We start from the raw sequence: 72,089 nt of genomic DNA, 5'->3' as shown, positions 1-72,089 counted from the left end.
CCTCTCTCTCTGTTACTTGGCCGTGTAGATCAACGGAAGTTTCGCCGCACCACCCAGGTCAGCCGTGCCTCTTCCATGTCAGCCAACCACCGGCTTGTTCCCCTCTCGGCATCCTCTAGAATTTCGCGATCTGATTCGACTGAGAATAATCATGTAACCAGTTATTCCTCTGTAACTAGTTTCGCATAGCAAACCTCGTCTTCCCCACAATTTCGCGATCTGATTCGACTCAGAATAATCATGTTTCACTGTAATAGTTTTGAGTCGGTGCCGTCCGAAATTGGTCGGATTGGTTGGTTGTTGAAACCGATATGCAGTCAACCCGACGTTAGCGGGTTCGATCCAATCGGTTTGTGCGGGTAATGCGGCCCAGCGGATATTTTGCACAGGCCTACATATTACTACTCTTTTACTAATTTTTTTTATTTTTTATTTAATGGCTAAAAAAATGACTATTAATAACGTTGTATATTTTTTTAATTTTTTTGAAATTTTTTCTTAATGATTAAGAATATTCAAAAAAATATTCAAAAGAAAATAATAAAAAAAAAAAATTTTTTTACCCTTATTTAAAAAATATAGAAAATAAAAAAAAAAAATAATTTCACATATGCTATATTCTATAGAAGAATAATAAGAAAGTGGTAATTACCCTTATTTAAAACTGTCGTTTGTGAAGGAAAAAATAAATTGTCGTGTACTACCCCTCGACTTGAGGGTGGACCGTGGCACCGTATCCAGAAGTTAAAGTTCAGCGACTCATTCAGGATGGACCGTGGCGCCGTATCCAGAAGTTAAGTTCAGTGACTCATTCAGGAGCGCGTGGTAAGCTTCTTGTCTTTTACTGAAGTTGGAGTTGGTAGGCGGTGCACCCAAAACGCCTGCCTCCTCAATCATTCCAAAAGCAATATTCCAGTCCATAAAATCCCTCGTCTCCCGCGTGCAAACACATCATCTACCTTCTGCTTCTCCATCTAACAGAACAAGCATGGCTGTCTTCTTCTCCGCCCTCTCTAGAACTAAGTCCGCCCTGAGATCCCACTCCGTTTTCCTCCGTTGCATGAGCAATGTCCCCGAGAACACCGTCTATGGCGGTCCAAAGCCCCAGAATCCCAACCAAAGAGTCACTCTGACCCACTTAAAGCAAAAGTACCGCAAGGGCCAACCCATAACGGTCGTCACAGCCTACGATTACCCGTCCGCGGTGCACGTTGACACCGCCGGCATAGACATGTGTCTCGTCGGTGATTCCGCCGCCATGGTCGTCCACGGTCACGACACCACGCTCCCTATCTCGCTCGACGAGATGCTTGTCCATTGCCGCGCCGTGGCTCGTGGCGCTAAACGGCCCCTACTCGTCGGGGACTTGTCGTTTGGGACCTACGAGTCCAGCACCAGTCAGGTATTGGTGAATCGTGTGGGTCTATGGACATGTTTAGTTCTTTTCGTTTTCTGTAGAATGTTCTACCATAGTGATGGTGCCGTTGATGTTTTATTCATTACTTTCGAGACATAAATAGTTATCAAAAGTTAAAGCCGAAATGAAACGATGAGGGAAATCGCTTAACGATTTTGATTGGGGGTTTCCCTTTTAATTGTGCAATGATTGGTGATTGTTGTTGCAGTTTCAATTATGAACAGGCAGTTGATACGGCCGTGAGGGTTTTAAAGGAAGGAGGAATGGATGCGATAAAATTGGAAGGAGGATCACTCTCGAGAATCACCGCGGCAAGAGGTATTGTTGAAGCTGGAATTGCAGTGATGGGGCATGTGGGACTCACCCCTCAGGCCATTAGCGTTCTTGGGGGATTCAGGCCTCAGGGAAAGAGTGTTGCCACTGCTGTCAAGGTCTCTCTCTTGTGGACGCTTGAGTGCGCTCTTTTGTGCATTTTGTTGCCATGTTGAGAGATTGTTCTGTACAGGTTGTGGAGACTGCTCTGTTATTGCAGGAAGCAGGGTGTTTTTCTGTTGTTTTGGAATGCGTGCCTCCCCCAGTGGCTGCTGCGGCTACATCAGCTCTTCGGATTCCTACAATTGGTATTGGCGCTGGACCTTTTTGCAGCGGACAGGTTAGACCATCTACGGAGTTCTATGACTGATTAACTCTTTGCTGGTATATATATGCTGGATATGTCTCTGTATGGGATTCCTTTTGTTGTTGGATGGATAATAGGCTAATTAAGCTTGTTTTGCAAGATGTAGTCTAAACATAGTCTTTCAGTATAGATATTGATATGTGTGTGTGTGTGTGTTTCTAGCTGGAATTTTCTGATTGTTGCCGTTTAGAGTACAAAGCACTTGTGAGAAAGATATCAAATATGGTCTGGCTTGGCTCGAATAATGAAGAATAGAGAAGACTTTTGTCCATCAACGTTTGTTGTCGGAGTTCTTGAGATAGCTCTAATTATCTCTTACCTTTTTTTATCTTTTATATTTGCAACCATAGCTCATCAACTCAATATGTATTCCACCAATTCACCCAAGCACCATCCTATACACATTCCTTGACCCAGGCTCGTACCACACAACTTCTCAATGTTCTTTCTATAGCTTTCATGGCATGAGCATGTAAATTGCATAGCATAATTAAAGCATTTGCGGACTTTACTAGTGGATTACATGAAAGGCCGGTAACATAGTATGACGACAATTTCTCACATACCCTTAAACCTCTTCCTCCATCTTTGGCCAGTAGTCACCTCATGTTATAAGGGCCAGTGTCCTCCATGGGTGACCAGCCGCACGGCACTCCCTTAAGATCTCTTTCCTTAAGTCTCCACCCTTGGCACGTAGAGCTTCATATATGGGCAATGGCATTTTGACTGTAATCAGAGGCTAAGAGAATGTGTAATTGCTGTTGGAAAACGGGAAGTCAGAAGAGGTATCAAATGTTGATTTAATTTTTGAACCAGAAAAGAACCTACTCTCGATGAGAAGAGCCTTTACTTGATATTATATTAGTAAAGCGCTAGCGCGCTACTTCTAGCAGCTTGCTTCAAACCTACTAATAGGGCTTTTTTTATAGATTAAGAGGTGAGTAAGGGGCTTCTTTTTAGTGCTCCAGGAAATGAGATTCTGACCTTTCAATCTCGCTACTTTATTAGCTAGGGCCGTTCGCACGCTTTAAGGGCTGTTGAAGGTATTGCACTAAGAAAGACTCCTGCCGTTGCTAAAGGTAAGATTTTAAAGCTGATCAAACAATTTCTTTAAAAGGAAGAGCAAGCAAGATAAGGATTTTCAGCCATATTGTGCAGGAGTGCTCAAGTGCCCTATCTTACTAATAATAAGAAAGGGGCTCGAAAGCTTCGAAGAAAGTCGAGCTACTCTAACCGAGCTGTGAATTTGAAGATCATTTTGAGAAAAGCATAACATCTTAAGTTAAACATCAAGGGTATCGTCATCTAACCTTGTTTCCCTAACCTCAATACTGAACACTTCTTAGTAACCTAAAACAAACATCAGTCATTGCTCTGTTCTTGGGCATTTTTCTAATGTTTGGGTCCTATACATGCGTCTAAAGGTCAAGTCTGATTTCCTATGTTAGACTTGTTTCTTTATTTTTTTTAATAAAAAAATTATTCTCTCACAATCACATTATAAATAACATGTCGACAACCTTCTTACTTTTCTCAAAAAAAAAAAAAAAAAATGTCGACAATGCTACTCATACACTATGTGCTGTAATTCCAGCCTTGTGTTGACGGAGTTTATTTTGTTGCAAGTCCTAAGAGTGTATAAAACTTGAATAATTTGAGTCATTGGAAGGATGATTCTGTGTTTGGAACTATGGTCTTAAAGTCCTAAACAAGGGTTCCTTGAGAAGGTCCAAACAGCAGCATCTTTGGATGGCTGCTGTGCTGCAAACTTTTCTGCAGTGGCCAAAACTTGGCCATTCGATTGTTACATGCTCCAATTGGTTCCCTCTCATCTTAATTCAGACTCTGATGATTTGCCTAGGTTGGTTTCTTTTGATTTTATGGTCTCTAGCTCACTGTATTGTGAAATTCCCAAGCTTGGGGTAGAAGCAACGTAGCCTCCTGTTTTGATAGTGCACATCATGTTGGGCATTGCATAGTTTCTCAAATCTAAGCTATTTTTGTCCAATAATAATGTTGTAACTCTTCTACTTTGTTTTCACTAAAATGAAACTTCATTGTGGATGCAGGTTCTTGTTTACCATGATTTGCTTGGAATGCTTCAGCACCCCCATCATGCCAAGGTTGGCTATAGAACTGCAACTTTAACTAAATTCTTCCTCCAGTCTATTTGATTCTCACGTTCGTCATGAGTGACTTCTCCTTTTGCAGGTTACTCCAAAGTTCTGTAAGCAGTATGCAGGTGTCGGAGATGTCATCAACAAAGCATTATTGGAGTACAAGAAAGAAGTGACCAATTGTTCTTTTCCTGGTCCTGCCCACAGCCCCTACAAAATAAGTCCAAGTGATGTTAATGGTTTTTTGAATGAGTTGCAGAAGTTAGGTTTGGACAATGCAGCATCTGCAGCAGCTGAAGCGGCTGAGAAGATTGGTAGGGCTGAGTCCTCTGGTGATGGAAGCACAGCAAGCGATTGATTTATTATACTATTCAGTCAATCACCTATGGTGGAAACTGGAGGGTTTTTTTTTGTTCAATTATCTTAAAAGGAGAGGAGTTTTTTTAATAAGAGGAGATTAAAAGATCACGAGACAGTAATCAATCACTTCAGTTGCTACAGATGCTGCATTGTCCATCTCGTTTCGTCGCTGTTGATGGTGGCTTTTGGGTAGGGAGGGGAGGGGAGAGTGTCGACTTGGGTAGGTACAAAGGGAAAATGGGTCTACTTATAATTTTGAATCTCAACTGATATTGAAATGCAAGAAGTCAGAAGAAAGAAACAAATAAAATAGAGTCACGTGGGCTAAGTAGTAAAGAAATAAAATGTAAAGAAATAATATTTGCTGTCGTGAAATATGCAAGCGTCGTGCAATCTATTTGAAAAAAATGGATAAATATGAGAACCACTGAGAAAAAAAATTTATGGTATCTGTTGAGGACGTGTTTCATACTGCCAACCACACGAATGATTCTGCCCTAAGAACACTTTAATACCAAAGTCAGAATAATATGAGAGTATGAGTATATATAAAAAATGTAGTCAATGCAGTTACCTTTTAATTACCTAATGTGGGCTATTTATAGAGGTATAGAGAATAACAAGTAACCATTCTTTAGAGATATGCCTCCATGGTTTTATTCGTTAATTGGAGTGATCCATTTCTATTATGCTAGCGTTGCTATCTGCAAACTATTTGGTCGTTATCTATAAGACAGCCTGCGTATAGTCCATCTTGGGTTGCTGGGCTCATTGGCTTAACAGTCGCATAAATGAATTGGGCCCATAAGCAATAAAAGGTTCCCTCCAATTATCCTGCTAATTTTCTTCGTGGTAACATGTAGGAAATTAATCCATAACTGACCCTACCCCGCTAGTCCCAGATAGGTAATGATTGGAACCTATCCTGCTAGCCTTGGCAAACTCTCTATTGGATGTATTTATCATCTTATAAATGATTGGAAAACTGCCTTCTTGTGTTCATCGGGTTTCAACACGTGGTCACAATTGTTCATTTCTTCGCTTTTTGGGTTCCAAGGATGCTAAGGCAAACCCCACCCACCCCCATTTTCAAAATCTAATTATTACTTTCCTTGTTCGGATCTTTTTCCCTATTTTCTAGCTTGCTATCATTGAAACATCTCTACTTCGCTCTTCTTTGGGTTCTTGCTCTTTCTTCTTTCCTTGTTTTTCTTTCTTGCCACTGCCTGCATCTCCTTATCAAATGGCTCACTGTGGTACTTCATCCAATCGTTCGGCAATAGAAACCCCTCCTAGGGTTTATACTCCTTCGAAAATCAAGGTTCCCGGGAGATAGGCTGCCCCTTCCTTCAAAGGTTTCTCTTGGCGCTTGACCATTTATAAAAAGGAGTTAACTAAGCTGCAGGCGAGTTGCTGAGTTCCCAGGTCGGTGGAACTGGTGATTCCTTCTCTCAATGAAGATGCAGTGAATGAGGAAGGCTTTTTTGGGCGTGTGACCCTTATGGCCAGCGCCTTGTCCAGTAGGCTACGACTTCCATTCTGCCATCCCATGCGTGATGTTCTTGATTTCCTTCAGATTTCACCGCCCAACTATCCCCACACGGTTGGTGTGCATTGCTGTGCTCTTACATGGTGTTTCGCGTGGCGTTGGAGCCTTTAGGGGAAAGGTATCCTGATCTGACAGCTTGTGAGTTCTTTTCTTTCTATGGCGTAACCCGCTTGCCAGGTAATATTTGTAGCTTTCAGGTGCGAACAAATGGCCAGCAATTGGCCGCTTTCGAGTCTCGTTGCTCTAATGCTAAATCTTGGAATAAGAGATTTTTCTTTCTGGTTGGGAATTTCCTACTTTTGAGGACCACATTAGGGATTTTCCTGTTCGAGCCATTTGGGGGAAAATCCTTGATGATAAAGATATATCAATTTCCCTTTCTAGCCATGAGTTAGAACACTTTGATGCAGTTTTGTCTTGGGCAGCAGAGCATGATAGCAAGACCAAGGACAGTGCCTTGTGAAATGATAAATTACTATCAGAAGCCCATATCAATAGATTCCTTGTCATGCCCAACCGCTCTCATGTAAAAGGGTGCCAACTAAAACCTATTCAGAGAGCTTCTAAGAAGAGGCATGTTGCCCTGCCTTCCTCGGAAACCCTTGCCAAACATCCTCATCGAGAGGATGTTGATACACCTACCACCCACCCTGTTGAAACTGCAAAAGGAGCGGTTATTGATAAAAACTTGGTTGAGATCGTTGGGTCTGGCACCACGCCAACCCTTATAGAAGAAGTGCCTCAGGCCGCTGCACTTGGCCTTGTAAAGGAAGTGTCTCAGGCTTTCTCATCACCAACCCTTGCGAGGGAAGTGCCTCAGGCTACCATGCCAGGCCTTGTAAGAGAAGTGCCTCAAGCATCCTCCATCACCGTCTGACTCCCCCCTTCTCTAGGACCTAGACGGGCTTATGGTCCAAGCCTTTATGGACTTGGCTGCCACTCTAGACTATGAATCCCCTGTAGGTAGGTTGGGAGCTGTTAACGCCTTTGAATTCCCCTCCCTCCTTGACTCCATGCCTTGTGATGTTGAGGCCCACTCTGACATTTTTAGTGCATTTTCTATGGGCGTGGCTGGGACCCCATTCCTTGAAGAAGTAGCCCCTGCTAACCTTGTGGTTAGTATTGATTTACCACCGCCTACCATTTCTGAGGGCATGAACCCCCCTCCCTGGGAGTTGAACCCCATTTCTTCAAGTGGGAGACTTCCTTCCGAGCGTAAAAGCAAAACTTGTGCCGCCCATCTTGAGAAACCGGTGGCTAAGAAGGCTAAATTGGATTGCTACCTTGGTCAGGCTGATGGGTACATCCAATCTTTAGAAGGCGAGATTGACCTCCTCCATGAGAAGGCATCCATGCTTCAGGGGGACTTACTTTGCATTGGGTCCCAAACTGTCAAACAAAGCTTTGCCTTGCAGTTGGCAGAGTCTGAGCGTGACTTGGCCTATGCGTAGCTGAGCGACGAAAAAAAAGAGTTGGAGGTGGCTGGGCAGCGTTGCTTGGAACGTGCTAAAGTGTTGTGCATTGCTTAAGAGGGTCCCACACAACTCTCCCTAGAGCTTGCTGAAGCCAAAACATCACACGAAGCCGCCCAAAGGGAGCTCAAGTTCCAGCTATCGGATAGTAAGGCATCCTACGATAAGCTTCAAAAGAGGTACAATACTTATTAGAAAAACTGTGAGATGCTCAATGCCTAGCAAGACAAACAAGCTCAAGCCTTTATCCATTTGAACAAGAAGGTTAAGAAGCAACGGATGTGGTTGGAGGGGTTGGAGGCTAAGTTAGTCACCTCAAGAGGTGAGGTTGTTCAGTTACAACCCCGATTGGCTTCTGCGATTAGCGTTAGAGGTCGTGCCTTTGGATATGGGTACGGAGTTGGGTTAGCTCACCCGAAGGCTTATCTGTTGGCCACCCACACACAAACCTGAGTCGCCTGAAGGTGGACAGCCTTAAACCCACTGTTGCGACCATTCAATTTTCCAACTCCTTGGGTCGTGAGAGCATGCCTAATGCTTTCAAGATCCAACCAGCTCCCCAGCCTTCTGGTCCACCTCCAGCTCCGCCTTTGTGAAGCCCTCGACATTTACATGTATGTTTTTTGTTGTAAAATACTTATCTAGTTTTTCTTATTCTTGAGACTTCGGACAAGACATCCTATTTATATTGGGAATGGCTGTGTATATTTTACCCTTTTTGTTGCTTGCTTGAAATTTTTACTCTTTTGACTGCCAGGTCTTAATGCTAGCTTGCCAGGTAAGTAGGTTGTGGGGCCTTCGGGCCTCTACGCCCAAATTTGTTTGCAGTTCGTGATATGACTAAGTATGTGGTGGGTCGTGGGGCCTTTTGGCCTCCAAGCCCAATTTGTTTGCACCATAGGTGGCTAAGTATATGGAGGGTCGTGGGGCCCTCTGGCTTCCACGCCCAGTTCGCTTGCACCTCGAGCCTTTTGGCTCGTCATTGATGATTAAGTATGTGGTGGGTCATGGGGTCTTCTAGCCTCCATGCCCAATGCGTTTGCACCGCGAGCCTTTTGGCTTGTCACTTATGACTAAGTATGTGGTGGGTTGTGGGGCCCTAGGCTGGAGAGGTACCGCCATCACTTCATTGCTGTAAGGAAGGTCCGTCTGGTTTAACAATTGCTCCACAGAGAAGGACCCTCCTATCTTCTTCATCATTTCTTCATATTTATCAACGAGGCTTTTAAGCTCATCATGTAACTTTTTCTTTTCCAGTTCATCGCGCTGACATTACTATCTGTAGACTATTTGGTTGTTATTCATAAGACAGCCTACATACAGTCCGTCTTGGGCTGCCGGGCTCATGGGCTTAACGACCGCGTAAATGAATTGAGCCCATAAGCAATAAAAGGTTCCCTCCAATATCATTACCATGCCTTTATTGTGTCATTCTCACTGAGTGCTACTCACTGCTTCACTGAGGATTCTCTCTACTCCCATCATTACTACACAACTAGATAGTTTTTGCCAGGTTAATTGTAAAATCAATACTTTGATTTCAAATTTTTATAAATTAAAGTTTAAGTTTCAACTTTTATAAAATTATTACTTGGCAATTAGACATTTTTTGTTAGTTTTTCCTTAGAAAACTATAAGGAAGTTTGACTTATAAAATGTGAAAGTCTCAATATTAATTTTATAATTAATTAACCCTTATACTAATTACTGATTATCATTAGTTTTCACTAACAGATCTCCACTATTGTGCTGCCTGTGTGGGTTGGTGGATCTATATGTGCCCTACAACCCCTCTTTCTCTCTTCTCTTCCATTTGATCAACAACTAAAAGGGGATCCTCGTTTAGTTCTCACCGCCTACCCTACCAGTGGTGGAGCCAACTTGAGGCCATCCAAGCCCCTACAAATAACTTCTTTCGTTTTAACAAAAACATAATGTCTACTTCCTAATAAAAATTACAAAAGATTTCCTTTTCACTAAGAATTAGAAAAACCTTCTTTCTATTTGACGTCTCTCCCCCATAAAGTTCTCTCAAAACTCAAAATTTATCTCTTAATTTCAAAGATCCTTCCACAACTGTTCAAAGGGGTTGGAGCTTTTGCTCCTCCTTCCTCCTATTCTCCGACCACCCAAGACCATCACTCGCTGCGCCACAAGACTCCCCAACTGCCGATTCTTTGGCTACTGGAAGATTTCATCCATTTTAGTAGTGTATGAGATCTAGGCACTACCGCACCATGGTGCGCGTTCTGTCACCACGCGTAATAGAAATGGGATAAGTTGCCTTAGATCTTGCAGATTTGATCATCATTCGCTCACCAGCAGCGGCACGTGATCTCCACACACCTCCATAAGCATTGACGGTTGTTCGCCAACATATTGGACCATTCTATAGATACTATTTTCCTATATTTCCAATTCCCCTAACAAAAGATCAAGTGAAAGAGGAAGTAGGAGTTTCTTCTAACCAAACCGAATCAACAAAGTGCAGCACAAAACAACCTACTTCGACTTTTTGTTGTAGTATCATAGTATGATTTTCGAACTACAACAAAATTGCTTCAAGCAGCTTTCCCTTGTGGGAAATAGGTGGGAGCCAAATTATTGGGTCCAAATTCTGTATTTTTCTTTTTTTCTTTTTTTCGTTATGTTGCATTAGCTGGTTATGGATGATTGTTGAGGCTCCCATCTTTTTAAATCTTGTATCTTATCACTGTTTGACATATATAAGATGCTTACTTAGAAAAATAAATTAGAAAAACCTCAAGACCTTCCTCAAAACTAGGAAAAACATCTTCAAACTCTAATCATTCATTGGGTTTCCTAAATAAATAACTTAAAAAACAATTTCTTTTATAAAATCTTAAAATCTGGCCTTAAACTTCTTAAAAAGAATATTTAGATAAAAGAAGTTATAAAATGTGGTTTCCAAAACGTTTTAAGATTTGCAGATGTAACTTTTTTAAAACTCCAAAATCAGCATTTATGTGTGTAGACGGTTTAAAAAAACAAATATTCCATGAAATTTTTTCAAAGCTAAAAAATGGTAGTGTTTTGTATACCCTTAATGTCATTTATTATTCTCATATCCCCTGTTTTAAGTCCACTCAATTAGTTTCTTCTCCTATAATATATATATATATATATATATATTTATATATATAAGTATTATATGCAAAAAAAAAAAAAAAAAAAAAACTCATAAACTAACTGAAATGTAGCACTAAATTTCGAAAAAGAACTCACAAATTGAAATTCCTTTATGGTCTTGGGTGTTACGGTCTTGTGGGTAGTGGGTATGAAATTGAATTGTGGGTGTGTGATATTATATTTATACATACATACATACATATATATATATAGCACACATATTACTGTTGTATTAATTTAATTCTCTCAAAATTAAAACTCCTAATTTATGACAAGGTTGTCTACTAGCCAACCTTACGATGGATGAGGGCGGCTAGTAGACAAGAAATCCTCTCTTGTCAACAAATGGCCATTATCTTTTAACGTGTTGGAGTGAGAATCTTTTTAATGAGGGCGGCTCAATGGCAACGCCACTTAAGCCAATGGCTCCATCCTACGTACCTAAGGTTCCCAAAAAACAAAAGTTAAATATTTTTTATTTTAGATTTTTAAGAAATAGATTTTTAAGAAAAACATATAATAAAAACCATTTTATTAAATAAAAACTTAAATAATTTTTATAGTGTTCACCTTGTGCAAAGTCTCGTAATACTAAGTTTAATATTTAATATGATAAACTATTTATATTTTTAAATAGATTTTCTAAGATCTTGCTAAACTAAGGCATAAAATTAATGATGAGACCTCATTTTAAATTGTATTAAATATAAATTCAAATATTCTTATTTAAATATTTTAAATAAAAACACATTTTATTGAAATTTTTGAAAAATATTAAATATAATAATTTGTTTTATTGTGTTAGAATTAAAAATGAGTTATTTGAATTTTGCCTTAAAATCTGATCAATATACGTTAACTTTCCTAATGGGGAGTCTAGTGGGTCTAACGAAAAGATTAAATTGTGATTGGAAAATCAAATGTCTCAAATTATATGAATTGATATGTGAATGGTAATATTTTGTGCATCATATTGAAATATATTTAAATGTAAATAGTTTGAGATATACGTTTCAATATATGAAATATGTTGAGATTGATTTAACTTTTTGTGAGAATTTGAAAAGGTAGAGGGCTCTATCAATAATTGATTTGAAATGAGTTAAATTTATTTCAACAATCAAAACGGTCAAAGTTGAGAGTATAATGATGAAAAAAAATCAATTTTAAAAGTTGAGTAATATGTCTCATTTCGCACCAAAGTTTAAAAGCTTGAATAATGTTGCTCGATTAGATCTTGTTTGGGAGCATAAGTATTTTAAAATATTCTTAGATATTTCATTTGTAAATATTAATCAAACACAATATACTTTTTAATTTCAAATTTTTAATTTTTTCTTTTAATCATTATCTTATTTTTACAACTCTTTTGAACTCTCAAACAAAACATAAAAACAATACAACTTTTTCAAATTTTTAAACAAAAATAATATTCAAATAATTTTTTAATATTTTTATTCAATTTTTTCTCTCTTATTTTTTAAAATCTAATTAAACATCTTAATTCAAATTATTTTACTATTATTTGTTAATTATTTTATTATTATTCATATATGTTTTAAACTATTTTAAGTGTGCGAAAGATACCTAAGAAGTGCCTTTTGAATCCTCTACTTCTCCCCCTTTAGCTTATACGAAGATTGCATATATATGGTTCAAGAAACACCCGTTGAGGTCTCGTTTGTTTACTTAAATCTAAATTATTTCATTTCATTTTATCTTATTTTATCATTATAGTTTTTTTAAATTTTCATATAAAATATAATAAATAATTTAATTTTTTTAAATTTTAAAATAAAATTAATATTAAAAAATTATATTATAATAATATTTTATTTAATTTTTAATAAAATATGTTATCTCAACATATATATATATATATATATATATATATATATATATAGACTGTATAACCAAATAAAATCTTAATGCAAATCACATCGTCGGTTGCATTGAATCGTGGGCTGCACAGTCAATCATTCGCTATTGGGTGATAGTGGTTCAGGTCGGTCACGCAGTAACTGATCGTGCCACATTATGTGCACACTACCTCCTTCTTTACTTTCAATATTATTCCTCTAAAATATATTTTCAGATTTAAGACATTTTCCTTCATTTATTTCGACTTTGCCCTCAAGATAATTATCCCTGAATCTCATCTTCTCTGTTGGTTGCCATTTGCTTAGCCGCCTTGCTTGTTGCTCGCCGGCTAAACCAAGCCCGTAGTCTCCTTGCCTTTTACTTGCTAGGCGGTCCTTGCAATTGTTCATCTTGCCTAGGGGTGCAAGGAGTTCGGTCTGGGTCCAGACTGGTTGATCTTGATCTCATAAATTGTAGATTGAAAAAATTCAATCCAGTCTTAGGATGTATAAATTTTAGACCGGATCAGACCGAACGAACTCCTATATATATATATACATATATATATTTTAAAAATATTTTTAATAATTTAATATATTATTTTTATATAGTAAGTGCATAAGTTAGTGATGTAATTTTCATCTAATTTATTATCATTAATCATATAAAATATAAAATAATATATGTTATCAATTAATAATAAATAATAAATCATGTAGTAATTTATATCATTATACGTAAATAGTTAAGACATCATGCATTCATACATAGTCTATTATTTACACTTAATTAAAATAATTATGTATTTTTTTTAAATATCTAAGGTACAAGCAAGTATAAATAATTTATGTACAATGAAATTATTTTATATTCATTAACCATATATAAAATGTTTGACGTTATTAATAATTATATATACTAAAGAGTAAAGTTTAAGTTAATAAATAGTAACTATCAACATCATAAATATAATTATAATAAAATATTTTTTAATGAGCTAATTACATAATTTACTTTAATAATTCACTTAATTTTAATTTAATAATTTAAATAATTTTTTTATTAATTTATTTGAAAAAAAAATTAAAAAAAAAATAATTAAATCAAACTGACTGGACCTGACTGGATCAGACCGATAACTATAAGATCAATCCAATTCTTATGAATGTTCAATCCAATCCGATCCGATCCAATGAAAAAAATGAAAGATCAATTTTAACCCATCACTCCCTAATCAATACAGACCGATTTTCATCCCTAATTTCTTGCTCGTCCTTTCGGCTCACATTTCAAGTGAACTTGGCCCATTTCCCAACAAGAATTTTTATTTCTTTTATCTTATTGACAAATGTAAAGGACACATTTGATCATTCAATTCAAATGTGATGTGTGGTAATAGTTTCTTCCACGAGTAAAAGAATTTTTACCCATTTCCAATAATGGATGACATTTGTAATCATTAACAAATGGTGTTGACAGTTCACTGAAAAAATGAGAAGGAGATTTTATTTTGTTTTCTGGATCCAAGTGATAAAGGTTGGAGTTAAGTCAACTCATGGATCCCAGCGTAGATTTTCAGAAACGGTGTGTCATTTCATCGATCAAAATGATTGATTCCATGTCCAACACATGATGACAGAGTGGTTGCGGAACCAACCATTCTATGATCATTCTTATTCCTTTTGTATAGCAAAGGGGGGAAACAAAAGCACCATAAAGTAAATATGACAACAAGAAGAAGGATTCAAAGAATGTCTTAGAAAGAGATAAATCTGTTGTGAAGAAAGGTTGGCGATAGCTATCCAAAATCATGGCGATTGGGGATAATTTTCTTCTTATGGGCATAATTTATGAAGTAGTTAAATGTTCATTCGCATGAAAAATATATCAGCAGAATTCTGGATCACAAATAGTTATTATATAGTTTTATAGTACAAACACGTAATATTTTCATCTTAATATTTTGTTTATGAAAAATTATAGTTATAGTCCTGAGTGCGTAAATATCATACAATCACTTTAATAAAAGTGAATAAATATGAGATTCAGATTAAAATTAATTAATTTTTTAATAATAGAGTTCACTTTTTTCAAAACGACTGCACGACACTTGCGCAGTACTCCACGATTATATATAATATTACTCTTTATCTATACTCTCAAACTGTCTAATAATATTTCTTGATCACTTATACATGTGTAAAAAAGGACGTTAGAAATGAAGATGCATTAATAAAATGAGAATTCCACCCACAACCTAATGATATACCTCACAAAATAGTAATAGTTTGGGGTCATGTAAAGTATAATTTGAGTGTTTTGGTGGTGATGTTACAAGATAGTGATGTTTTGGAGGAATAAAATGTAATTTTTTTAAGGCAGGTGAAAAGAGGATAAAGGAACGTACCCTCATCCAAAACAAAAGAGAATGCTTATTTTGCCTAAGGCAATTAAGAGTGGCAGATTTGGAAAGTTCCATGCGCTTGACAATGTTGCTAATTAGGCTAATGTTATCATAGGCAATACTTGTAATTAGATAGTTACAAGTCTGAGTATAAAAAAGGATAGGGTTCCAAGGAGATCTTTCAGTCTAATAGGATACGTACCTTGGATTAAATCTCTAATGATCCTAATTCTTGCTCTCCAAAGATTAAAGAAAACAAACAAACAAACAAAAAATAGATGGTGCATGCAAACTAGGCTCTTGAGGTACGTCTTCTATGGCATTAATAATATTTTTTTGATACGAACATTCCTTTCAAAGAAGAAAGGAAAAACCATAACACTTGGTTAATCCAACGAAACCATGGTCAAACACTCATTTGATTTATGGGTTTTACATTTTTATGGTCAAAATTGAAAATCCGCGACACACCAATAGTAATAGAATTGCAAAATGAGTAATTCAAGATGAGAACTGTTATATACACAAAAATATTATATAAAGTAAATTCACAAACTGATGTGGTTTCATGGAGTCCATTAGATCTATTTTATAATAAAAGTAACTTTATAATCTAACGTATCATATCAAACTACATCATTTTATAAGTTTACTTTTGCATAATCTTTTTGTAGATAAAGTATTTTTCATACAAGATATAATTATAGGACGTGTCAGTCTCTTGTACTTCCTTTAAAAAAGTGGAACCTACTATTAAAAAATGAGATTTTTCATTTAGATCACAAATTTATCCACTGTTTTCAGATAAAGTGCATGAGACTTGCATAAGAATGGAAGCCTGTTTCTCAATCCACCCTGCCCATATTATAACCCTATATCCCTACATGTAAACATATTTTCTAAAACCTAAATCCTAATCCGATGCCCCTCTTTTCCTATTTCTCTTATTTCAAACAACGCGAGCAACTTCTTCTTCTTCTTCTTCTTTTCTCCTATTTTATTTTTCTTCCTTTTTTCTTCTTTTAGTCATTCCACTCGTGGCGATGCTTGCCGCTTCCACCATTGCTCTTCGCTCTTCAGGTGCAATGATGTTTTATGGAATGGTTATTCGGGTTTTAGAGTTCATTGCAAGTCACAATCTTTCTTTGTTCCCTTGAAACTTCTTTCTTTTCTTTCTTCTCTCTCTTTTTTTTTTTTATCCTTTTATTACAAAATCCAAATATCCTTGTTCTATCTTCTTCTCTTTTATAGAAAGATATTTGTTTCAAGCAAACAAAGATCCTTAGTTTCTTGGTGTTGATTTCTTTTTAAATTAAGAGATTTTTCTTTTGTTGGGTTTTGATTTTGATTTTGGATGAATATGCATAACGCTAGTCCAACATGAGAGTCGATTCGAGGCAACCTTGCATTGGGATGGGCCATCGCCTTCACCTTATTGAGGGTGCCACAAGTTCTCAACTTAGTAGTGTGAATCTAGGCCACACCCACATTGGGTAAATCCTCTTAAAAAAAGAAAAATGATATTTGCAATCTTAGGGTAAGCAAGTCTTGCACACTCCATTTGAAAAAAAAGGGTAAATATATGACCTACATGAAAAAATCATTTTTTTAAATGATAGACCCCAGTTTTCCAAATGAAATGTGTGAGATGTGTATCTACCATTACTCTTAAAAATAATATCGATTTTATATAATTACCCTTAATGAAAAAACCCGAATAAAAGTTGGTTGCTTATATGGAATTTCGAAATATACACATTTGTATATATATGGAAATTTAAAAAAGTGACATCTTTCAAAAATTTAAATGAATTTCTTTAGTAATCGGAAATTACAAGTGCAAAGGCCGTTAACACATATGGTGGATTAGACTTAATTCTTTTGTTTAGTTTTTTTTAAAATAAGATATATATGAAACCACTTCATGAAAGGCCAAAGAACGTTCCTCCATGCATCTAATGGTGAGGCTGAAATAACACGCCCCGCGGGGGGGGGGGGGGGGGGGGGGGGTGGGGTACGCTCCCGTTACAAACATAACCAGTAGATGCATGCATGCTTGATGCTAGTGTGCTAAGGATTTAGTGCATGGAAACCTTAAAGTACAACATCATGTTCACAATTTGTTTACAACAATGGTTGAGGCACTTTAAACAAAACGAATTATTCCTTCTCTCTTTCATTCCCACTTTGATGTAACATTAGAATCCATCGTTCTCAATATTCCCTAAATTTCACCTTTTTTTTTCTGGCAATTATGCTGAAAATGACCCCAAAAAAGAAAGACTCAAATAAGAATGAAGTACACCTTTCTTTTGGGCTAAATACTTGAATAAATAGCATAATTGGCACTCTCTTAAATACCATTTTCTTTTTTAAATGTCCAAGCAGATCTACAAGAACAAACTCATTATTATATATAGAAGATGCAATGTAGAAAATCTTCGAATGCGGTTTTGAGATTAGAGGTTTGGATAGGGAGTTAAGATGTAATGAGATGATAATTGAATAAAATATTATTAGAATATAGATTTTTAATATTATTCTTATTTTGAAATTTGAAAAAATTGAATTATTTATTATATTATTGCATGTTAGGATTGCGGTGAGAAATATAACTTATAACTTTATGGCTTATAACTTATAACTTAAATAATAAGTAATACTATTTAAAAGTTATTTATTGTTTGGTAACCATATGTTTAAAACACTTTTAAATATGTTACGTTTTTTTATAAACAAATTAAAAAAGTGCTTTATGAGGTAGAAATGACGATTATTTAAATTTTCAAATATTACGCCATATCATTAAATGTTTAACAGTTGTAATTATCTTAAAATTCTATAGGTATTTTTGGCCTTTGATAATCTTTTTAAAATTCGAATTAAGTTCCGCATTATTCAGAAAAGCACGTTTGAGAAAAAGTACCAAAATGATGATTTTCCTCAAACATATTTTTTAGCTTATTTGAGATTAAAAGTGATTTAATATGTAATACCCAAATAATCTAATTTTTTCATTAAAGAGTTTTTAAAACTATATAAGCACTTTTTAAAATTCCTATCGCAACCCCAAATAGACCCTTAATATATTTGTTTTGAAAATTTGAAAAAGTTGTATTATGAGATTAGATGAGTTGAGATCAACTCCTTATCCAAACATGGCAGTCTATTGCATATGAGAAAGTACGTGTACTAAAATCAATGTTTCATATATAGTTATCATATAAAAATCCTATTAATTGTCAAACTTGGGGGGCAAAGATTAATAATAGTGAATGACAATAAAATCTACTTTGATGAGGGACAATGGTGGGGATATATTCTTTTAGCAAAATCTTGTAAGAGTTTGCTCTATAAATCAGATATATAGATTTATTTGCCAAGAAAAAAAAAAAAAAGGAAGAAAAGATTGTGTTTAGTAGTGAAAAAAATAATTTACTTGTTCCATTCAAGAGCACCCGAAAAATACTACTCTTCATTCTACATTTTATCATCAATTTGATAGAAGATATTAAAATTAATGATGCAAAACTATTAAAATATAAAAATGAATAATAAAATCTATTTCTTTCTATCAGTTTAAGTTTTTGGACTAAATGTCGATTTCACAAAAACATAGTATCTCTAATTCTCGGAGAACTTTTCATGATGAAATCATTCACGATGGGCAATATGGTTGCATGCCATTCAAATGGGAATCAAATTTAGAAATATTCTAACTCAGCTGCAAATTGCTAGAGAATCAAGAACTATACAATACTCAATGATCAACCACACAAGAAAGGTGAACAAAGAGAATCAATTAATGATGAATATTACTTTGGCCTCAGTACCAAAACAAAAGACAAGCAGTGATTTATCTACCTCATCACTACTTTTCTTCATTCCGACCAGTCTATCATCAGTGACACAGCAATGACTCCTTTTGATCCCTAACTATACAGAACTCATCACTAAATTTTAAGATTCCACTAAAACTTTTAACAAAATATAACTCTGTATCTAGAAAAAGAGTGTTCATAAAGACTAAACATAAACCAAAAAGCATAATCCATGTCACATTTTGACATTCCCCAAAGTCAACCAGCATTGTTGGTCACCCAGTTGGGAAGCATAAAGGTCGCCGGCAAGTTGTCGGAGAAGTAGTCTCCCACTTCCGGACCGACTATCCCCTCCAAACCCGCGAAGAAATCATCGCTGAGAGCCACATCCGAGATCCCAAACTCATCTTCTTCTTCCTCCTCCTCCACCAGATCTTCTCCCTCTTCCCTGCTATCTTCCTTGCTGTCGATGGTTGTACTCTGGGGCAAAGCAAGCTCGTCTTCCATGGAGTTTGCCGGCGATGAGGGCTTGGCTGAGTTGGGTCTTTTGGAGTCCCCGGCTGTGACAGTTTGGGTAGTCAAGGGCTTCTGGCGTGTGGATCCGGCGAGTGAGTTTCGGTGCGTTGGGGCAGGGTGGTTGTGCTCACCTGTGTACGTGACTATGAACATTCCTGGGTCGGATCTGTTCCTCTCCACTTGTTTCCTGGCCAAGCATCCCTTCGAGCTGCTACATCTGTAATAGCCCCTATTATTCAAAGGGAAAAGAGTAACAGGTTAAAATCATAATTAAAATTTCTAACGAACAACTTTGTGATAAATATGAGGGAGATTTGAGACACCAACCTCGGATATGGGGAACCTTTGATGGGTTTTTGGCCATATTTACGCCAAGCCCAGATGTCTGAAGAAAGACCTTCTGCCGGTACTTGGCAAACTTTCTTAAGCAGGTTCTTCCTGAAATAGATAGGAAAGTCTAGTGATTATCAATCACATAGCATATTTTACAAAATGGGGGAGTTCATAGATAAGTGCCAATCCGAAATCAGGTATTGAAAAATGAGAATTTTCACAAATCTCTGTTCATTTTTGTTCCTGATTAATATCAAAATAGGGCTAAATTACCTTCTTTTGGACCTCGGATTGGTCCCAGAACATGCTTGAGACTGCTTAGGCTGTTGTTGTTGTTGCTGCTGCTGCTGTGTTTTGGCCTTGGATGACGCAGAGAAAGAGGAAAGGGGAGAGATCAAGGGTGAGATGGGTGAGGTTTGTGGAGAGAGAGGCTGGGATTTGGGGAAGAAAGGCTTGTAAAGTTCATGCAATTCCTCAGAAACATGCGTTGCTTCAAAAGGATCTGGGAATGAGAAAGGCCTGCCTACATCTTCACCACCAAAAGAAGAAATCCCAGAATCAGAATGAAAACTTCCCAAAAAAGAAGCAGCAGTGATGGTGGAGGAGGAGGAGGAGGAGGTAGCGCTGGTGGAGGCACAGCCTCTGACAACAGCTTGGAGATCCCAATCTTCTTCCATAGCCTAGACAAAGTCTGGTGAATCTGTACCTTTGTCTCTCTTACCACTGTTTGATGGAAGAGAGAGAAAGAGAAAGAGAACAAAGCGCTGACTTTTGGTGGGGAGAGATATGGAAAGAACGAAAGAGAAGACGACAAGAGGGAAATGTGGGGGGGAAGAATTACACAAACGCATGTATATATAGAGAGAGATTGAAGAAAAGGTGAGCGTTGATTGTCACAAGGGCTAGAGAGAGAGAGATAGAGTAGGCAATTTGGCATCTCTATGCATCCTAGCTAGCTAGCTTATCTTTAAAATGCTATCTCCTTCTTTGATCTTAAACATTTAAAAACCGGCTTAGGGGTTGACTCATGAAAATGTCAAAAGGGACGGGTGGGCGTTTGGGGGCTCTTCTGGACTTTTACGAGGAAAATTTGTCCCACACGCTCTTTCAACCTCCCGTCAGCTGTCTCGACAAAGAGAGAGACAAGAAGAAGATGATAGAGTGGAAGAGGTCACGGAATTTGAGGGTGCCCTCATCAAAATCATTAGATTCTTGACTCTGTGGGTGGTAAGTAGAAGACTACGTGCCGTCACGCGCGGCTTCCAACGTGCTCGAATCATCTTTTTTTTTTTTTTTTTTTTTTCTAATTTCCTTTTATTTTCAAATGATCTTGTAATTAGGTCTAATGTTGAGTTTTTCACGCGAAATGATTGGTTCGATTCTGGGTTCACGTTCACCAAAATAATAATAATAATTAAATACTATTATGGAAGAAATAAACATCTCAATTTTGAATCAATTTTGGACCCAATCAGTTACATTCCATTTCCATTTTAAGTTTCTATATATGGTTAATTTATTTCTTTGATGAGAATTTCAAAATGTGTTTATTTCGAGTTTACATGGACTATAAAGTCGTGGTCCAATCACAAAAGAGGATGTAGCTCAAGGATGGATCTCGATAAGATCATTTACCTTTTTCTTTGTTGTTTTTTTATTTTATTTATTTTATTCACTTTTTTAAAGAAAAATCTAGTTGCAAGCATAATTGTGTACTAATCTGCGTACTAATTTAATGTGATTAGTCAAAAAATAGATTTTATTGAAAACAATGTTAATTTAAATTTTAAATATAAAGGAATCAGTATTAGTATGTAAATTAGTACGCGAGTTTATTTGTATGTAGCAAAACTCATTTTTCAATACCCTTACACATCTTTTAAAAAAGATTCACAACATTATTCAAAAACATTTCCTTAATTATTTAGTAAAAAAAATTATCGGAACTCATTTGTCGAAACAAGTAGCATTATTCTAGACTATAACAAGGTTTTGAATTTTGATTCCATAAATATGGTATAGATTGAAGTTTCTTGCATAAATTTGTATCTAATATTTTTAATTTCGCGCTATGTATATCCATATAAAAATGATAATATTCAAACTCATTATTTATATTTTATACCTATTTATATTATTAATTAATATTATTTTTCATTTTAAATTTTGACATATCCAATCACATCAATCGATATGTCTAATTTAAATAAATTTTTTTTTATTTAATAAATCATTTAAATTATAATACATCAGTAGTTATGATTATGAATGAGAAAATCATCTTACCAATTTTATTGTGTTATTATAAAGGAAGAAATATTTGGTTAATCCCTAAGAAAAATTTCCTTATTGTCGAGAATTCAACTTGCATTTGCTTTATTGGCAACAAATTATTAAAAGAATCAAAATCTATATCAATCAAATTATATATAATTTAGGTTTTGAAGTAACCCTAACCTAAAATGGGAATCCCTTAATTAATTAATTCCATTAATACCTCACTAAGATCAAACCCATTTGGGAAAGAAATCAATCCCTCTTCATCTAACCGATTTATATATATATATATATATATAACATATATCCTTTATTGATATAACATGTTTATGAGTTGAAGAATCTTTATTAGTCGATCCATGGATCATTTACAAGTACGTTTATCGACTCACCAAACACATTATTGATGTTGCAGTCTAATTAGCTTATTTTGAATTTAAAAATATTTGTATTTAAAAGTTTGTTACAACTGCTTTAAATTTCATAATAAGTGGTGTGTTTACAAGTCTACTTGCAAATAACATAATAAGTGATGTTTATAACTACGTAACGCCTAATAAATCAATCCAACCTTTTTTTTTTTTAACTTATAATACAACATCAAGTCATGTCAGTTTATGAGCTTATTTTTATATAATCTTATTGTCCAAATGACTAACATAAGAAGGGAGTGAATTGAGTTATATTTAAAAAATTAACTATTATAAACCAAATACACAATATAAAATAAAATACGAAATAGCAATAAATATAAAGAGTAAAGGTAAGAGAGAAACAAACTCACTATGTTAAAGAGGTTAGGCTCCACTGCCTACATCCTCGCCTTAAGCTACCACTTAAGGATACTCAAATTTACTATTCAACCTCCTTTAGGTGGAGATAAAAATCTATTACACCTTTGAACAATAACGCTACAAAAGATCTATGTAGAACACCCTCTACACTTACAATCACCTTACACATGGTGATTCAACTATTCCCTGTGTAGAACACTTTCTACAACCACAAGGGTTATACACATCATTTTACTGATACAAAAGCTGATAGTGGATAGATTATCAAAAAATACTCATCAATGAGTGAAATAAGAACAATACAGCCAAACTATATCTCTCTCAAAATGAACAAGGTTTAACTCAATACTTAGATAATAAAGAATGAAAGTCTTGAATGAATGTTGTATGTTCTTGGTGTTGTGAATGTGAAACTCTCAGATAATCTATTTATAGGCATATGAAACTTCATATTCAAATTTAAAAAGATTCACATGTCAAAGACAACATCATTCACTTTTCAAAAATTTCAAACTTAATCTTTTTACTTTTTGCATATGAAAAAAGGAGCACACTTTACTTTTTAAAATTTTCAAACAAAATCATCTACTTTTTACATGAATTAAAAAGAGTATCAATCACTTTAGAAAATATTCAAATAAAGCATGTACATGTGAAAGATGACAATCAATTATTTTTAATATTTTCAAAGTTTAAACATATAATCATGTCATGCATATGTGAAAAATGACAATAAATCATCTTTCAAAATTTTCAAATTTAATTTTCAAAATATTCATGCACATGTCGAAAATGTATTTTAATGTTTTATGATAAAATATTAATTTTGAGTTTTAATTCTAATTTTACATTTTTAAGAGATTTACAATATTACTTTATGATTTTAATGTGAATTGGTTCCCTTCTTACTCGTGCTTGATTCATTGATGTGTTTGACTCTTTTATGTAGACAATTTGAGTTTGAAACTCCTTTATTCTTTGAATTTATTTGTTATCATCAAAATCTATATGTAAATATATAATTATACGAAACTTAAAATCTTAAGTTTAAAAAATCTCTAATTTATAGGTAAAGAATTTTTCTTAAAATAAAAAGTAAGCATAGAACAAGTACTTATAAGCTTAAATATAAGAAATGACACTTATAATCGTGAGTGTTGTACAAGTATCACATAATTATTTTAAAATAAATAAATAAATATTATACTTAGAATTAATTTTTTAATAATAAATTTTATTTTTTTAAAAACGATATTACACAACATTTGCTAACTTCATACGCATCACCATACACATCACTCGCTTAAATACACGTAGGTGGGCGGCACGAGGCTTTGAAGTAGAAGCGTGTGGGGACACTGACATTACATGGGTGCAAGTCTGCAGTTTGGTTTGGGTTGACAAATCCATCCGTACCCACGTGGTCTTTTGATGTTGAGCTCTCCTCCTTTTTGGACCTTTTATCGAGCAATTTGTTCCATCGGCCTGCCCAATGCATATGTATTTCTTAGTAAATATTAATGATACATATCCACAATTACTTTTATACTTTTTTATATAATTATATTTTAATTTAAAGATATTTCTATAAAAATATATTATTTTTATAAATTATTTTATAAAAATACTCATAATTTAAAACATAATTATGTAAATAATTGTATACGTATCATTGTCGATTCTTTTACTTAATATTCCACTCAAATTATTATTATTTTTTATAAGCAAACGTTGATATAAAAACTTAGATTCGATTCATGTAACAAGAAGAGTTGCAAGCACTTATAGTCAAATTATTATTAAAAAGGGGATTAATTCATGAGTTTCAACATAAAACCTCATTAAAAATATAACAAGAGATTAAAGAAAACTTGAACTTTACTACCTTGTATGTTGTAGATTATACTGCAAAATTGGTCACTAAACTTTCCTTTCGATAAAAGAGTATGTCAGTACCAATTTTTAACAAGAGAATTGTTACATACATAAAAAGATTATATAAAATAAATCTATAAAATGATGTGATCTCATAGAATCTATTAAATTTATTTTATAATAAAAATAATTTTATAATCTGACGTATCATATCATGTCACATCAATTTATAAATTTATTTATATAATTATTTTATATCTAAAGTATTTCCCTTACAATAAAAGAATAAAAGCATGAGGATAACAGATAAGGACAAAATGAAAGTTCGCAGGCATAGACTTTTAATTGCCCATAGAATCCTTCCATCAAGTTGTAGTTTATTGTGATTATAATAAAATATCTTGAAAATAATGGTCTTGGATAGAGGCAGATCAAGTTGCTGTCAGTTAATGTAGCAGTTGAAAATATTATTAAAATAATAACTAAATGTCAAACTTTCATTCTTGGATGAAGGCATGCCCAATGCATGCTACAGTACCTAAAAAAAGAAAAAAAAGAAAAAAAAAAAAAGAGTTGGCAATCACATTCTTTGAAGATTACAACAAACACATATAAGGTTGCCCTAATTTCCACAACAAATTCAAATGATTAAACAAGAAATATGTTTCATAATTGACATTATAAATAGTGCTTGTTATACATGTTATGAGCAATTATTATTCATCTCATTATGAGATTCCAAACATGATTGCAATTCTTGGATTTTCTTCCTCTTCTTCTTTTTGTTTTGAAAAAAAGGGTTATTTAAGATGTGGAATAAGTTCTAATGATACCCATCTTAACTACCTGTTGGAAATATCAAATAGTGAAAATAAAAAGAATTAGTGGAAAAATAAAGAGGCGGCTAAAGATTTTAACTGTGATGATACCAAATAATAGTTGTCTGGTTTGATTTTGACTCAATCTACTGAAATGGCCAAAACAAGTCAATTCAAGGGGAAAAGACCAAATAAACTTATCGCGACCATTCTCAACAAGGATTTGATCTATTATTTTTCATTTTTTGAATATATCTCTAATTGTGTCATGTCTTATGTGTTAAAACGTAAATGTAGATAGTAAAATCTACATCTTATTATCAAGTTAAACGTTGTGCATAATTGGTCACATGGTATGAGTGCATAGACCTAGAATTCGAATCTAGACTCCACACTTAAAACAAAAGAAAAGATTTAACAAAAAGAAATATCCTCCTACCAAAGACAAAACTTTGGTTATCTTCGATTATTACTCTTAAAGTCCTCCAGCCAAATGAACACATGGCACAGTAAATTTACAAAAAGAATATGAAACATATCAATGTATACTGTCTCTAATATGTTTTATATATATATATATATATATATATTTCCCCTTGAATTCACAAGGCATGGAAGGGAAGCACCTGACCATTGTTAGGTGTGTCCATAAATAGAAATACAAATAAAATTTCTTCAAGATAAAATGAAACGTACTTCCATATTGTTGTTTTTGTGTTCGTGTTTGCGAATGAATTGATTGAGTTGAATGCAAAACCAGTCCTAAATATCTTTTTTAGTACCGATGCTGCATCTAAAAATGTCGTTGAAGAAATGAGTATTCCAAGTCCAGAATTGGGCCACAACCACAGCCTATGGCACAAACCGCCATATTCAAACGCTTTTTCTCTATTCTTTTCTCTGCACTTTCTAACGTATTGTGATTTGTGGTTGATGGAGAGTTGTCAGGCACTTTTGGCATTGGATTGGGTTTTGATTTGTTTGTTGGTTGGTCGGTGGAGATCTTTGATTCTTTTACACGTGACAGCCCCATCGTAGACGAACCAATTGTTTGAGAGATTTAGTTCAGTTTCCAACTGGTTTGAGTCAAACATTTACACAAACAGCAAAACCCCTTTTCGAAAACTGTTTCTAGTTAAGGGATTTGGTATGGACCAAAACAAGCAAGTTATTGCCTCTAGGCTTATTTTTGGGTCGATTGAGATATGTGAAAAAGATGTGGGATGGTGAATCCCACGAAATATATAGTGGTCTTTGTAGGGTCTTCAACGTCTGAGCACTCGTATGATCTTACTATTCGTAAAAAAATTTATGCAGAGAGAGAGAGAGAGATAGGGATGATGAAGTGGCCTCTTCTTGGAGAGAAATTATGGTGGGTTTGGCACAACACGAGGACATGCAAGTGATAAGGATACATTGGCTATCAGAAAAGATAGCAATCTACAACCAACCCACCACCCACTATATTTCATCAATCAATCTCTCTTTCAATCCAATCTCACTGAGAGAGAGAGAGAGAGAGAGAGAGAGAGCACTTTCTAGTGGGAGAAAGAAAGATGCCACACTAGCTAAAAATAGGACGCCACCCACCACAACTACAGGCATAATCCATGTGTCCATGTCAAATGGCTAAACTTGAGTGTTTCATCGTCCCTCTCCCCCATTTGTGATCCATGGACTAGATAGTAGACACATATGTGCATTTTGGACCTTCTTTTGTGCGTCCTCCATCATTGAAGAGTAGAGACTTTTCGTTCCCTTTTTGTATACTCACAATAATTCAAATTTTATGTTGTGTAAAAAGGTGAATATCTACAAGAATTGTGAACGAAATTGAATTGCAGCCGATCGCATAACTTCAATTTCTTCAAGAATAATTATGCGGGCTTGTAGAGGTAGAATCTCACATTTTCTGCAGTCAAACGGGAATATCCACTTCTAACAAGTATGGAATGTCTTTCTTTATAATAATTTAAAAAAAAAAAACAAGTATGGAACATAAAGAAATGAGAAAATACTATTTATCATCTGAAGCCATCTTTGGAGATGATAAAAGGATAATGATTAAAAAGTTTACGAATCTAATTTTTGTAGGGAAAACAAAAAAAAATCGATAGGCATGTGCAACAAATCTTCCTTATTTCTACAATCCTTGCAGATTGACTGCATTTTCAGAAGATGAGATATTCCACGCCCCTAATCCAAACAATATTGGATGAGATACTTCCCCCAGGAGCAAAATACCAGATAATTTAAAGCACAAACAAGCCGTGTCAAAAGAATAGCAGGAAAAAAAGAAAGAATCACATTGTCACAAATTGTATTGGAGCCGCATATATGCACTAAACCACTGGTACTTTTAGATATATACGGGCGACACTACTTGGGTTTGTTTCATTATTCATACCCGAAAGATCATTTACAAGGGCACACACCTGACATGAAATTTCCTTTTTCTGAACTGTCACATGCAAGTGGTCTCCTATTCATACCTTCAAAATTATACACTCCAAAGAAAGGGGGCATAATTCTATTGTATCCAATTTTTCTGTCAAAAAGTATGAGATCACCAGCCATGTCAATAATGCAATCTTCAACTGGTTTTCAAACTCAGTCCTGCTGCCACCAAATCAAAATACAACTTGAGAAGCAGTTCCTTCAGCTTAGTAACAGCTCAATGTGAAGTATTCAAGGAAATTTGGAGGCCATATATAAGTCGGCATGCCACGTCCGTATCAACTAGAGCTTGGCCACAAGGAACTAAGTCTGGCTGCAAGTTTTGCACTCTTGTAGTCTTCTCTAAGTTGGATGAACCTAATATGGCAGATAAATCAAATCTCTGATGTAAAGAACATCAAAAAGTTAAAACAAAAAATGAATTTGAATGTGTAAAACTTGTTCTTGTTAAATGTGTTGACGTGAATGCATTTCCTTCCTGGATGTGCTTGTAAGAGAAGGGGAAAAAAAAAAACTCTACTTTCTCACCATTAGTAAACCATCCTTGGTATTTCATGAAGAGGAATTCAATATTCTTGTAGAAATATATAAAATTATTCTTAATGCATTTCAGTGGATCTGTATCGTACAAAAATGTGATCCAACATGTTCTTACTAATTACCTTTGTGCATCTTTCCGTATACCGGGGCTACCCTCAAACAGAGTTGAGAGGCTTTCAGGAGCAACAATGAAGACATTGGCCATGCTGAATCCAAAATTTCATCAATAAGTTGACACAAAATAAAATAAAATTGAAAATCTAGCAAAACTTAGCAGCTTACATGCCCAACAATTCAAATTTTTCATCAACAGAAGGAGCATTGAAACTGCGGACAAATTCTCCATACTCAGTAATATCACGCTTCAGTCTCAGTCCTCCACTGCAAAAAGTTAAAACACAAACACACACACAAATAAGGACAAGATATCTCGAATTATTCCATTAAGTTCCAATGAGAACAAGAAACGACAAGTTTATATAGAAAGAATGCAACAAAAACCACAAGAAATTGCATAGCTCACTAAACAAATAGTCCACAAAGGAAAACATTAACAACATCAAATTCTTGGGAGATTAGAAGAAGACAGACTAGAAAGCAACCCACATAATCAGATATCAAAAATAAAATCACATATCTGAGTCACTACAACTTCCAGGGAGACTATCATATAACTGAAAAGAGAACTGTAAAAATATAACTTGAGAAAGAGAGAGAGTTGTTACTTGTTACTATTTATTTTTAAGAGGTAATACTTTACCATTTTGATTAATTTTTTTCTTCGATTTCTTTGTTGACAAAGGTTTTCATCCTCTTTAGATAATCAAGTATTTCAAGTATTACTAAATACAGGACTAAACTTCTTCCAACATCCGCATACAATAAACTAAAAGAAGTAACTTCCCTCATGAAAGGAAGCTACAGTTTATACTTATAAAAAAGAAAGAGAAAAAAAAGTAAGGAAGCCGCAGTTTATAATCAGGACGCAAACAACAATTTGCCATGTCATACACAACTCTCTCTCTCTCGTAAAAGGAAGCTGCAGTTTATAATCCGAATGCAAACTAAAATTTTCCATATCATGGACATCTTTCAAATACAACAGGGTATAAAACATCAGGGCCAGGCCAGTTACCTGGGATTAAAAGTGAATTTCTGCCAATGATTAAGCAGCCCTTTATGCAAGCGGATTCCCTAAGACAAAAAAAAAAAAAAAAAAAGGGAAAAGAAATAAGGCATCCAATTCAAATACAAATGAAAATAATACTCCACCATATTTACCAATTCAAATTTTGCTATCTCCCGCCACACAAAAGAAATGAAGAAAATGAATATAATAAATCCCAAAATAAAGACTACTGAAAATTGACCAACAAGGTGGATACTTTTTTTTTTTTTTAAATATCCATGGGTGTCCGGGCCAGCTTGCGTGCACCTCGACTAATCCCACGGATCCCTAAAGTTAACGGCCAGGTAAACCTCCACTGGCCTTAAGGGGACTCAAACTGGTGACCATTGGGGAGCAAACCCAAGGCCTGACCAACTGAGCTACTCCTTAGGGTTCCAACAAGATGGATACTTTGCCTTAAATCTGCATTACCAGCATGCTGTGAAGAAATGTAATAGCTGAAAGCATTCATTTTTTTCCGAATCCAAGGCAACATAACATTTATATCTAAACTCAGTATATTTATTCATCATGGAAAAACAATATTATCACAAATTACTTATAAAAAAAATTATCACAAAATTATCTGATTTTACACCTGTGACAACTTCTACACATACTTTTTTTTTAATGACTAATTTCTTCACATACTACCATGCAAATCACAAATATTTACTTCACCAGATGCATGCTTGAACTCAATTCGAACACAATTACCCAGGCCAGCATAAATTGAAAAGAGAATCAGGGGACTGAAGTCATGGATTCATATAAATAAAGGGCAATCTAAAAAATTTTACCAATTCACTTAGGAACGCTTGTTTGTTGAGACCATCAAGTGCAGTGAATGCAGACTCAAGCACACGGGAAAGATATGCCACCACTCTAGCCATGAGAAATGGAAAAATTAGTCAATTCCAGAACATCATGACAATCAAATGTATTTATTTAAATTCTGTAACAGATGGAGGCCCAGAGTCGCATAATAAGGAGTCATCACCGAATGACAAGCATAATAAGGGAAAAAGTAAAAACAAGCTCACTTCTGGGAAAAAGTTAAAAACAAGCCCAGAGTTGTAATATCCCAGTCTGACATGGAAAAAAGGAATAACTCTCATAGAGTGGGTAAGTTATAAAGGTACTCCTAGGCACTAGGTCCCACATTGGCTACTTACTAGGTGAAACTGGACTTTATAAGTGATTCCAAGAAGTTCAAATTGACCAGATTTTTTTGGGGGTTATAAAATAGAAGCAGCTTTTCTATGGGTTGTTACTTATGGTATCAAAGGTACCTAGTAAGACCGGCCATGTGAAACTGGAGCACTATATGACGTGACAATGACGAGCACATCAGAGATTTAACAGGGAATTTGCAACACCTGAGTCCCACATTAAGAAAAAGGATAACTCACGTGGAGTGGGTAAATTATACAGGTAGTATTGATCCTCAGTTACTTCATCGCAAGATTGCATGAGCATAATGGAGTGATTATTTTAACCGGGTTGGATTCGCAGGTCATGCCCAGAAGAATTGTAGATCTTTTTTCCTGGAGTGGGTTAGGTGACAGCCCACAAATCAAAGCAGTGTGAAAGATGGTTCCTACTTGCCTCACTTGGGTTGTACTTTTTACACTTTTCAATAAAGATTCCTTACTTACAAAAATAAAAATTATAAAGGTATCAAGTTTTTAATGAAAGTTTTACTTACTATTGAAAAAAAAAAACAGTTAGAAAGGTAGTCATAGGTGCTAAGTCTCATATTGACAACTTACTGGGTGAAACTGGGCTATATAAGCGGTTCTCGCGAAGCTATAAAGTGGCTAATCTTTTTGGAATTATATATAATATGACTAACACTTTCCCTAGATCATTTACAAGTCCTGCCAATCTCTAGTGTTCCAAACCACATTATCAAGAGGGAGGAAGGTTCAGTGGCCTGGTAGAGAAAATAAGACAAGGACGAAGAAAATCTCAATGCCATGGACAATGAGGTTGCACCACAAACTCCTTTCCTACAACTATTGGCAATTAACTTGAGAGAGAGTGAAAATAGAGAAGGGGGTGAAAATGAAAAGCAAGCCCTAATCAACGTGGGCATACTTTTGAAGTATTAAGAACTCTATAAAAATGCGCAATCTAAAAAGGGTGAGATATAAATCCATCCCCTCCCCAAAACCGCATCAACAAGGAAGACCCATTCTATTTGGGGCACAAGAAGCCAAATTTCCATCCTAAAAAATAAATGAAAATATCCACTATTTGAATAATATAGAAAAAATTACTCCCATCCATGCCATTTCCAGAAACATTAATTTAGAATACAAGTTCCATGTTTTTCAGAAGGATATACCTTGTGCAGGCATTTGTAGGTCGATGATCAGGAGCGATTCCATCATCAGGTGACCGGTAATCCGTTGACTTTTGTTCAGATGAAAGCAGTCGCTCTACCTGCAAAGTAGGAGATCCCATCATCAAGTAATCCATTCATCAAGGACTCCTGCCTAGTTACCTGCTACTTTGCAATTGAATCTATATAAATGATTTTACATAGTCAGTAAATGACCTCAGCCATCACAGTTTCGATGCATTGTTGAAGCCCTTTATAAGCAGCAGTCTCTGCACTGGACATAGCAGTTGCCATTTCTTCACATGAAGCAGCATGTGCACCATCTACAGGCAGCAATAGGCGAGAAATAGAATTCGCAAAATACTGCAGGTAATGTGCAAATCATTAGTTTTCAATTATATCACTCCATTATATTGTGCACAATACTTACAGCAATTAAATAACATAACCCAACATACTTGCTGAACTATAGCCACACTACTACCGCAACGTTGTACAGCAACCATGAAAGATCTGAAACTGCTTTCACCAGCAGCAGCAGCAGCTTCTGCCTACACATCAACCAACCACTCTTATGCTGGGTTAACTATATTCCACTTTACACAGAATAATTTCCAAATATAGCTCACAATGCGCACACACAGTTTGGAATGCATAAATAGGTAGTGTGATCAGGGAATTACAGCAGATGCAGCTGCAGCAGCCACCCTTCTACTAACAATTGTTCCCAGCACAAACCTTTCCCTCAAATTAGCAGCTTCAGTCAGGCTTTCTCTTGCCCGTTCAAGCCCTTCCGTGATGTATTGACTAACCTGCAGAAGGGAAATTCTGAATACCCATGACATAAATCCAGTGAATACCTCACACATCATTTAACAACTTACATGGTCAAGTAGGCAAGTGAAAACCGCTTTTACATTGGTTGCAAGAGTAGCAGGCTGTAAAATGTTAAAATCCAATTAGAAAACTGGAGAAATATATGAAACTTTAAATCCAAAAAAGTTTGTAGTTTTTTCCTTTTGTTTGTTTTAAAGTGTTCAGCTCAATTTTTATGGGAATCAAACCCTAGAGAACATTTAATTCCCAAGCATTCTATTTCATGATGCATGGCATGTCATTGTACGTTGGATTTATTTTTATTGTTATTACTATTCTTATTACTATTATTAGAATGCCAAAGAATAATGGTAGTTAAAATATTTTTTTATAATTAAGTAAAAATTATTATAACTATTCTCATTCGGCATCCTAATCTGATCTTAGCCTAAAGACATCTATTATCAGCTCAGACACTAACTCGCCTAGCCTCACAGTATGGAGATGAGGATTAACACCAATCAAAAGTAGAAAAGAGTCTCACAAATTTGATCTAGCTTAAATTGCATCTCCACCTCCCCATTATGAATGGGATGGAAGGTGAAGTTGCAACCCATTCTGGATGTGTGGAAATTACCAATATAAAAATAAATTAGTAGAGAAGATCCCATCCACTTGCTGAGACAAACAACTGGTAAAGGTTGCCAAGAGAACCAATAATTTGTTGGGTGGTTGCAAACCACTATTCCTATTAATGTAGCTTCTATTATTCTATCTTTCCACCCATCCATTATGTCTACTTCCTTTTTGGTTCATAACGGTCTTTTGATTTCATTCTCTTGATTGGACACATGAAAAAACCATTGAATTATCCAAAATTTCAGTTAAATCAATGGAACTTGGAAAATGCATAATGTAATATCCTGGATTGGATTGAGTATAGGAAGGTGGAGGAAGGTGGTAAATGGGGGATCCCACATTGCTTGGGATAGAGAAGTTTTGGCCCTTAATAATGATTTCAAGGGGCTTCAGTTATAACAATGACGGGTCATTTTGGAGTATGGGCCCATATGGCTTGGGCCTTCCTTGGATAATTACAAATGGTATCAAAGCCAAATCCAAACAAAAGTGTAGGACTTGAGCTGTGCAACCTATATGATGGAATGGATTGTGTACAGGAAGGTGATGAATGAAATCCCACATTACCCTGAAAGGAGTTCTTGTCCATTATAATGAATTTCAAGGAACTCCAATTGTAACATTGACTCATCCTTTTGGAGTATAGGCCAGATGTGAGTTGGTCCTTCCTTGGGTTATTACACGTAGCCTCATTTCACAAATAGAAAATAGAACCGTGATAAAAGGGAAAGAACCTTCTGAAGGAGGGCATAGGGTATTGAATGGTGGAACTATAGTGGAGAACTTTCAAAGCAACTGGAGACATTTGTATGCTTTATTATTTTCTCTTCAAAGATTTTAGAAGCTACCAAGCCAAGTATTTTATCCTGAATCCTATGCACAAATGAATCACCATGTGGGATTCTCACTAATTACATCTGATATTAATTGCAGGGTCATATATCACCTGAGATGAAAATAAAGTGCATCTGGAAATTGCTTCTTCATTCCAGCGCATGAACTCTGTGACAACAGTGACAGATATTTGCTGGTGAGAAGATGCTACTGAAGCTCCTTTTGAGCGCCCAATTGTCCCAGTTGAATCAGATATCTGCTGACTTTCAGCACGCAATTCTTCCATCTGCATAGCATAAATGTTGCAGGTTTTACTTATCGAGAAAATAATCATGTTACATGGTTGTTTCCACTAAATCAAGATGAGCCTTGGAAACTTTGATCAGTAATACAAAGTAAATAAAACCTTCGCTTGATATAGTTGTCGTAGAGAGGCCTGCTCATGTTCAGGATATTCATCTTTGTGAGCAGAAAACAGAGACTCCGTGAGTCCTGAAGCAAAACAGAGAAGAGCGGCTATTAGGACATCAAAGTGAGACTTGTACATGAATCAAATAACTAAATTTTTGTGTAAAAATAAGTTCATTTGAAAGTACTTGCACTGTCATACAACTAATAACTAGTAATTCAAGATTATGTTACATTACACAATGCAGCACTTTCTGGACACGTACATTAAAAAAAGAAATGAAAGAGATCCAAGGCACTTGTTTAAATATGACCGAAAATAAACTGTACCCCCATCATTTTCACCATTATAACCCTAGGTGAAAGCCCTCACTGGATGAATCAATTAACTGAGCCAGCTAAAACTCAATAATCTGCATGGTATATTTTAGAAGGTAATGCATGTTACAGGTATCCACCAAACCGGAAGGTTTGCATACCAAACTCAGAACACCTGCAAATTTCCCCACAATTCTGCAACATAACTCACCACAATATGCTATCGAAGTTTGTTAATTCCATAGCAGGAATCCTGAGTTATGATAAGATATCAAATATTTATTAAAAAGTGCAAAGACATAGCCCAAGTACACAAGAAGTATATCTTTAACATTCTATATCAAACCACCGTTTCTATAGAGATGGGAACTTCTGATAAAAAGAAGTAATTTAAAATGCACAACGGCAGGAGCAATTCAAAATAATTCATTACCCTCAACATCTAAGTCACCACATCCCACAGCCCGCAGGTCTCTAGCAAGGTCTTGTGTCTTCTCATATGCCACTGCTAGCATTCTAAGATACTGAAGACACCAGTTAAGTACAAATTAGATAAAGACGAGTTCAACCTAGAAATGACATTAGAAGAAAAAACAAAGCCGTAGTAGTTCTACTTACTAATAGGAGTCCACCCTCTTCCATAGGAGGTAGATTCACAAGAGATGGCTTCACTAATAATTTGTCCAGGAGAGCAGTCACTCGCTGCTCCAAAACTCGCTGCATATCACATAAAACAATTACTCAATTTATGAAGTTACCAATCACTACAGTCTTTGTACATAAAAAAAGGTTCTGGAAACTAGGGGGAAAGTTCTGCCTGGATACCTGAACTAAAATTGACATAACTTCATTAGGAGAAGGAAATACAGCCATAATTGTTGCTGCTTCTTTGCGCACGGTATCTACAAGAAGAACAATAAAGCGATAACCAATCTGTTGAATAACTCACACATTTGCATTAAGATCAGTAGTAATCCTTCAAACCTGTAATTTCTTTGTACAATGAAGAAAGCCCACGGGCAACATTGCTAGGACTAGCTTGTGCACCCTGGTCCCCAAGAACCAACCTTGCGTCTGCATTCATCACTTCCACATCAATAAACATGGGACGCGTTGCCACATAATGTTGCATGGCACTTGTACCCCTATTAAACTGCATCGCAAAAGTAAACTCCTCAGATATGAGGGAAAAGAAAGAAAATAAACCCTTCTTTTATCGGTGAAGGAAGAAAATAAACCTTGTTCAGCTTCAATAAAATATCCAGATTCAGTTAAGCTAGCATATTCATTGTAATCGAAGTTCTCTACTTAAAAATGAGAGTGCATGAAACCAAAATCCCAGAAAATGAACCAACCAAGAACCATACATAAAATTGTTCAACATAGTGAAAACATGCAATCAACAATATATACAGCATGCCACGAATAATGCATTGAAAATACAAAACAAAACCTGTAATAACAAATCAAAGCTAGAAACCATAAATACTAACATAGGTGTAGAAGTTTCTCACTTCATGGAGAAGACTACCCTATATTAACGCTACGTCACTAATAAGATTAGATAACAACCTTCAAAGCACAAACTATTCTAACAGACCTATAATCAATCTCTCTACGTCTTTGAATATAACAAAATGATGAAAATGAGACACGTGAAGAAAAAGTGGGATGAGAGAAGGCAGAACTAGTTAATGAAGCCTTTGCATAGAATTGGCATGCGAGAAAGGACAGACCAAAAATCTGCATGGTGCAACCTTATGGAAGATGATTCTGTCATGTTTGAGGTGGTGCATTAGTAGAAGAATTAATGATTGGAGCATCGAGAATTGAGAGAGGAGAATGGAGGAACTTCGGGCTTTTTTTCTTAATTCTCTTTATCTTTGGATGAAGGCTCATGCATCTTCTGTTTCTAGTTTTCAGGACTTCCTAACCCTTTTTCTTTTGATGTTGAGATGCATCTCATGTATGCTCCCCCTGTACTGGGGTACCACCCTTATAGCTTTCCATTAATAAAATTATTGACTTACCAAAAAGATCTGACAAATATATTTACCTTCGATAAAATTTTAGCACATTCTGCCATTGTAGACAATTCTCTTTTCTGTGATGCTGCATCAAACCGAGCCAGCAATCTGTTCTCCAGTTCTACACAAGAATAAACATATCACTGGAAAGATGATAATTTTTTCTTTTTTTTGATAAGTGAAAGATGATAAAAACAATTACTCCATGTAAGGACTCACTAGGAATAAGTTATAGAATTATGCATTTTCCCAGAATAAATTATTAAAATGGATCCAATCTTCCCCAACTTTGAATTGGAGGGAAAAGAATTTCCAGGCCCCTGCTACTACTCCACATACATCTCTCTACAAGTTTACCAGAGAATATATCATTCACTCCCTTTATCTTTTTTATGTCATTAGAAGAATGAAATTTGAGACACAAAAACTCAACAAAGGAAGTGTGATCCTCTCAATAATACAAAAACTCAGAATACGCAACAATTGGTAGTGACACAAGCTTAAATATACAAGGCTCAAAAGTCAAGGCCAAGCATGTCAACACTCGCTTGAACTAGAACCAATTCACCTTCATATATTTTTTTGATCGGTAAACAAGATTTTATTGATCATAAGAATAGGCAAGAGCCCAAGTATACGGGTCACCTTCATATATTAAAACAGTGCAGTACTATAATGAAATATTCATCATTGTTGGAATTCTTTTCTCTAGTTATTATTATAACATACCATCTACAGATCTTATGCATGTGAAAACAACCCAAAAGTAGATAGATATATATTTTCTAGGCAAAAACATACTTGTTTCCCCCTGCCCAGATTTCTGGAAGTAGATTAACCCAACCCTTATTGTTTGGGTCAAAACACGATACTGATGTCTGTCCGCAAATCAAGGATTACATATCAAAAGAAGTAATCCACAGTTCCAAAACAATTCAAAACCACACTTTCCTAAATAATATTTCATGGCGTTTAGGCTAACAACTGGTAACATGATATGAGCAGATACATTTAGATGAAAAATCCTAAAGACCGTGCAAACACAGGTCTTTACCCAGTTAAACTTCAGACCCATGTCGCATGCCCACATCACATGGATCAGCATGACAAGAACAGAGGCATTACAAACACACACACATAAGTGAAACCAATGAGATTAACTTCCAGCTTAGATTTCAACAAAGGCTTTGTATCAAACAGCAATCAAAACATATTTAGTTTTCACTTTAAAGAGAGGGAACTTCTTAAAACTCTTATGCAGTACACAGTAATATCGTGTTAATTTTATTGATATATGAATACATCCATACTGTATAAAAGTTACCCTACCATTACAATAATCCTGCAGGTTAGCAACCGCAACTTCCAATCCTCTGCTAGCAGCTGCATTTCCCATAACTGACTGTACACCTATCCCTTGTCTTCCAATATCTTCCTCAGCAAATGACCCTAAAACCAAAAGAAGTTGAAAGTTGTTTACACAGCAGTGAAAAGCACAAAAAGGTTTCGCAGCAAAACATTACACCTTAATGAAAGAAAAGTTAAACCATTTTGAGAAAGGAAAGGAGGAGAAGCACGACTTCCTCTTGAAGAATGAGGTGGAGATACGCTTCGACATTGACAAGCCACATACTAATAAGACACAAAATTGATGTAGTTCGTAAGGGAATTAGGACAAGAACCCCCTTCTGCAAGATGAGATTTTTGCATGTCTGACATAAATCTATATAGTTAAAGGCTTGGTTTGAATAGTAAATTGAGATGAGAGTAGTTGAGACAATTTGTGAATAGTAGTGAGATATTTGAGTTGGAATGAGATGAGATAGAAATGGTTTGAGTTAAAATGTTTTATAGGGTTTTGGAAAAGGAGAAAGAAAGTTGAATAAAAATATTATAAAATTAAAATATTATTATAATATTATTTTTGTTTTGAAATTTGAAAAAGTTGAATTATTTTGTGTCTTTTTTTAAGTTTGGGAAAATTATAATAAATAGATAATGATTAGATGAAAAAGTTAAAGATTTGAAGTTGAAAAGTGTTAGTGTTTGTGGTGTTTGGATATTGAAATGAGATGAGATGAGATGAGTTGAGATGAGATGAGATAAAAGCATCTCTCTATGCAAACTAGGCCTAAGAGTCTTAGTCTCGGTGGTATGCTCCCGCTAAGTCTAAGGTAAAAACCATTGGGTGCAAACAACTTCTAGATACCATCAGAGAGAATTTCCCCCGTGAATTATCCAAGGTACATTTGCATGAAACTCCTTACTGAGGGTCTGTGCATCCCCGAGATTAATCGGGATTTTGTTACGGACACCTAGTACCAATAGAAAAAAAGAACTCTGTGAAGTTGGTCACGTGACAACTATATCTCATTTCGTTTGCCAAAACAGAAATTCAGATTCATGGTTATTACTCCCAAACTCATAATTACATCCACTCATTTGGCCCTAATTATTTTTTGATGAAGGAATCCCGTAGACTATGCAAACATGTATTTTACCCGGTTAAACCCCATACCTGTGTGACGACTCCCCATCACATGAATCAGGTAAAACATCAGTTTTCACCAATGGGACATGGCCCTGTCCCCAATTATTCCCAACAAAGGAAGACTTTAGATCATCTATTTCAGTTTATTCATAAAATCTTCTGCCTGAACATTCATTTTTCCTTAAAGTTCATGTAAAAACTCTATAATTCATCAAAAAGACTTTCCCCTCAAAAAGCACAAAAGTATCATGAGGTTTTGACAAAGATGCAAATAACAAACCAATACTCAGCATTTTAGCTTTACTAGAAATGGGCCCACCCACTATTTTGGTAGCAGGAGTTTGGAGAAAACATCATCGTGCTTACACAAATCAAAAGGCTGGCCCATGAAAATGAATGAATTATCATTTAATGTGAAAGTAAGGGGCCATCTTACGCAATTTTTGTGCAATTGAAGCAGCCTCAGCAACACGGCTGTCATCAGAAAATAGAGGGGAAAGTTCCATCAGGTCTCCTGGGCTGCCATTAAACTCCATCAAGTACTGCACAGATTAAATTAATAACAAGGAGTTAGCACATTCTAAACAAAGGATGCCATAAAGTAAGTGAACAATTGGTGGTACCTTTATGAGTTCTATTGTTTGACTAGCAGTTTCTCGCTGAGCATCTGCACTCTGACAAGAAAAATTCATATAAATGAAAACATAAAAACAGGAAAGTTGCAATGTATATGGAAAAAAATTGTATTTACTGGGTGTATCATATGACAATGAAGCATGGGAAAAGTTTACCTGCAAATGATCTCCAATCTTTGCAGCAGTCTGTCCAACGCTTGAAATACGCGAATCCAACCGAGCAAAGCTATCAAACAAGCCATCTACACCTTTTTCCAGCTGAAGAGAAAAAAGATATATCTATCATATGCAACTCGATTTTCCGATTCAAACTTGATAAATGTATTATCACTGAAGATAATGCATGCTCTTCTGTTAGCTAACCTCAGCAAGTGTCTTGCGGTGCTTAGAATCTTGGACAGAAACCTCCTTCTTGAGATTGAAGAGTCTTCCATCAATCTTCAACCAGGATGAAAAGAGGAAAAAATGAAAACCTTAACGGAGCAATAAATTAGTAGAATCCATGTTCCATAACCAAAGGTTCCAAAGCATACTTGTTTCCGAAGATCAACCAACTCCTTATAAGAATCCTTGAATAGACCCAAGAGCTTATCCACTTCTGGAAACAAAGGGGCAGCCAACTTGGTTGCATCTCCACGAAAATTTCCATTTGATAAGGCATCATTTCCACTGATGCTGCTATTATGCCCTTCTAAGAAATCGGTTTCTTCATCTTGGAATGACGGGAGAAGCCCATTCACCAAGTTTCCAAACAAAGCGTCAAATGAAAAATCCCCCTACCAGTTAGAAGCAAATATATGCATATCAGTTTCATTACGCAAATTAGAATATTAATGACCCGAACAAAAAAATGTAATACGAGCAAAACCAAGATAATAATTAATAGCCAGAAAACACTACCACAACTATATAGAAAGCGTTTCGACTTTCGAGGATTACCTTAAAGTCATCGACATCGAGAATGAGTGGGAGAGAGTTAGCAGGTGAAGATTTTGAAACTTTATCGTTTCTAATTCCATCTCTACTATCCTTCATCTAGAACAAGTAAATTTGCCGATAAAACGCATAAAAAATAAGATCAGAAATTTGAAGGTAATGAATAATGCAATTAAAGCCAAGTTGAACTACAGTTACTTGCAACAAAGATGAAGAATTCATGAGAAAAATCAAACACATGTGTCAATAAAGATAAAACAAAGCAAATAAACATTTCTTTTGGTCCGATCTCGCTGAAGAAGAAGAAAACAAAAATTAGAAGAAATGGTACCTCCGGTAGGCCCGAATGAGCGACAGAGGCACTGACAGAGGCGACGTCTGAGAGTTTGATTCTTCCTTCCGCGCTCTTGCGTTGGGTTAGATCGAGAGATTCAAGGCAGAGCGCGAGCGAGGAGAGAGACAACAGGACACTGTTCACCAGCGAAGACTACAACGAAAAGTTGAAAACAAAATAGTCAGGAAGACGATTTTAGGGCTCATATGGTTATTATGAATGAATGAGGAGGGTAAAATTGGTATTTAGAATGCCCAGACAAACCAAGCTGGACTTCTCTTTTTATAATTGAGCTTTGTTACTCATAAGCCCATACACCACACACTATATAATTTTTTTTTTTAAATTTATATTTTAAATTTTATTTAGTTTTATTCTTTTTAAAATAATAGAATTATTCTATTAATTATCTATATATTACATATTTAATAAGAGAAAAAAATTAAAAAAATAATAAAAAGAGTGTTGTATGGTGTATGAAGCTTATGAGTAGAATTTTTTTTATAATTTCCTTTCATAATTATTTTTTCTTGTGAGCGTGGCGTTTCTATCTTTAAGAAGGTAGTGTTTATTACTGATTCATGGATTAACTAACTTATCTAGAGAGTTTAATGAAGACCTCTCTTATCCATGTTCGTTAAAGCAATGTAGCATTAGAGGGAAAATTGATTTGACTCTAATTTGGAGTCTTGGACATGTTTCAAATTGATCATAATTGTCCCAATTTCAGTCAAAAGACTACAAAATCTTGTAAGCTTAAATACAATTATGTAAAGAGGCCAATGTGTAACAACATTCATATAATATTGTGTAATGTTAAATACAATCTTAGTGTGTAAACTTCATACATTACTTTTAAAAAAAGGGAGTATATTTTGAATAATTGATTTTTTTTTTACGTGAATAATAGATTTTTGCTAATGTTTTCATAGGGAGTGCATGAGACTTACAAGATCTATATAAATCATTTACCTTATGAAACTGTGTAGTAGAAGTAATCTTACGACCACAACCTATTACTATAACCCGATTTTCTCAAAAAATTAGAGTAGAAGTTTCTAGAGAATTTAATTTTGTAATCAAAGGAATTAATACATACAAAATATAGATACACACACATACAAAGGGAATTGAATAACTATTAACCTAACAGAATATTCAAGTAAAAGCCAATCTATCTCACTAAATGCCCACCCATATTGTTTAATAAGGGATGAAAAGAGTACAATCAAGATATTTTGTAAATAATCTAAGCAAGTTGATGCTAGAGGTAACATGAAGGGTTTGAGAGTTATCGCTTCAACATAGTCTCCTCTTTGTTATTCACTCTACAAAACAGAGGAGATGTGAAGGAATATTCTTCTGGTAACTTCCAGAAGGGCAAATAACAATGACCCCATATATGGCAGGGAACTTGGTTGGTGGAATGGAGGGGCTAGAAGATTTATGGGGTAACCTAAAGTTAATAGAAGAAGAGAATGAATTGATTAAGATCAACAATGGAATGGCGGATGCTGCTAGAGAAAAGGATGATAGAAGTGTAATTGGGAAAATTTGTTTGGAAAAGCAAATCGAGAAGGAGGTTTTAGCCTCTACAATGGCAAAGGTATGGAGGCTAAGCAAGCAGGCGATGTTCCAAGAAGTAGGGAGTAATGTCTTTGTGATAGCATTCAATACCCATGCGGACAAGGTGAAGGTGATGGAGGGGAGACCGTGGCTGTTTGACAACCACTTATTTATCCTCTAACTGTTTGATGGCTATTCTTAACCAAGCAAATGGGTTTTCGAAAGGGAAGTATTCTGGGTCCAGATTCACAATCTCTCAATAGTATGTATGAATAAGGAATGTGGTGAATAGATTGGAGGGACGATAGGTAATGTGCTGGAGGTGGATGTATCGGATGCTGGTGTGGCGTAGGGGAAGTTCTTACGAATGAAAGTAGAAATAACTCTCTGTAAGGTGATAACAAGGGGAAGATTTGTAAATGTGAATGGAAGTAGAGTGTGGGTTAATTTCACATATGAAAAACTGTCTCGAATGTGCTTAAAGTGTGGATGGATCATGAATGGGGAGCGAGGTTGTGAGGTTGAGGAGAGAATAAAAGGGAAGGAAAGAGAGGTGGCTAAACAGTTCGGGATGTGGTTGAGGGTCAAAACAAACAATGTAAGGAGAGTTTTTTCAAAAAGCTCAAGTCAAAATACATATGGGCGAAGGTTTGGAGAGGAGGGAAGGAAAAAAGAAAGAGAGAAGAGTGGGGAAAAGGAAGGTGAAGAGGATAAATTTGTGGAAGGGGAGAGTGAGGGGTTAGTAGGGGAGGAAAACATTGAAAGAGGAGGATGGAGGGGGAATGGAGATTCTATTAGAGAGAAAGAGATGGAAGGGAATGTAGAAGAAAAAAGGTTGATGGCTAGTGAGGTTAGTACGGGAATGAGTGGAGAATTATAGGAAGGGATGAGGTTCAAAACAAAGGGGAAAAGGGCAATGGGAAAATATGTGATGAAGGGTCAAAGTGCGAGAAAAGTGGGGTGATGAACAGTGTGATAACTCTGTCTCCAAATAAAAACCAAGTCTGCAACATGAGTAAGACAAAAGGCAACTTGAAGAGCAGAGCAATGGCGACATGTATGCCTCAAAGTCCCTCTGGTATTGTGATTGTAAGGAAAATGGGTGTGCAAAACATGAGGGTGGAAGAAAGGGTAGAAGTTGGAAAAAAAAAAAAAAAAAAGAAACCTAAACTAGCTGATGAAGGCGTTGAAAACAAACGCAGCAAGGCAGTGGAGGAGGTTGTTTAGCAACCCCATCAGGAGCCATGAAAATCCCAAGTTGGGACTATCGGGGGCTTGGGAACCCCTGAACAATTCAGGCCCTTTACTGGATGGTGAAGAAAAATAGACCCGATATAATCTTCTTAAAGGAGACAAAAATAAATGCAAGTAAAGCAAGTTCTATACAAAAGAGGATTGGATACGAGGGATATATGTTGGTTAAATCAATTGAAATGAGTGGGAGTCTGATTATGATGTGGAGGAATGAGGCAGTGGAGTTGAAAAATTACTCCTAGAGACACATAAGTGTATGGGTGAAAGAAATCAATAAGGGTCCAAAATGGAAGCTCACAGGATTCTATGGAGATCGAGATACTAACAAAAGAAAATACTCATGGGAGCTACTAGTCTCACTAAAACCTAATATTGAGGTAGGTTGGTGTGTGATTAGGGATTTTAATGAGATAGTTTCCCAAGATTAAAAAAAGGGTGGCAGACCAAGGATCGAGGGACGGAATTAAAGGGTTTAGAAGGGCTTTAGAAGAGGGGTACTTATTTGATATGGGATGGATAGGGAATAAGTTTACATGGTGCAATGGGCATGAGGATGGATCTTTTATAAAAAGAAAGACTTGATAGTGTGGTTGCAAATCCTATGTGGATTAACAAGTATCCAAATGTCAAGATAGAATATTTGGTTGCTAGTTGTTCAGATCATAAACTATTTCTCATTTCATGTAACAAAATGGTGGTGGTGAGTGGTAGAAAAAATAGGGGTTTCAAATATGAAATAGGTTGAAATGTGGAGGAGAAGTATGGTACGGTTGCAGAGGGTGAATGGAAAAAGTAGTTAGGGAGGACTAGTGCAATGGGTAAGATGCAAAGTTTACTGTTTGAATATAAAAAGGCTTTGGGCAGGTGGAAAAAACTAAGAAATTAAAACTGATGTAAGAAATTAAAGGTCCAGAAAACATAGAGGAAATGAAAAGAGTACAAAAGGAGCTTGGTATATTAGTGGAAAGAGAAAATCTAAAGTGGAAATAAAGTGCTAAAAGACTCCGGTTGCAAAATGGGGATAGAAATACAAAATTTTATCATGCATGTGTAAATCAGAGGAAAAAGAAGAATAAAATTAGACGTATAAAGGATGCTGAGAGAAGGCAAGTCCATGAAACATGAGAGGTTGATAAGGCATTCTGGAAATATTTTGATGATATGCATAGAACCTCAAAACCTACCCAAGCAGACATAGAGAAGTGTGCATGGAATATGGAAGGAAGAATCACTAAAAAGATGAGAGTGGAAATGAATAGAGAATTCTTAGCAGAAGAGGTGGAAGTAGCTCTAAAGCAAATGTCTGCAATTAAAAACATGTTTGGATATTGAGATGAGAATTTTTAGTTTTAAATGAAAGTTTAAAATATTACTTTTTAATATTATTATTGTTTTGAGATTCAAAAAAATTGAATTGTTTATTATATTTTGTGTGAAAATTTTAAAAAATTGTAACGATGATATGATATAAGAATTTTGTGTCTCATCCCATTTGCCAAACCTGCCCTAAATCACCTAGTCCTAATGGCTTTGGAGCGAGTTTTTATCAAAACCATTGGAAGACAATTGGAAAGGAGACTTGCCAGGCAGAGTTAGAATTCTTGCATGAAGGGAATATGTATTAAGGGTTAAATCATACCTATATTGCCTTAATTCCAAAAGTGAAGACACCAAGTTCTATTAAAGAATATAGGCCAATAAGTTTATGCAATGTACTGTACAAGCTAATCTCAAAGATACTGCCAAATAGAATAAAAAAGGTTCTACCAAGGATTATTCCAGTAAACCAGAGTGCTTTCATACTTGGTATATTAATATAAGATAATATCATGGTGGTGTATAAGTTGTTGCACTCAATGAAGGCTAAGAGAAGATGGAGGATGGGAAGTATGTCAATAAAACTTGACATATCCAAGGCTTATGACAGTGTAGAGTGGCCTTATTTAGAAGCTATGTTGAGAAGGCTGGGGTTTGGGGAGATGTTAATTGGCCTAGTAATTAAGTATGTGTCGTCTATAAGTTATTCAATATTAGTAAATGGAAGAGAATGGAAGGAAATAAAGCAATCAGGAGGATTGGGTGATTCATTCAAAAATAAGTAGCACAAAAGCTATTCCAAGTACAGGAGGATGTCGTGTAATAATTAGAAATAAAATTCCTAAATCGCCTCATTGGAAAAAGTTGTTTAAATCTAAACTCGTATAAAATGGTGAAAAGTTTCACAAATAAAAGTGGTGAAAAGTTTCACAAATAAAAGTGGTGGTATGTACAATAAATGGAAGAGTATAACAGAAATAAAAATAGCACTAGCCATAGACTAGATTTATATTTTTGAATTTTTTTGAGTGTCGAAATGGAATGTAAAAGAATAACAAATTGAAATTAACAATTAAATAATCAACTAAGCTAAACAATCATCATTAATTAACCTAAAAATTAAATAATAAAACTGAAATTATTTAAGTCCTAATTAACCTTTAATCAATCTAAGATGCAATTGTAATGTATATTTAATGGAATCTTAAAGAAACAAAAAAAAATAACTGACATAAAATAAAATAAATAGTGAATAAAATGCCAAAATTTTAAGCCAAAAATATAAAAAATATACCATAAACTTCAAGTTGAAATTAAATAAAAAATAGGGAATGAAAACAGTAAGCCAAATGGATGACGATGGAGATTGAAAGCGGTGGAGAAGGTTGGACTATAGCAGCAATTGGACCATTCAATGAGCTCTTTAACAGTGTTGCAATTCCTCAATGAAAAGAAAAGAATGAATTCTCCTCTCCCCCTAGGTCCATGCGGCATGTCTTCAATCCCAGAGAAAAATGTGTGCGACCATCCTAGGTCAAAGTCCCAATACGTAAATAAATTCCTTTTATCCATGCCCCATGCCTTTGATTTAAACAAAAGCCTAATCTTCCATTCAGGTCTCGTGTCGTGCGTCTATTGGACTAAATAAAAAGAAGTCTCCTTTTTTCTTTCGTGCGGCGTGCATCCTCTTCAAAAACCAAGTCAAGTCCCAGCATGTACTTTTAATAACTCCAAACGTCCACTTCTTTTAACCACTGCATATAAAGATAAATATAATAAAATAAGAAGAATAAAACATATAAAAAAATACGTGTCGTGCATATAAAGAAAAATTGCTCAATTAAATCACAAGTTCTAAAATTAAGTATAAACCATGCTATTAACCAATTTAAATCACAACTTGAATTTATTCATCTTAACATTTTTTTCATCTAAAACCAATAATAATGTAATAAAATAAATAAAATATATTGGTTCTAAATATATAAAATATGCAATATTTCAGTTCAATCATTGGGGCAAGGGAATCCAATGTCCCCTTATTTGTTTCTAATTGTGCTAAAGGATTGAGTCAATTACTTGTAAAATCACAACAACTGGGCGATATAAGGGGGTCTGTTGTGGCTAAAGGGGGCACAAGGATCAATCACCTTTTATTTGCTGATGAATGTATTATTTTTTGCAGAGTAGAAGTATAAGAATGGAAGAAGATTTATGCTATTCTTGATGAATATGAGAGAGCCTTAGGTCAGACTCTAAACAAGCAAAAGACCTCCATACTCTTTAGTACAAATCTTAGTGGGGAAATGAGGAATCAAATCTATAATGAGGTTGGGACAGTAGCATGTGACTATTATGAGAGATATTTGGGTCTTCTAGCAGTAAGAGGAAAATCGAAGTACAACACATTTAGATGTATAAAAGAAAGGGTTTGAAGGAAAATACAAAATTTGAAGAACAATTTCCCAGCAATGGCTGGAAAGGACATTTTGATAAAGGCTGTGTTAGAAATCATTTTCACATACTCAATGAGTATGTTTAAACTATCAAAGAAGCTATGTAAAGAGATTGAGGCGATGATTGCCAAGTTTTTGTGGTGTAAAAATAAAAAAGAAAGTGGTATTCAGTGAAAAAGTTGGGTCAAGATGGGGATGGCAAAGATAAAAGAAGGGATGTGATTTAGAGATATTGAAAGCTTTAATAAATCTACATTAGCAAAACAATGATGTAGACTTCTAAAGGAGCCACAGTCTTTAGCAGCCAGGATCTACGAAGAAAAATATTTTAAATATGGGCATTCTTTTAGTGCAAATCTTGGTAACTTACCCTCACTAATATGAATGAGCATCTGGTATGTAATGGATCTACTGAAGGAAGGTTTAGTATGGAGGGTGGGGAATGGATAAAATATTAAAATTTAGGGACAGAAGTGGTTGCCAACTCCCTCTTCATATGGGGTTCAATCACCGATTAGAGTCCTTGAAGCAGATGCAAGAGTATGTGAGTTAATTGGTGAAGAGACAAGGAGGTAGAAAGAAGGTTTAGTAAAAGAAATTTTTAATGATGAAGAGGCTCAACAAATCTGTTCTATACCAATTAGTATAGTTGGAAGTGAAGATAAACAAATATGGAGATGTACAAAAGATAAAAAGGTTTACAATGAGGAACACATACCATGTGGATTGACAACTAAAAGAATAAAGGGAGGGTGAGACATCTTATGTTGGTGAAGGGGCTAAACAATGGAAGAAAATATGAAGACTTGATGTTCTAGAGGCATGTAAACTGTTCTTGTGGAAAGCTGTTAATAAAATATTACCAACAAAAGAGAATTTAAGAAAGAGGAAAATAATATGTTGAACCCAAGGTTTCAAACTTCGGGTAATTATATATCTACACATTAATTTTAATGATGAATTCAAAAAATAAATGAGTCTCAAGTTCAAGTTATCTATACAATGGAATCAAACACATCAAGGAATCAAGCATGAGCAAGAAGGGAATAAGTTCACATTAAAGCTCATAGAATAATGTTGTAAATATCTTAAAAATTTAAAATTAAGATTAAGTCTCAAAATTAATATTTTATCATAAAGCATTAAAATAAATTTTTCACATGTGCATGAATATTTTAAAAATTAAATTTAAAAATTTTGAAAGATGATTGATTATCATCTTTCACATATGCATGACATGATTAAATGTTTGAATTTTGAAAATATTAAAGATGATTGATTGTCATCTTTCACATATGTATACTTTATTTGAATATTTTAAAAAATGATTGATACTCTTTTTGACTTATACAAAAGGTAGATGATTTTGTTTGAAATTTTTGAAAAATAAATAGTCATCCTTTTGTCATATGCGAAAAGTAAAAATGTTAGATTTGAAATTTTTTAAAATTAAATGATATCGTCTTTGACAAATGAAAAAGAAGAAAATTTTATTTGAATTTTTTGAAAAACGAATGATGTTATGTTTGACAATTGAAAAAAAAAACTTTTATTTGAATGTTTTGAAAAAGTGAATGATGTTGTCTTTGACATGTGAATCTTTTTAAATTTGACTATGAAGTCTCATATGCCTATAAATAGATCATTTGAAAGTTTCAAATTCACAAGACGAAGAGTATACAACATTCATTCAAAACTTTCATTCTCTTTTCTCTAAGAATTGAGCCTTAACTCTTGTTCATTTTAAGAAAGATACAGCTTGCGCTATATTGTTCTTATTTCACTCATTGATGAGTGTTTTCTGATAACATGTCCACTATCAGATCTTGTATAAGTAAAATGATGTGTATAACCCTTGTGCGTATAGAAAATATTTTATATAGGAAATAGTTGAATCACCATGTGTAAGATGATTGCAAGTGTAGAGGGTGTTCTTTGTAGCGATGTTGTTCAAATGAGTAATAAGTTTCTATCTTCATCTGAATGAGGTTGAATAGTGAATTGAGGAATTTTCAAGGGGTAGCTTGAGGCGAAGACGTAGGCAGTGAGGCTGAATCTAGTTAACATACTGAGTTTGCTTCTCTTTTACTCCTACTATTTATATTTATTGTTATTTTGCATTTTGTTTATATTTTATATTGTGTATTTGATTTATAATTATTAATTTTTAAATACAACCCAATTTACCCCCTCTTGTGTTAGTCATCTGGGCAATATAATAGAAATATCAAACTGTCCTTTATGCCAGCAAGAGGAGGAGATAGTGATTCACATGATATGGAACTGTCATGAAGCATCTAATGTCTGTGTAGAAGGTGCTAGTCCTGTCAGCAAATGGAAGTCAAATGAAGATAATTTTGTATAGCTATGGAGAAAATTATACAGAACTCTTCTAAAGGTAAAATTGGAAGAGACTTGGGTGATAATGAGAAGAATTTGGCTGAGAAGAAATGGGTTCATTCATAAAAACATCTTTGCAGGTCTTTGCAAGTTAGTACAGATGGCGAAAAACAGTTTGGAAGATTTACATGAGATAAGAAGGGGAGTGGCAAGTGGACAGAGTAGAGAAGAAAGTAGAAGGACCCAAAGGTGGAGAAAACCTGAAGATAGTAGATTTAAAGCCAACTTTGATGCTACATATGATGCCAAGAGACAGAAGATGGGAGCTGGAATTATAGTCATAGGTAGAAATGGTGATGTTATGGCCTCAATGGCTATTCCAATATATCATGTTACATCCCCTTTTATAGCAGAAAGTTATGCGATATGGAAGACAATTGACATGTGCACTAGGTTAGGATTTAGAGAGGTAGTACTAGAAGGTGATGCAAAAGTTGTTATTAATATTGTAAATACTAAAGAAGAGGATGAATCATGAAAATGACAGATTATAGAAGACATAAAGAAGACAATAAGCCGAAGTGGAAGGTGGTCTGTAGCCTTTATACATAAGGAAGGGAATCAAGTGGTGTACTAGTTAGCAAAAGTAGCAATACAAAATGAAAAGGAGATAGATTGGATAAAGTCCTTCTATACATAGGATGATTGTATTTGATAAAGAATGTAATGAAACTAGTGATGAATGAAAACTATTCTTTTTCTCAAAAAATAAAAAAAATGAAGGTTTCAGACTATGTCACTTGGATATTATCCCATATTAAGCGATAGTTAATTTCTATACGTTTGCTATGCTCATGGAAACCAGGATGTGCAGCTTTGTGAAAAGTTGTATGGCTTGGTTTGGATAGCAAAAGCCTCTCATCCCATCGCATTTAATCTCATTTCATCTCATCCTATTTCATCTAAATATACAAACACCACAAACACAAACATTTTTCAATTTTAAATCTTCAAGTTTTTCATATAATCATTACTTAATTATTACAGCTTTTTCAAACTTCCAAACAAAACACAAAAAATAATTCAACTTTTTTAAATTTCAAAACAAAAATAATATTAAGAAATTATATTCTAACAATATTACTCTATAATATTTTTATTCAATATTCTCTCTCTCATTTCCCAAAACTCCTAAAATATTAAAATATCTTAACTCAAACCATTTCATTACTATTCATAAATCATTTCACTACTATTCACAAATTATATCATCTCATCTAAATATCCAAACGAGGCTTAATTATCACAAAACAAAAGAGCAACTGGTGAATGAGGAATCTACAAGTCACATAACAAAGTAAGAGGCTAGATTAACTCACAACAGGTAATAGCCATAGACCTGCATTCTACCTTCAAAAAACTATGAGAAATCGTGCGTTGTTTTTTTTATTTCCATGATCTAAGAGAATTCCTTGAGAAAATGCAGAAACCAGAGTTACAAAGTGACTGCTATCTAGGCATCCCATGTGATTGTCTGGGGTAATTCATAAACTGATTCAAAATCTAAATTGAAAGAGCAATATCTAGTCTTGTGCTATGTGATGGTAAGATATAGCACAAGACTAACAAATCTGCAATAAGAGAAAGGATCTTCAAAAAACATTTTAAACGACCAAGATCCTTTAACTCACATTGGTTGTTCAGAAGCACTATAATATTAGAAATGATTTGCAAATATTGTTGGCTTAGACTATGCCACCAACATAAACCATCAAAGCAAGGAAATTAGATGAGTGTATGATGATTTTATAGAGAATAGAAACTCATATGGCGACTTGCTAGAGAGATAAGGGCTTGGAATTTGATTAATATTGTATGTTGCATTTAATCCATAATCTGCTCAGAGGGACAAAGGTAGATTTTCTTGAAATCTTAATGCTCTAACAACATTCAATGTTAGTTATGCTTGGGCAATGACATTTTGTTGAGGTGTTTGAATACATGATTCTTTGTGTATAATTCCTTTTGAAAGGAGAAAATCCACCCTAGTGAAGTCAGTAGCATTTGCAAACCGTAAGCATTTGATTTTTGTTTTGAACTACGTTTCAACTAGATTAAATATGGCAAAATAATATTACATGTTTTAGATTTATGATGCATCATATAAATCCATGTGCAATGGCTATAGTCATCAACTATATAAAGAAAGAAATTAAATCCATTTATTGAATTTACAAACAAAGATTCCCAAACATCACAATAGACCAGATCTAACATGGAATGAAAAAACGTAAGCCACTATCAAAGTGTATCTCAAGAAGAAATGATAAATGGCCTAATCTTTAAAATGTCATAAATATGAATAAACAATCGTAACGAGAGTAACATAGTAGACTTAGATGATAATGGTTTTTGCAGCAAATGATATAAGCCTTCTTGAGATACACTAATCGTTTTACAATTGAACATGCCTTGAGTGAAATAAAAGGAGTTAAGAAATGTTAGACATCAGGTAACAAATTGAACAAGTTTGCTAATTGAAACTAGATTGAATGAAAAGGAACGAATGTATAGAACATATGTGAGTTTAAGATCAGGACAAATCTAAACAACACCAATGTAATAAACAGATATTAATTGATAGCTAGTAATTTGACACATTTGGGAATAGCAGTTGTAATGGAAGTAAAACATGAAATGGAGCAAACCATATGGTCAGTTGCTCCGTGTCGATGATCCTGGAACCAAAACCAAACCAAGATTGCAAAGAGTTTTATGAAAATACAAAATGAGTAAAATTTGTAGGAGATGGCAAGAAATGAAATTCCAAATTACTTACATATGAGCAAAAAAAAAAGCCTGGTGTGCCACAGGTTGTCAAACTGTATTGTGACATGAAGTGTTGTGATTTTGTTTCTAGTGGGTAGGAAAACCCATAAGTTGATAGCAAGAGGACTTGGAGTGTCCAGTTTTGCCACAATGCTCACAAGTGACAATGGTCTTTCCCTTGCTTTTAACTTCATGTGTAAAAGAGAATTGAGATCTATTAACGTGCATAGTAGCAACATCTGGCGTGGGCAGTGGAAGATGAAGAAGACATTAAGTTTCCTCTTGGTATTTGACTGGATAGACTCAACTAACAGCAAGTAAGGGATCCATAGCCAAAATCTAGCTTCTGATTTGAGCATATGAATCATTCAATCTCATAAGGAATTGAAAGACACGTTCAGTTGCTTGGAGATTGGCTGACTCCTTTAAAGCTCCACACGTGCAATTAGGTTTGGTTTACAATGTAGTTAACTCCTAATATTGCTTAATGATGTTGTAATAGTGGGCACGAGGCATGGTGTCTTGCTTCGAAATGTTTCTGGATTGTTAATTTGAGAAAAACGAGCCTAAACATCAAGCCAAACTTCATGAGCCATATTGCAATAGATAAGACTACCGATGAGGGATTTGTCAATGTTGTTGAGGAGCCAAAGACAATACCATATATTGTATCTCTCCCACAAGTGAGTTACTGCAACATCATTAATGGGTTTCTGGATAGTACCATCAACAAAAAAGAGTTTATTTTTGGCATTAAGAGCCATCTTCATGGCTCTACGCCATGTGGAATAGTTATCTCCATTAAGAATAGACGAGACTAAAATGGCAATGAGGTGGTCGGCTGAATGAAGAAAATATGGAGAAGAAACATCACTAATAGATGGTGACGTACAGTACTGACAGAGGATTTTGAGGCAGCAACCATGAGAGAAACATGAAGAATGAACAAATCAGATGCCCAAGATGGGTGGCTCTGATACCATAATGAATAAATGAGGAAATATATTTCATTGATTGCAAAATAATGTACACAAGTATTTAAAGAGAAAATAGAAGCAACAATTGTGCCTATTATTCTATTATGTATAAGAAAAGTAAAGCTGTACGATTGACCAAGAAACTATGGAAAGAAAGTTGATGGCTAATCCTAACATCAATGGTGTAATAATTGCTTTGAGAAAATCGTTTTTTCAATGGTTGAAAATTACCATATTATTACACCTAATCTAGGGTTGAAAGAAAATATCAAATAACAACGGTTTGGCCAGCATTACATAAATAAAGTCGATTTTATTCTTCGTTATAAGTACTATCACTATGGAACGACTCTGCGTGTGATAAGTTTCCCCATTAAGACAGGTTGAGAAACGAGCAAAGAGCCTAGAATTTTACTATGATGTAAGAAGAAAGGATTAGAAAGATCTTTGATGGAAGGAGTAATGGAGGGTGAAGAACAAGTTGCCGTGGTTACAACATTCCCATTGCGTTCCGTATAAAATTTTCTATAATTTAACTAAAAATCATATTCTCTAAAATTATTCTTTAAATTTTATCCATCTTTTAAAAACCTCCTACATTTCATTCCTTATCCCTATTTCTATTATTTCTTTACTACTTTTTTCTCTCACTTCTATTTACAATCTTAACTACTATCTCTTTTATCTTATTATATTCTTTTCAAATATCACATTCTATTAAATACTTATACAATTTTGACTACTAGATACAGTTTTATTTTTCAAACCAAAAAATTATTATAAAAATAGTAATTTCTTTTTAATATGTGCATTTTCTGACGTGATGATATTTTTTAATATCTACTCTTTATTAGTTTCTCTAATAGTAATACCTAGTCACATATTAATGATAATTTTTTTTGTCATTTTTGTAATGGTAACATTTTTTTTCATTTCTTTAATGGTAAGATTTTGAAGACTTTCTCCAATGGTAACATTTTGAACACCTACCTCCAATTGTAACATTCTTTATCTTTTCTCTAATGGTAATTTTTTTGTGTCTTCTCTCAAACAATAACATTTTTTGTTCTATATGTAACAATAACCTTTTCCTTTATAAATACACATTCTACTTGCATTCTCACAAATTCAAGTGTCATTTGATCTAAAAAACTAAAATTCAACAGTCTCTCCTGATCTTTAACTCCCTTTATCAAATGGCTCGTACATTTTTTTGCAAATTGTTCAAATACTTATCCTCTGAAAATGAGTTGGATGTTGTTCTTAATGACAAAGCTGATGGATAGTGATCGAGGTATCTTCGTCCAGAGAAAAGATAATACCGGAAGACTCAGTTTATCTTCTATGCAAAAGATAACCGCAGCACTTAGAATACTACCCTATGGGGTTATTAGAGATTTTATAGATGAATACATATGTATTGATGAAAGCACTGCAATGGAGAGCTTTAAAAAATTCTCTGAGACAACAGTAAGTGTTTTTTCATATGAATATTTGTTGTCTCCAAATGCTAATAATATTGCTCGATTGCTTGTGGTTGGTGAATAACGGGGATTCCCAGGAATAATGGGAAGCATTGACTGTATGCATTTGAAGTAAAAAAATTGTCCCGCAGCCTAGAAAGGTATGCACTCCGACCACATTCGTATACCAACTATTATTTTAAAAGCAGTTGCTTCATATAATCTCTAAATATGGTGTGCATTTTTTGGTATGTCTGGTTCATATAACAAAATTAATGTGTTAGAAAGATCTTCTATTTTCACGGAATTTGCCTAAGGGCGTGCTCCTCCAGTCAATTACACGATAAATGACAACGACTACACTATGGGTTATTAACTTGCGGATGGTATTTATCCCAAGTGGCGAACTTTTATGAAGACGATTCCATCACCACAAGGGAATAAGAAGAAAAATTTTGTCAAAGCACAAGAATCTGGAAGAAAAGATGTCGAGCGTGCATTCAGGATACTTCAACAATGATTTGCAATCATTCGTGGACCTTCCCGAACATTCAAAGTGAATGAACTAACAAATATAATGAAAGCATGTGTTATTCTACATAATATGATCATTAAAAATGAGCGTGATGGTAGTGAGGATCCGAACATTGAGTATAATCAACTTGATGATGAAGTCCCGGAACTATTACGTAATCATACAATTGAGCTTACAGACTTTATCTAGTGTCATCATCATATTAGAGACAGTTCGACACATCATTAGCTCTAAGCAGATCTTATTAAACATCAATGACTATCATATTCTCAATAGTAGACATGTCACTTAATTGATTGGTATTGCCTTCATGTTAGTAGTGACTATATTTGAGTTAATTAAATTTCCATTGGTATTTCCTTTATGTTAGTAGTGATTATATTTGAGTTAATCAAATTTTCATTTGTATTTCCTTCATGTTAGTAGTGACTATATTTAAGATAATTTGTAATAGTTTTTGAAATTGTAATAACCAATTTCTTTGTTTCAAAATATCAATTTACACAATATTAAAAAAAAATTATTACAAATCTTAGTATCAATAATATTCTCATCCATCATTGTCTGAAATTGAAAATAAAGAAATAAATTTTTTATAGAAAAAAAGTTAATCAATTTAAATCTGATGCAGCATTGCGTCTCGCCATGATTTCCTTCTACAGTTCCTGAAAATATAACCGCTGCAGTCTTAGCATGGCACTCACGTCCATCATCATAATGCGTTGATCCGCTTCTTAGAGAGCTCTAGTTTCTTTGCCTCCAACCTCAGTTTTTTGTCCTCATGACGGATTTTATTTAGCTCTTTTTCCTTGTCATTTTTCATCTTATCGGTCTCCAACATCAGTTTTTCATCCTCAAGATGGATTTTATTGTCTTCTTTTTCCTTGTCATATTCTATCTTCTTGGTCTTGAGGCAAAAAAGCTCTTTCTTCTGAGCATGTGACTCTTCCAGAAGCGTATACTTCAGCTTGCTGAACACAACAATCTCCTATACTGGCCTGCCTTGGGCATTTCTTTTTCCTTTCTCAACTTTCATTCACATTGGTTGGTCCAATTCGATCACGTCATTATCCATCACATTATCTGCCTTGAGATCAAAAACTGAATCTACCATAGCGCTTGAACATCAAGTTGGGGTCGGGGACGGGGACATCATCTTCCTTCGCTTTGGATTTTCCTCTGTGGAAAATCAAATCTATTTAGATTGGTCCTTCAACAGGTGCCTACAATGCTCAAACTGAAATGAACATTTCTCTAACGATTAGTACATAACCTTGGCATTGTCAAACTTGCATATAAACAAAAAACTTTATGTTAAACCAATGTACAAAAAAAGTAATTATTCGTAAAACAAGTTATGGGCTAGGGGTATTCTACCTTGTCTTACTCAGTCATGCCACTTTGATTTAACCCTTTAACCTGGGCTAGGTTTACACAAAATTTATTTGTCTCATTTTGAATAACCGACCACTAATGTATTAAAGACTTTATAATCTAGTCATTTGTAGTTTTTTTAAATTGTTGGAAGTATTCAAATTTTTTTTTTCAAAGTTGGGAATGTTTTTGGTCTGTTTTTTGGACGACATTAAGCCATGCGGAGCCAAGTTACTTGTCTTCTTCGGGGGTGAAGTTTGCACCCTTGACTAATTTCCTAATGCCGATAGGATCATTATGTGGTAGGGGTGGAGAGTAATCAATAGTCAGTTATAGGAGAGTTTCCACTTTATCCGCCGTAGGTAGGGTCAAGTTAAGGATCTTGCCTTAAGAGATTGGTGAAGTACATATGTTTACCATTCTGTGAATCCATCTTTAAAAAAGTATTGAAATGTTAGACACGTGACTTTTGTGAAATTTGGGATTTATCCATCGCAGACTCAGGAACCGAGTAGTGACATCTTGGAAATTTGGCCACATTCTCTTATGGTTGTAACAACCAGTTGCCATTACTTGTTAGTCGTCTGAGTTACCTAGCCATTGAGAAAATGAACATAAATTTCCTGTATCCCCACAAGGTTTTGTCATTATCACAGCCGAAGTGGTTTAATTTACAAAGAACTTCTTTATCACAACATAACACAAAGCAATGACACATCACAAAGAAATGTAACAGAACTGACCAATTCACATATTCACACAAAACAACAGCCAAACATCATGCAAATCACAATAATGTTAAATAAGAGCATTCTCATTCGATGCCTTTATATCAAATGTAATGATAAATGGGGCTCAGAATAGTGGAAATATTGACAACACGCGTAAGCAAGGAGCCCAACATCGAATAATTACAAAACCCCCCACCTGAACCCCGATTGTCTTTTATGGAAAGTACTACAAATTGCAATATGGCAATTCGGGTGAGGATTACCCCACCACATCGATGGGGCCCCATTAACACTTATGAATTAACGGCCACTATAATACCATCATCATAGCGTAATAACAGCCCCCTCTCCCGAGAGATCTAAAACACTGCAAAAGACCCAACAACACTAAACAAATTACCCATGGAAAGAGCAATGAAAGTGTACATAGCAATCAAACTGCATATAAGAAATGACAGCACACATAACATTGAAATTGAAAAAATAAAAATAATCAGCACATTGCAATGGGTTTGTATAGACCCCCATAAGTAACGACACAACACATAGCATTGGAATTGAAAAAATTAATTGAGGCTTCCAATGAACCCCCCAAACATAATTTGATTGGAAATGCTTTTTACAATTTCAGTGATGTTCCAACACTGCATTTTAACACACGTATTGGTTTATACAAAATAAATGCTTCAGCCTTTGGTAAAGAAACACAACCAACACTTCATGTACATTTTTATTAGTTTGATTGGCTTGTTACTTTGTTAAGCATCTAATTAGTAAGATTGCTAGCTCTATTTTTACATATGCTCTTATTTTTCTTGTATATAAGTAGAGCACTCAATGTAAATCAATCACAGTTCCTTAATAAACTTTTTCATTCTTCATTTCACTTGTTTCCCACGAGATACATTATTTTTATAAGTAATTAGAGAAATTATTAGCAAACACAAGAGATATAACATATGAAAGGAAAATTATTTCTTTTAATTATATATGCCTAGCTAAAAAGACTAATTTGATTTTAGATTTAATAACTAAAGATTTAAGGGGGTAAGGCATTTATTTCTAGCATATTAACTTTTACATATTTTGGGAGGAGAAATGATATTTGCAGTCATAGTTGTGCAAGCGGCTTGCGGTCGCTTTGAAAAAAATGAATTAATATGGGACCTATATGAAAAAAAAAACTAACTTTTTAATCGTGGACCCCACTCTTTTTTAAAGCGATTGCGCGGCGTTTACAATTCTACGACTGTATGTAGCATTGCTCTTTTGGGAGAATCTATACTGCACCCCCAAATTGAAGCCCAATTTACATTATGGTACCCAAACTACCACAATATGGCACAACTTAGTAAGAATTTCACAGCAACTAGAGAGCAAAATCACAAAGATTTTCGCAACAACTAAACATGGGTGAGAAATTGATAGTGAAAATCACACAATAAGCACAACTCAGCAAGATTTTTGTAGCAACAAGAGAGTAAAATCACAAAGATTTTCACAGCAACCAAACATGGGTAAGAAAATGGCAGTGAAAATCACACACCAAGCATAATTGAGCAAGATTTTCACAACAACCAGAGAGCAAAATCACAAAGATTTTCGCAGCAACCAAATAAGGGTGAGAAAATAGTAGTGAAAATCACACAACAATCACAACTCAGCAATATTTTTGTAGCAACCAGAGAGCAAAATTACAAAGATTTTCTCGGCAACCAAACATGGGTGAGAAAATGGTAGTGAAAATCAAATAATAAGCACAACTCAACAAGATTTTCGCACCAACGATTTGCAAAATCACAAAGATTTTTGCAAAAACCAAGCATAAAAAGAAAGTAGAAAAAAACCCTAATTTCACAACACAAAACCCACAAAAAAAGTGAGCGATCAACGCGAATACACGTTTAATAAACTTAGCTTCCAGGTTTTCCTCAGAGCATAGAGTCAAAGAGCGAGAATGTGAGAGAGTTGGGTATAGAAAAATGACAACCTTTTTTGATGTGAAGAGGAACGGTGGATTTGAAGATCAAGCAAAAAAACAAAATGGTAGAAGAAGCCTAAATCAAGAGAGGAAGAGGTGATGACTTACAGTTGTTGCGAGTCACGAAGACTGGAGATGTTGCAAGGGAGAGGCGATGGATGAGGACACCCAACCGTCCAAAACAAAGAAACGTGGGACAGGAAAAAGAAAGTGATTTGGGGATGTACAATCGTTCCCCAAATATGCAGAATTTCTGTACATACTACACACCGTAAACTTCATTTGCATTTTACAGATTGAGATGGAGTTATGTTTTGAATCAAAACCGCAACACTTTCACCAAATTATAGGAAAAACCATCTGATGTAGATGTGGATGTGAATGTGAATGCTCTTAATCAGAGTCAATGCTCTGATACCATTAAAAAAAACACACACACACACACACACACGCACATATACACGCACAAACATGGCAGCAAAAAAACAAGTGCTTATTTGTTATAGATTAGAAAGGATCGTTACCTCCTAAGCTCCCATTATATACATCACCTCTATTATAGAAGCGAAAGCAACGCACCTTGGATTTGCCCATTTTTCTACGTTTTTTAGCATACCAATATGAGGAAATTTTGGAAAATTAGAGCTAAAGTTTATGGAGAATTTTGTCTTGTAGTTGAATGAAGGAATGTACAGAATGCTCATATATATACATATGTATTATAAACATACAAAGGGAATTCAGTAGTTGTTAAACTAACATAATGTACAGAATGCTCATATATATATGTATTATAAACATACAAAGGGAATTCAATAGTTGTTAAACTAACATAATACACAAGTACCAACTAATCCATCTAATTACTAAATGCCATGTCATCATATGATCAACTGTACTCACTGATACTGTAGTTGAGTAGTTCAAAGATGTGGTTTGACAACATCTTCACTCAATTCACATTTTGGTCCCGTGTTTTTCCAATATGGGAATATCGTCATTAAGTTCATTTTAGCTATTTTTTCCTCTTTACAACTGAATCAATACAACTGTATCAGTGCAATGTAACCCCTTTCCCTATTAGCAATCTCTTTATTTTGCCCTTGAGAAATCTCGAGGATAATTATATCTACCAAATAACTGATCCCTTCATGAAGTGCTTCAACATACATCGGCCAAAAGCCTAACTAGAGGGAGTCCCTAACTGAACACTCCAATGGATTATTCATCCTATAATTTAAAATACATTACTAAAATTCATTTTTTTAATTTTACGTACTGGCTTTTACAATATACTATATCAACTTATGTATTTTTTCTTCATATCATTTAAATATTATACTTTTTAATATTTTGTAGGAGAAAAAGTACAAGAAGAGATAAATTATTCTGGAAGAAAAAGTACAATAAGAGACAAAAAATAAATAAAAAAATGTTTATATTTGTGCACAGTCCCTTCTACATGTAGCAGCAACACTATAGGGAAATTGAAAATCGAAATGAAATGCATTATCAGTTAGATGCACTTTTAAACTACTTTCTTACAAATTTGATACAAAAATGAGTTTTACAAAACCCATTGGAGTGCGCTGCTTCCTGAGAAACTTGGGCTAGAGAAGCCGCTTTTCCTACAATTGAAGTGCAAATAGAAGTAGAATAAAAAGGGTCTAGTGGCCCACACATGAGAGGGTAAGTACATAAAATGACAATAAACTATAGGGCAAGTTGTATAGAGCTATAAAGTTTGGAGGTAGGTGACAATAATATAGTAGTTTAAAGGGGGATTTACAATTTTCCCTAACAAAAAGTAGGCAAAGAAGAAGAGTTTGCCTCTCCCTATCCAATGACAAAGGGCGCTCTTCCTTTGTCCACAAGGGTGGTGCATGAGGGATATCCCTTTACACCTCTTAAGGTGCAGGGAGGTTGCTATAGGGTGAGACAAAACCCTTCCCTTTATGACATGGATGAGATGAGATCATTAATTAACCACACTCAACATGTTTTATTTTCTTACTTGTACATGACCAAAACATTCTTACACGTGTTAATATGGGTGATAAGGTGACTAAGAAAAGGCATATGCGAGTGAAATGATCCACTGTTTTCTTTCTTTTTGATCTTTTTTCTTTCAGTTGGAAATGAGTTTGTAAAATTCCTTTTAAGTATTTTGTGTATTTGGTAACTAGTTTGATAATTAGAGTCAGAAAAACATAATCGCTGAAGGCACCAAGTGTGCACCATTCATTGTACCAACGATTCAATGGTTGGTGTGTGAGACACATGCAACGGCGAGAACGAAGTGTAGTCGGCCACATTCTGAAAATTCAAGGTTAATGAATCAACCATACCGCATGTGTAGGCATTGGAAGCGTAGATTCATGGCTATGCATGGATTTACGCATGGCTTGAGCAGCGCGCGAACCACATATACTGGTTGGACGATGGCATGATTCTTAGCCCATCATGGAGATCGATGGTTGGAGAGCGCAATAGTGTAGTGTGTACGACTTTGGTAGTCGGAAGACGATAAATCAAGTATTTTCCCACCCAGTAATGAAAAAATGATACAAAACAGAAAAAAAATTCTAAAAACATTAGAAGGGAAAGAAAAAAAGTAAAGGGGGATTAGGAGAGTTGCTCCTCCTTGAAGCCAGATGGAGAGGTTTTGGGTTTTTTAGAGAGGAGGAGAAACACTTTTAGATAGAGGAGGAAAGAAATTGAAATCAATGACAAAATATGATGGAAACTGCAATTTGAGGTGAGGATTAAGATTACGTTTGGATATTGAGTTGATTTTAGATGATTTATAAATAGTAATGAAAGATAATAAATAGTAATGAAAAAAGAATAAATAATTTATTAATAGTAGTGAACTGTTTGTGAATAGTAATGAAGTAATCTTATTTATCAAACTAAGGTCTGGTTTGGTTACATAGTTCAAATTATTTCATCTCAATTCATCTTATATGATCATTATAACTTTTTCAAATTTTCATAAAAAATATAATAAATAATTTAATTTTTTTAAATATTAAAAAAAAATATTAAAAAATAATATTCTATTCAACATTTATCTCATCTCATCTATAACTAAACGAGACCTCAATGTCATTGTTAAAATATTGAAATTAATAATTTATTGGTATAATTTAAAGGTTAAAAGTGTGATTTTATTAATAGGAAAATGATATTATTGCTATCAAATATATTTACTAAATATGCTCATTTATATATTTTTATTTTTTTAATAATTAAGAGAGTGACTATTAATAAATTTATATATATATTTTTAATAGTTAAAGATATTTAAAAAATGATTTAAAAAAATAAAAAAAATTCTAAATTTATACTCACCCTAACATTGTCATTTACGAATATTGCTCGATTTCTCCGCTCCCGCCTAAACATTTTTGTAAGCGGTCCGCTCATTCTTCAAAGTTCGCTCCATATTTTCCCGAAGTGGCGACAATAAGACTAGGGCAGAGAGAGAAGAAAGAGAGAGAGAGAGATGGCAGGTGGCACCACCTTTGCCAAGGCCATTTGCTCAATCTGCTACGAAGATCTCAAGCCCATTGTTGAAGACATCCAAGCTATCTCTATATGCGGCCATGTCTTCCACGAGCTCTGGTACTCCACCCCCACCCCTCCCCCCCAAACACACACGCACGCATCGCATGAAAAGTCTCAATTTGAAATTAATTATGTTTTTCTTGTTGTCCGTGCTTGAAATCCTAGTCTACAACAGTGGTTTGAATACTGTTCGAACACGAAGAAATGCACTTGCCCTGTGTGCAAGCAGCTCTGTTCGGCGAACAATGCCAATCGTCTTTATTTTCAGTCGGTTGGAGACTCAAACGATCCCGTCCTAACTCAGAAACCGATCGATTACGAGGAAGATCCCGAAGAGTTGCACAGCGAAGTTAGCAGATTGTTGACGAAGGTTACGGGACTTACTTCGGTCTTAGAGCGGCAGGGGAAGAAGCTCAAAGAGGTCGATGAGGAGGTAATTGACTGGTTTTTTGTGTGATTATGCTTGGTAGCTGATAAGGTATGGCAGAATGAAAGAAATTAGGGGTGGTGTTTTAATCAGATGTTGATTTGTTGTTTGGTTTATCCTAAAAGTACACTCTTTTTCAAGCTGTGATTTTGAATTCCCACCGGCTAGGTGAGACGATTCATTTCTGAAGAATTTTGAATGACAGAAGATAAAAGAAAATTGTGCGAGATTATCATGAGATTTGCAAGTGTTCTTTTTTATTTCTCAGTGCCCTGTTTGATTGTTGAGAGATAAAGTGGTAAAAGGGAAAATGAAATAATTCCGTATATTTGACTCAGCGAGGTCAACTTTGTCAATCTTTACTTTGGGGGAATTACTGATGAACATGTTATGTAAGGCACTTTATGTTGGATTTGCTAAGCTTGCATGTAAATAAGATAAGCTTGGCATGCAAAAGGCAAGTTTTCAAGTAGAACAATATGACGAGTGTGGAAGTAACTTTTTTTTTTCCTCCCAATTCATTTAAATGTCGTATGACATGAGCATATAAAAATATTCAAAAATCCTTTCAGAAATTTATTAAGAGAAATTTGCTTCTTCTTCTTCTTCTTCTTTTTTTTTTTTTTTTTAATATATATATATCTTGATTTAATGTTGCTTAACCTTTATCACCTGTTAGAGCGCAACCTAAGGGTCAAAGGTTAGACTTGTTGTAGACTTGGACATCTTAGATTCGATTCTGCACTAGGAGTTCACTTGAAATACCTGATATACACTGATGGCAAGTAGTCATATAACCAGTGTTTACCACTCAGGATGGGTTTGAAGGGCCTGCCTTGGTGAGTTTCCACTTAAAAAAAAAAAAAAAAAAGATGCTGGTTTACCTATATCTTTGCACATTTCATTTGTCAATCTCCATCAGAGCAAGAATTGCCATGACTAGATGACTAAACAACCTGATGAGTTGACTTGAGCATTTATAAGTATCCAAAAAACATTTTGGTAAAATTATTTAACAGAATTCTTCTCTAACTCGAAGATTAATTTTTTTCAAAATTGGACCGATGTAAGATACTTTACATCAGGTTTGCAAGCGGTTAGGGAATTCTAGAAGTAATAAGAGTAGCCTACAAAATAGAGTAACTTGCAAGAAATAGGAGTAACTTGCTAGTAAAGTAGGATAGCTTATGAGTAGTAGGAGTAGGCTACAAATAAAACAATATGAGTATTGTGCAGGTAATTTTATTCCTTTGTTCTAATTTCCGTTTGACATAATGCGTAAGTTTAGAAGGGATAAAGTCGGGGGCTATTTTGTTTTTGTTCAAAACTTGGACCATTTTGAGATTTTCCATTTTCATTTAAGAAGCTTAGCGAAGGTTTATATTTCATAAAATCAGGGAGGAATGGAGAAGTAGAATCTCCACGTTGCCTTGCCTCAATACAAATCTATTGAATACTTGAGCGGGGGCAATAATAAATTAAAGACCATGCTATTGTGCAGCCCAACACTTACCGTTGGGCGTGACCGCTAAGCATTCTGCCTTTTTTTTTAAACACTCTTTATTTAAAAAAAAAAAAACACAAATTCATTATAGTAACTTTTTTAAACATTTAAAAAAATTACAAAATAAAATAGAATACACCAGTGGTTAGACCCAGGGGACAAACCTAGGGGAAAACTAGCATTTTTCATAAATTAAAGCAAAAATGTCTGAAACAAAATGACCTTTACATAATCTATTTCAAATTTATTCAGCAATGAAATGGATTACTGGTTGGTTGAGGTAAGAGAAAACAGAATTCTCTGCTTTTGCATGTGTTATCCTGCAATCTATTTTTCCTTTCATTTTCTTTTTTATTTCTCCTAATTTGGCTATAGAAATCTCTGTAACTTGAAACCGAAGTTAACAAGCTTACTTGATTTCATCTGCTTAGTTCACCTGAATCCAAATTTGCTGTTATATGCATATATATTTGTTTATTTTACTATCTGAAGTGGCTGTTTTCTGTTTACACACGATTCTTACAAGATATTCCCTTTTTTTTAGCTGTGTTCTTGCAAAGAGCAGGCAAAAAGGGAAGCAGCATTGAAGAATGAAGCCTTGAAACAAACAACTTCTATGCAACAACTGCTTCACCTGAAATCTGAGGTGAAGTATTAGCTGTTGTTCTACATGCTTTTCTCTTTTCTGGTTTGAATTTACTTATTAACCTCTGCGTTAATGTTTGGCCAATTCTGTCACAGGATCTTGATAAATCAACTTTAGAATGCTTAAGGCTTCAAGAAAGGAATATGGCCCTGGCCAAAGAGCTTGCAGCATTCAAATTGTGTGTGCATTTGCGATTTCTGCAAACAAATCTGTCAAATATTTGGTTGCTTTTTTTCGTTGTTGTTGCTAACATGGTCAAATGGCTCCCAATGTAGAGTGTCTGATCTGGATCTGGATGAAGAGAAAGTTTTAAAGCTTGCCTCTTTTGGTAATGGTGCCAACAATAAAGATACCATTGACATTCTAAGGAAATCCTTGGTCATGCGTAATAGGTAGATTATGTACTGTCTTTTTGCAACATGATTCAGTACATGAGTGGAGACAATTTATCTAGTTCTGGTTGAGTGCTTCTCTCTCAATTTAAATTCATTGAGTTAATGTCATAAAAGGTGGAAAGATAGTATGATAAGCCTTGCGCTTGGATAATAATCATCTGTAATAACCAAATAATCTCCTGTTACCTAAAATATTATATTGTATCATCTTACTTTTGTCTTCTTTTCTAATATAAATCTCTGCTTGCCGTTTTCTGATAGGAGCTACAAGGAATTGATGGCCAAATGCAACCTCCTAGGAAGAGGAGAGGCTCGTTTCTGCAGAAAACTTGACAAGGCTAAAGAGAAGATGAATAAACTAAAGGTAAGTCCATGTGAGGCCGTGGGATAATTTCATTCTGTGGATGGTTCCAAATATGACTTTTTTCCTTTGCAATGATCAGACAAGGGTACAGGAATTGGAGACGGCTCTTGAAGTAAAAGAGAACGAAGTTTTGAGGTCTCTAAAAGCTTCAAAGAAATCTATTAGCAATGGGTTTAATGAGAATGTTGTGAATTGTAATTGTAATTCTAATTCTTGGGCGACCAAAATTTTTTTATCTCAAGGTCAAGAGAGACAACTTTCTGCATCCATGCTTAATTCCGATGAGAGGGGTGGCTTGAATGGTAATCCATCTTGTTCCAGGAAAATGGAAAACTTCAGTTTAGCTAATGATCTGAATGTAAATTATACTAAAAAGAGTTTAAGCACCATGGCTGTTAATAGAGAGAAAGATGAATACTTCTTGATAGATGAGGATGCTTCAAAATTTAATACAGCTCCATCTGGACCTTCAAATCCTGAAGAATTGACTAGGGAAAATCTAACTGAGCAGAAGTCTACTTTGAGGTCAGATGTACCTTCTGACATGAATAAAGAAGCTACAGTATGGCATGGACGGGATAATATGGAAGAAAATTTAGGTTCAAGAACTCCAATTAATATGGTGAAGACTCCTGCCACCCTGGATGAGGATGTAATGTTGCCTCTTGATGATATTACGCAAGTTGAGCCCAAGCTTAACATTAGAAGGGAGTCTCCATCCCCACTACCACTTTCTGAACCAGGTATTATGATGTTGCAATTTCAGTTTTCACTGGGCCACTAGACCTAATTAAACAGTTCACATTTTCCCTATAACGTCAAACGATTAGATACCAATCCTGTAAACTTATTTTTCTCCCTCTCTTTATATGGCTTACAAATTCCTTCAGGGGGCATTTGTTTTTCTGGTGGATTGCTTGGCCCTGATGGAACACACAGGTTTTTGGGTAAATGGTGCAAACGGAGCCAGACCAAGGGATCATTAGCAAAGCATGGTTCAAGTTCAGGCAATTTGATTGCCATTGGAGCTGATGGGAGGGGTGGTAAGATCAAGGTTCTGAGATCTCCAAGCCAATCTTCACTGGTGGGTTTAGTTAATTTCTCTTGTTCAATTTCTTTTGTCTAGAAGGTTCGATTTTGGAAGTCTCGCATTAATAGTCAGTTTGATGGTCACTGCTCAAGTGGATTTGCTACTTAAATTGTTATTGGTTTTGAGAATCCATATGACATGATAGTTGACGCATTATACAGAGAAGAGGACAATGACAATTGTTATAAACTACACTATCATCTTGTGAAGCCATTTATCTGCTGGATTCACAACTTGATAAATGTCAGACACGAGAATTCTTAATTTCTTATCTAGACAAAGCAAATTGTTTTCATTATGCAACACTGATCACCATAATTTATGTTTAGTACATGAATGTGTACATGAGGGTCTCATAGGATTTGTAGAGGTGCAAGGAGGGCATGGAACACCGAGGAAGCATGGGATTGGGCACTATGCCACTTCTAGTTTGATCAGGGAAAGCATAGAAAATGAATCTGCTTACTAAGGTTAAAGGTTCGGTTAAGAGGAAGAAGCGTCCAATATGAAAACTGAACTGTATCCATGAAAGCGTAAGGCATCAACTAGGGTGTGCATGGTGGTCTATGTATGTTCCCACAATTTGTCGTGATTATATCTCTAACATAGGATGTAAGCAGGTTTGCCAAAATAGGCATTTTTGTGCACATTTTGCATGTGTGTGTGACTCCACGTGCATGTGCTTTTGCTAGCGTCAACACCTTGTCGTTTTTCCGCAGGATGGAAAGGAGAATTCAGTAGCAGCAAAGAGAACCAAGTATGGATCCAAAACAAGTATGCAGTCGCAAGGATGCTTGCAAATAGAACACTTCTTTGGGAGAGTTGGTGAATAATGAAAGTTTCCAGAGGTTTCACACTGGGGTTCTTGGTTTCTCATTGTTGGATCTCTTGTGGCCAAGAAGATAAGGCAAAAATCCCTTGTTATGCTCCGTCCATAAATCTGGAAGAGGGAGAAGTATGAAAGAAGCAAATACCAATGTTTCTACTCTATTTTGTTCGTTTCATCTCTCTATCATCGTGGGTTTGACGCGTTCAATTTGACGGCCTCAGTGCTTCATTGCCTTCCTAAATATGAGTCAGGTGGCTGATACCGGGCTGTCTTGGGGTCCCGACTCCCCATCATAAGCTAAGTACTACACGTTAAAACAAGTCATTTCGACCATCTCTACTCCCATTTTTTTTTTTTTTGCAAAACAGTAACAAGGATACAGTTATTTTAAAACCTATTTTATTCATGGAAAATGCTTCTTGAACCAAAAAATGGACCTAAAATTTTGACCAATTGTATTTTTTATTTTTTATATCTTTTTAATTTTTATTTAATGATTAAAGAAGTGATTATTAGTGAGTTGATATTTTTTTTTCAGTTTTAAAAAATATTTGAAGATGTATAAAAAATGATTGGAAAAAAAAGAGTAGATTTACTATTCTATCTACTCTTCGGTCCATTTCTTTGGTCTCAGTAGCACTACACTTTATTCAAACTGTAAAATGAATTAAAAATTTGTTGTTGATTTATCCAAAACAAGTTATACAAAAAACTTAAAAAAAAAACTCGCATAAATTTTATCCATATGGCTTTCTAAATATATTTACACACTTTCACAAATCTTAATACAAAGATTATTTCAAAGATTTTTATCTATAAAAAACAGTTTATTTTTTAAAAATCTATTTACACAAATCCAAATAAAGAATACTTCTAAGAAACTTTTCAATAATTCTTAAATTTTTAAAATCCATGAGAATTTTTTATAACCAATCTAAGTTGTATTAAACATGGTAAGAGTCTTAAAGTGAAATTGTGTGTTACAAGCTTTGTGGCAGCTGTTGAGGTATGTACTGAGCTGCGTTTTACAAATATTGTATTTGAGGGTGATGCCCTGACCATAGTAAATGCTGTAAATAACATAGCTGAAAGCTGGGCCAGGTATGGACAGTTAATAGAAGACTTGAGAAGTATGTTTTCTGGTTCAAATAGATGGAAGTTGCAACACATTTATAGGGAAGGAAATAAGGTGGCACATAGTTTGGCCAAGAAAGCAATTGATTTAGATGAGGAATTAATTTGGATGGAAGACTATCCAGAAGAGGTGTTCTCTCATGTATTTTTTGACAAGTCTGTAACAAGTGGTTGTAGTGAATGAAATAAAGATATAAGGTTTTATTCAAAAAAAAAAAAAAAAGTGAACTTATGTCTCATTATGAATTAAATTATGTTTCATTATGTTGTCGAGTAATGGAAGAGCAACAAACTTGAATAAAATTATCATTATTTCATTTGTAGAAAAAAATTTAGAAAGAATTAAAAAAAATTCAGAAGTGTTCACTCAACAAAATCGAGAGGTAACATATGAAATTTTAAGAAATCTAAAAAATTTTAACACATTTTTAAGTGATTTATTTCCGTGTAAGTGATGAATGCACAAAATTATTTAAAATATAATACGTTATTAAATAAAATTAATTAAAGTTAATAAAGTTTAACTCGTTGTTTAATATTGTTAAGGGAAGAGCTCTTAGCCGGTAAGGTGAAAATCCAATTTTAGCACCGGTCAGTAGAATTTTCCCATATAGGACATGTAACAAATCTTCATCTACATTTATATGCACAAGATTCCTTTCTTATTGTCCATCTCTTCTTCCTATTTTCTCTCTTTCTTCGCCACCCCACTGCAACTTCCTCTTTCTCTAAAATACTCTCTAAAAAATATGTTCTCTCTTTCTAAAATACATTCTCCTCGCTTTCCTCCATAGGTTGAGCAATATAATCTAGTTTACCATTTTGCTTTCATGAAACAAAAAGAGTCAAAAAGGTTGGGTGACCTTTTCCCAACTCTCTATGAAAGCAGTAAAAGTTTGCTACTAGCTGATTAGCAACAACTTTGTTTTGTTTTGTAAGATCTAGATTTTCATTGTCATTTTGTTGTTGTGGGTATCTTTTGGACTGGTTAGACATGTGTAAAAAGATGATGATAATTTGGTTTGGTTGGACTGGGTATCTTAGGGTTGTACAAAAATTTGAAAATTTGACTACTCTACTGACTTTGCGCTGTCAAAGTTGGAGCTCCGATAAAACATACTCAAATTTGGGGGTTTCTTTGCTTTCTTGGTCAGGCTCAAATATGTTTTTAGACTGACTCTTAACTCTGACTCCATCATTCGACCTTTGCCTTTCTTGTACCTCCGAATATGATATTAGTTTACATAGGTTATATAAAATATGTATTATTTATATATTGATCATATATATTCATGTTGAAAGTCTATAACATATATAATTACATTTAACACTATACTTGTATGTGTTAATTATTATAGAATAATATACATACATTATGATATATATATATATATATATATAGACTAAGGGTCTAGTATTATAACATATAATTAGAAAATTGGTATGTAATCTTACATATAGAGCAATGCTTATATTTATAAACAACACATAATTAGTAATTAGAAATAGTGATAGCTAAATGTGTCAATACTAGATATTAATAAATTAATAATTGTTAATAATCAATACTAACAATTAAATTCAGGGTTTTAAAAAATTATAACATTGATAAATAAAAAATATTGGGTTAAGGGTTAAAAAAAAAAGGTTTAGGGTTTATCAAAGAAAAAGCCCAAAACAAAATTTATAAAAAAAATAGGGTTTAGAAAATAAATGAAGCCCAAAACCGCACCAGCCCAATGGAAGCCCAACCTAGCCCAAATTCAAGATCAAAACATCGTTATTTAGATAACTATAGCCATTGTCCAACCCATTTAAAGTAAAATGGCATCGTTTGTATTTGAGAACACAATGTCGTTTAGATGTGGAGCCCTAAAATATAACCCTAAGCCCCCGCAACCTCACAGCGTTGTGT

General features: G+C 34.7%; 5 protein-coding genes across 6 annotated transcripts; 3 read left to right on the top strand and 2 right to left on the bottom strand.

Annotated features, from left to right (window-relative positions):
- Positions 1-776: 776 nt before the first annotated feature.
- Positions 777-4,713, top strand: LOC122299204 (3-methyl-2-oxobutanoate hydroxymethyltransferase 1, mitochondrial-like). Of its 2 annotated transcripts, none has more exons than XM_043109284.1 (5): positions 777-1,402; positions 1,642-1,848; positions 1,950-2,069; positions 4,166-4,219; positions 4,308-4,713. In XM_043109284.1, the coding sequence occupies exons 1-5, from the start codon at positions 989-991 to the stop codon at positions 4,569-4,571; spliced, it is 1,059 nt and encodes a 352-aa protein (XP_042965218.1). In that variant the 5' UTR covers positions 777-988; the 3' UTR covers positions 4,572-4,713. The 2 variants fall into 2 exon arrangements, with proteins under 2 accessions (XP_042965218.1, XP_042965210.1); XM_043109276.1 differs by having other exon boundaries at positions 781-1,402; positions 1,923-2,069.
- Positions 4,714-18,793: 14,080 nt separating this feature from the next.
- LOC122299198 (WRKY transcription factor 22-like) lies at positions 18,794-20,621 on the bottom strand. The gene is made up of 3 exons (XM_043109262.1): positions 19,952-20,621; positions 19,673-19,783; positions 18,794-19,574 (listed from the first exon to the last, which is right to left on the bottom strand). The coding sequence occupies exons 1-3, from the start codon at positions 20,353-20,355 to the stop codon at positions 19,088-19,090; spliced, it is 1,002 nt and encodes a 333-aa protein (XP_042965196.1). The 5' UTR covers positions 20,356-20,621; the 3' UTR covers positions 18,794-19,087.
- Positions 20,622-27,729: 7,108 nt separating this feature from the next.
- On the bottom strand, positions 27,730-41,582 carry LOC122299190 (exocyst complex component SEC10b-like). The gene is made up of 25 exons (XM_043109249.1): positions 41,390-41,582; positions 41,062-41,157; positions 40,656-40,898; positions 40,486-40,560; positions 40,279-40,380; positions 40,111-40,161; positions 39,924-40,029; positions 38,326-38,445; positions 37,026-37,117; positions 35,954-36,122; positions 35,795-35,871; positions 35,588-35,686; positions 35,403-35,493; positions 34,650-34,735; positions 34,356-34,529; positions 32,839-32,892; positions 32,638-32,766; positions 32,413-32,505; positions 32,171-32,317; positions 31,958-32,055; positions 30,408-30,492; positions 29,575-29,633; positions 28,722-28,820; positions 28,562-28,645; positions 27,730-28,256 (listed from the first exon to the last, which is right to left on the bottom strand). The coding sequence occupies exons 2-25, from the start codon at positions 41,155-41,157 to the stop codon at positions 28,178-28,180; spliced, it is 2,508 nt and encodes an 835-aa protein (XP_042965183.1). The 5' UTR covers positions 41,390-41,582; the 3' UTR covers positions 27,730-28,177.
- Positions 41,583-50,485: 8,903 nt separating this feature from the next.
- LOC122301662 lies at positions 50,486-50,863 on the top strand. The gene has a single exon (XM_043113057.1). It carries the CDS (start codon positions 50,486-50,488, stop codon positions 50,861-50,863), a length of 378 nt encoding a protein of 125 aa, XP_042968991.1.
- A 12,783-nt stretch (positions 50,864-63,646) lies between these two features.
- On the top strand, positions 63,647-69,201 carry LOC122299186. Its single transcript, XM_043109237.1, has 9 exons — positions 63,647-63,842; positions 63,951-64,218; positions 66,261-66,362; positions 66,458-66,540; positions 66,638-66,754; positions 67,019-67,121; positions 67,201-67,864; positions 68,012-68,205; positions 68,931-69,201. Exons 1-9 carry the CDS (start codon positions 63,724-63,726, stop codon positions 69,042-69,044), a joined length of 1,764 nt encoding a protein of 587 aa, XP_042965171.1. The 5' UTR covers positions 63,647-63,723; the 3' UTR covers positions 69,045-69,201.
- The last annotated feature ends 2,888 nt before the right edge of the window (positions 69,202-72,089 follow it).

This window comes from Carya illinoinensis, chromosome 2 (genome assembly GCF_018687715.1).
Source record: "Carya illinoinensis cultivar Pawnee chromosome 2, C.illinoinensisPawnee_v1, whole genome shotgun sequence".
NCBI lineage: Eukaryota > Viridiplantae > Streptophyta > Magnoliopsida > Fagales > Juglandaceae > Carya > Carya illinoinensis.
The sequence above is the reverse complement of the archived record's forward strand: the minus strand, read 5'-3'. Positions and strand labels throughout refer to the sequence as shown.

Bases quoted from the DNA above. Each gene is read 5' to 3' on its own strand.
- LOC122299204 (XM_043109276.1), top strand. From the start codon at position 989: ATGGCTGTCTTCTTCTCCGCCCTCTCTAGAACTAAGTCCGCCCTGAGA. The intron at 1,403-1,641 runs GTATTGGTGAAT...AATTATGAACAG, and splicing joins ACGAGTCCAGCACCAGTCAG to GCAGTTGATACGGCCGTGAG. The intron at 1,849-1,922 runs GTCTCTCTCTTG...TGTTCTGTACAG, and splicing joins GTGTTGCCACTGCTGTCAAG to GTTGTGGAGACTGCTCTGTT.
- LOC122299198 (XM_043109262.1), bottom strand. From the start codon at position 20,355: ATGGAAGAAGATTGGGATCTCCAAGCTGTTGTCAGAGGCTGTGCCTCC. The intron at 19,784-19,951 runs GTAATTTAGCCC...TATCTATTTCAG, and splicing joins AATCCGAGGTCCAAAAGAAG to GAAGAACCTGCTTAAGAAAG. The intron at 19,575-19,672 runs GTTGGTGTCTCA...TTTGAATAATAG, and splicing joins AAAGGTTCCCCATATCCGAG to GGGCTATTACAGATGTAGCA.
- LOC122299190 (XM_043109249.1), bottom strand. From the start codon at position 41,157: ATGAAGGATAGTAGAGATGGAATTAGAAACGATAAAGTTTCAAAATCT. The intron at 40,162-40,278 runs GTAAACTTTTCC...TTTTCTTGTCAG, and splicing joins AGATTGGAGATCATTTGCAG to AGTGCAGATGCTCAGCGAGA. The intron at 29,634-30,407 runs GTAAAATTTTTT...TTTTTGTCTTAG, and splicing joins AAGCGTTCCTAAGTGAATTG to GGAATCCGCTTGCATAAAGG.
- LOC122301662 (XM_043113057.1), top strand. From the start codon at position 50,486: ATGGCGAAAAACAGTTTGGAAGATTTACATGAGATAAGAAGGGGAGTG.
- LOC122299186 (XM_043109237.1), top strand. From the start codon at position 63,724: ATGGCAGGTGGCACCACCTTTGCCAAGGCCATTTGCTCAATCTGCTAC. The intron at 63,843-63,950 runs GTACTCCACCCC...TTGAAATCCTAG, and splicing joins CATGTCTTCCACGAGCTCTG to TCTACAACAGTGGTTTGAAT. The intron at 68,206-68,930 runs GTGGGTTTAGTT...GTTTTTCCGCAG, and splicing joins CTCCAAGCCAATCTTCACTG to GATGGAAAGGAGAATTCAGT.